Source organism: Phoenix dactylifera, unplaced genomic scaffold (genome assembly GCF_009389715.1).
Source record: "Phoenix dactylifera cultivar Barhee BC4 unplaced genomic scaffold, palm_55x_up_171113_PBpolish2nd_filt_p 001256F, whole genome shotgun sequence".
In the NCBI taxonomy this organism is placed as follows: Eukaryota; Viridiplantae; Streptophyta; class Magnoliopsida; order Arecales; family Arecaceae; genus Phoenix; species Phoenix dactylifera.
The window spans coordinates 53,627-122,155 of record NW_024068590.1 but is presented as its reverse complement, the minus strand read 5'-3'; the positions used below and the strand labels follow the sequence as shown (position 1 = coordinate 122,155).

At 40.6% G+C, this 68,529-nt stretch overlaps 2 non-coding genes across 2 annotated transcripts; one reads left to right on the top strand and one right to left on the bottom strand.

The window, feature by feature from the left end:
• Positions 1-12,898: 12,898 nt before the first annotated feature.
• Positions 12,899-13,004, top strand: LOC113461944. Its single transcript, XR_003384201.1, has one exon. It is a non-coding gene; the product is annotated as a small nucleolar RNA R71 (small nucleolar RNA).
• Positions 13,005-58,953: 45,949 nt separating this feature from the next.
• LOC120108283 lies at positions 58,954-59,059 on the bottom strand. Its single transcript, XR_005509699.1, has one exon. It is a non-coding gene; the product is annotated as a small nucleolar RNA R71 (small nucleolar RNA).
• Positions 59,060-68,529: the final 9,470 nt, after the last annotated feature.

Below are 68,529 nucleotides of genomic sequence, written 5' to 3'. Positions count from 1 at the left end.
ATGAGTTCATGGCTCTAGCATTGAGTTGAACCATCCTATTATCATTCTCATCCCAATCCTCCTCAGGTTTGGGAACTTGAATGCCATTAACCATGTGAGATGGTTCGTGTGGTCCCTTGATTATAACCCTCCACAAGGCATAATCTTGTGCTTGAATAAAAATCCTCATTCTAGTCTTCCAATAGGTATAATTTGTCCCATTGAAGAGTGGAGGTCTATTGGTTGCCTGCCCCTCAGCAGGAACATTGTTGAAGGATGTTGCCATCTAGATCTTTGGCTAAGACGATTAGGTCTTCAAGAAATACACAGAGCACCCGCTCTGATACCACTTGTTGCCCAGAGATGGTCACCCAAGAGGGGGGTGAATTGGGTGTTTTAAGATTTTTTTGTCTAATTAAAAATAAAACACACAAGTGTATGTGCTAAAGTAAAGATAGAGGTATAAGAATAGTCAATCGCAAACACAAGGTTTTATAGTGGTTCGGAGCTTCCACTGCTCCTACATCCACTCCCCAAACACCTTTGGAAATTTTCACTATAATCAACGATTACAGTACGGTAGTTTTGCGAGTGCACTACCCAACTCGTTGTTTTACACCGGGCTAACAACGAACCCTACAATCCCCCAATTTAACCTAGGCTTGGGATGCCTATCCCTTGTTCCAAGTCCCTTGACTGGAACAAGCACAATAATCAATGTTTTACAAAAGATTTGAAAGCTCTTAAGAAGCAAATATAACAATGAGAAATAATAAAACCCGGAAGAACCCTTTTAGCCGTTGGAAGCGTGGGAAATGGTGGTTCTTCCGATGTGGATCGCGTTGGCTTGAATGTGAGCTTTGAATGCCGAGTGGGAGAGAGTAGTTGAACACGAAATCAGATGGGAAAGCTTGGATGCACTTGATTTCTTCTCTTGAAAGCTCTAACTCCCTTGAACCTCTTTCTCTTTCTTCTCTCTTGAATGATCTTGTGTTGGGTTGGTGAGAAGTTGTTGGAAGGCACTTAAGAGCTCCCTTTTATAGCCTAAAAAGCAAATAGATCCGTTAGACACAAAGATATGGAAGTTTGAAATTCAAACAAACCTGCAAAAGTGTGTCAGTTGCGTCCCAGGCGCTCCGGAGACGTCTCCGCTTCAACGCGAGACGTCTCGGCTGTATGAATTTACTTTTGACGATGTTGGGAGTCGACTCGGTGCTTTACGGGGGCGACTCTGAGGATGAACAGTTTGAATGCTTGTTTTTCTATTTTTCTGAGAGAGTCGCCTCGGCCCTTTACGGGGACGTCTCGGGATGTTTGTGCTTTTTGCATGGGGACGACTCCGCTGCCTCGAGGACGACTCTGCTGCTTTATCTCCGAAAAACAAATCCTCTGGAATTCTCTGAGAGAGTCGACTCCGCTACCTAGGGGACGACTCCACCGTTTTATCACCGAAAAACAAATCCTCTGGAATCCCCTGAGAGAGTCGACTCTGCGCTCTCTGGGGACGACTCGGGAAGTCTGCTTTTTACTTGCGGGGACGACTCCGCGTCCTTTGGAGACGACTCGCGCGCATCCTTGAAATCGGCCTTTCTGCCGCCTCTGAGAGAGTCGACTCCGCAGAGTCGGGAGTCGACTCCGACCCTGCGAGACGCCTCGCCAGGTGCCGGGGACGTCTCCAAGCGTGCCAATTCTTCCTGTTCGTGCCAGAGACGTCTCTGGGACAAACCGGAGACGTCTCGGCTGTCCCTGATCTGTTTTCTTCATCTCAAAAATTCTTCAATAAATCCTTGAAAAATATGGAAACATGCCTAGACATTTCTTAACAATATTCTTAATTAAACACATGAAATCCTCAATTAAATTGTTAAGATAAAGGGAATTATACTCTAGTATTTTGTATTCATCAAAATCCATTAGGGGGTCAACAGTTAGGAAGACCTTTCTAGGCACATGTGTCCTAGATTGTCGCTTTTGGGTGCACAGGTCTTTAAGAAATTTGGCATAGGAGGGAACTTATCTAATAGCATCAAGAAGTGGAAGGTTGATCTTCACTTGTTTGAAAACCTCCATCATCTCCTCTAGTGAAGTTTCCTTTTTGCCAAAGGGAGAGGGTGAATTAAGAGCTTCAGGAAATGGGGCCTTTGGGATGTGAGTTTTGGCAGAAGGTGAACTAGCTGAAGAAGAAGGTTTTAGAGTTTCATCTACCACATGTCTATTCTCTTCTCCACCTTCCTTACTGTTATCTTCCCCAATCTTATTGTCTACCACACGTCCACTCCTTAAGGTAGTCAAAGCATTGGCTTGTTCATGATGAATTGCATATGGTTGATTTTCTTGAGCCATGTATTGTCCCCTAGGATTACTTAGCGGTTGGCTTGGAAGCTTTCCTTCCTCTCGCTTGTTCAGTGCATTAGCTAGTTGCCCCTGTTGGATTGCCCCACAGCGGCGCGACGTTCGCGGCGGAATCCGCATGCCGGGCCCGGTGCATCGCATACGCCGGAACAGGATCGGGTAGATTTCAAAATTTTTCTGAATCAAAACGATTCAGAACCCTTTTGAATTAAGATGGAGACTAAACTAAGATCTAATAATTAATTATGAATTGTTAAACTACTAGAAAATCAGAAATATAAAATTTCAAATGAAGATCTCATCTTCACCTTTGTGCGGGTAGAAGAACACCGCAACCGATGATCGTGGTTTGGTTCCTTGTAGCCGCACAAACGTCCGGCCTCTACAAGTATCCACACGAGGTTGCTGAAGATCAGAGATGGGGCTTCACCGGGGTGCTAGCTCCTTGCAAAAGCCTCTCTTGGATGTCGAAGAAGAAGGAAGAAGAAATCACAAGGATCCCACTTTGTGCAGCCTTCAAAAGGAAGAAGAAAACCCTTCACCTTTTTTATTCTTTTCTCTCCCTATTTGCTGATTTAAAAATCCCCAAAAATCCTTCTTGCTGCCCCACGGCTGGGAGAAGTTCTTATCATCAAAGCATGGGACGTGGGGCTCCCATTTATAGGGTTCAAAACCCTAGGCGCCAAGGGTCCTAGTCCCACTAGGATTCCTTGGCGCCTCCTCTTTTTTTTGGCATTGGCGGGCCCCTTGATTCCTTGAATCAAGGGGCGCTGGCTCCCAGCAAAGAAGGAGAGGGGTCCACGCTCCTTCTTGCCCTCTTGGCTGCCCCTTGACTCCTCAAAATAGGGCATTAAAAGGGAGGCTCCATATAAAGAAAAAGGCTGAATTTAGGTAGGATTTTTGGGACTCGATCTAGCCAACTCTTGACTAGGATTTGAGTCAAATTTCTTTTAGATCAGACCCATCATAATTTGACTTAATTAATCAGCAATAAAAAACTTAATTATAATCTAATTATAATTATTTAATTCTTCCATTTAACTCACTAACTCTTAGTGGGTTATTTTGTACATCAATCTTATTGACAATTGACATTGTGATTCCAAATCACAAATCGACAATCCTAATAATCAGAACCTTTAATGTGTGTGACCTCATAGGTTCTAATCTGACTGGTAATGAGATATATTGAGATCTCCATCTCAGTATCATTGAAAACTCCTTTCAATGGGTTGGAACGATTCCAACTCAACTCATTAGGGTTTATCGATCATCAAGATAATCCCTATGAGTCCCACCATCCACCAGTGACACCTAGCAGCATGTAGTGGCTACCCAGCAGAATAGAATGATGAACCTCTAGGTGCAGTTGTCATGTGTTACAGTCCTTCTATCGTGGATCCCTACAAGACGGAGGTCATGGATAACTCATCAAACCCCTTCGTCTGTCATATGTCAAAATTTATTCGACTTAAGTTCGAGAGTGGAAAACTCTTTCTCCACTGTGCATACTGCCCCGGCCGAGGTCTTACGAACTCAGTCTTATAAATCACATAGGATCTCTCCTTATCTATCAAGGTCGATAGATTCCATATAGGTGCATACCCTACTCCTACAGTGAACTTACTGCAGCCAATCTACACTGCATGAACCCATATGGCTAGAGACCATGTATGTGTGCAGTCAAACTACAATAACCTCACTGTGAGTAGCCGAAGCACCGCAGGTCAAAGGACCAGTCACACTACTGCAACATCAAGCAAGTCACTGACGAGTGGATAGACATCCAAGTGACTTCTTGTCTTGGTCACGCTCAGTACCCTTGTTCTCTAACAAGCACCTGCACTATCACTTCAGTGTCCCTACACTGTGGACTCAAGTCTCGTCCATCCAGAAGGAAAGTGATCTGTGCACTGATCGGATCGATCACCGTCCTCGTGATGATCCATTGATCAGGAGCATTTAGAAACTAATCACCAATGATACATGGCTCAAATTCTCAACTCTTGAGAATATGTATCATCATCTTATTAATTTCTTGGACGATTCATAGACACATAAACAATATGAATGAAAAGATGCGTTTTATTTATTTAACAATAAATAGTCAAGTACAAAATTATGTCCCTAGAATTAATAATGTGTCAGCCAGATTGGCTTCTAGGGCATACATCTAACAATCTCCCACTTGCACTAAAGCCAATCAGTCATATATCTAAGCCCCATCTTCTCAAGGTGGGCTTCAGTCTTTTGCTGACTTAGCTGCTTAATGAACGGGTCTGCCACGTTATCCGCGGAGTCTACTCTCTGCACCTCGACATACTTCTTCTCAACATAGTCGCGTATGAGATGGAAGCGCCGCTCTATATGCTTGGACTTCTGATGAGACCTTGGTTCCTTAGCAAGAGCTATGGCGCCATTATTATCGCAGTAGAGTGTTATGGCATCTGATGTCATTACATCTAATTCTGCAATGAATTTCTTGAACCAGAAGCCTTCCTTAGCAGTTTCAGAGGCGGCGATGTATTCAGCTTCCATAGTAGAGTCAGCAATGATCGGTTGTTTAGAACTCTTCCAATTCACCGTTCCACCATTGCACAAGAACACATATTCAGATGTTGACTTCCTATCATCGACATCAGTCATGAAGTCTGAATCTGTGTACCCTTCTACCTTTAACTCAGTTGATCCTCCAAAAGCCAAGAATAAATCTTTAGTTCTTCTCAAGTACTTAAGAATATTCTTCACAGCTGTCCAGTGTTCTTCACCTGGATTCGACTGATATCTGCTTGTGACACTCACAGCAAGGGCTATATCAGGTCGTGTACATAGCATGGCATACATGAGGCTCCCTATTGCCGATGCATAGGGTATCTTGCTCATGCGTTGAATCTCTTCAGATGTGTTGGGGCACATCTTCTTGGAGAGATGAATTCCATGCCTTAGGGGTAAGAGACCCCTCTTGGAGTTTTCCATGCTGAACCTCTTCAGCACCTCCTCAATGTACATCTTCTGTGAAAGGCCAAGCATCCTTTTAGATTTATCTCTATAGACCTTTATTCCCAAAATATAGGATGCTTCCCCAAGGTCTTTCATGGAGAATTCTTTTGACAACCAGACCTTGACCGAGGTTAGCATGGGAATATCATTCCCTATCAGTAGGATGTCATCCACGTACAGTACGAGAAATACGACAGCGCTCCCACTAACCTTTTTGTAAACACACAGTTCCTCTTTGTTTTTGATGAAATCAAACGTTTTGATTGCGTCATCGAAACGAGTGTTCCAACTCCGAGATGCTTACTTTAGTCCATAGATAGACCTTTGCAGCTTGCAGACCTTGTGATCTCCATCACTGGAAGTGAAACCCAAAGGCTGTTTCATATAGATATCTTCATCAAGATATCCATTCAGGAAAGCAGTTTTCACATCCATCTTCCAGATTTCATAATCATGAAATACTGCAATGGCAAGCAATGTTCGGATGGATTTTAACATGGCTACAGGTGAAAAGGTCTCCTGATAGTCAATGCCTTCGCGCTGACTATACCCTTTCGCCACAAGCCTTGCCTTATAGGTCTCTACCTCTCCATCCGAACCTATCTTCCTTTTGTAGATCCATTTGCATCCAATAGGTACAATACCTTCTGGTGGGTCTACTAAGGTCCAGACTTGGTTGGAATGCATGGAGTCTAACTCTGACTTCATAGCTTCCAACCATTTCTCAGAATCGACATCAGATATCGCCTCGTTGTAGGTTTTGGGATCCTGTATGTGATCCCTATCTCCCACTAGGAACATTTTCTCGGTATCCTCTTTTAGTATACCTAAGTATCTATCGGGAGGATGGGAGACCCTACTAGATCTACGAGGTGGTCGAGGGACATCATGTACTGGCTCTGTATGAATGGGTTCAATAGGATTCATGACTCGTTGCTTTTCAGAGACTTTCTCTTCAAGCTCAATTTTCCTCCCACTGCCTCTATCAAGGATAAACTGGTTTTCCAAGAAGATGGCATGACGGCTCACAATCACATTGTGATCCTCTGAGACGTAAAAATTGTATCCTAATGACTCTTTAGGATATCCTATAAAACGAGCACTTATGGTCCTAGCCTCTAGCTTGTCCGCCTGTAGTCTTTTGACGTGGGCCGGACATCCCCAAATCTTGAGATGACCAAGACTTGGTTTCTTACCATGCCATATCTCATATGGTGTGGTAGGAACGGATTTAGAGGGAACTCTATTCAGTAGATATACTGCGGTAAGTAAGGCATCTCCCCAAAGAAACATAGGTAAATCAGTGAAGCTCATCATGGACCTGACCATATCCAATAGGGTCCGATTCTTCCTCTCTGACACCCCATTGAGTTGAGGTGTACCCGGAGATGTCCATTGTGAGACTATGCCGTTTTCCTTGAGATAGTCCCGGAATTCCCCACTAAGGTATTCTCCTCCTCGATCTGATCGAAGAGCCTTAAGAGGTTTTCCAGTTTGTTTTTCTACTTCATTCTTGAACTCTTTGAACTTTTCAAAAGATTCAGACTTGTGTCTCATAAGATACACATACCCATACCGTGAATAATCATCGGTAAAGGTAATGAAGTACGAATAACGTCCCCTGGCTAGCACATCGAATGGGCCACATACATCTGTATGTACTAGGGTAAGTATTTCAGTGGTCCTCTCCCCTTGTCCTACAAAGGGTAATCTAGCCATTTTTCCTTGAAGACAGGATTCGCAAACTGGATATGACTCGGAAGTCAATGAGCCGAGAAGCCCATCTTTATCCATTTTGTTCATTCTGTCCTCTCCAATATGGCCAAGCCTGAGGTGCCACAAATATCTTTGGTTTATCTCATCCCTGGATCTCTTGGATCCTTTGGCACTCACTTCTTGCTTTGACACATTTATAGATACATCCATATGTAAATGATAGAGACTGTCAATCATAAAACCACATGCAACTATTTTATTTCTGAAATAAATAGAACAGCAGTCTTTGTCAAAAGTAAAAACATGACCTTCCTGTGCTAGACATGAAACAGAAATCAAATTTCTGCTAGCAACAGGTACATAATAGCAGTCTCTAAGTAATAAACTAAAACCAGACGGTAGTCGCAGATGGTAGGTGCCCACAGCCACAGCAGCAACTTTTGCCCCGTTGCCAACCCGAAGGGTTACCGCACCTTCCGCCAGCCTTCTACTTTCCTTTAGACCCTGCATGGTAGTGCGCAAATGAGCACTAGAACCAGAATCTATAACCCAACTGGAAGTAGAAGAAACCGTTAGATTAGTTTCAATTATGAGCAAGTCTATACCTTCTGAAGGTGTGTCAGCCTTCTTGTTCTTCAGGCTCTCGAGGTATGAAGGACAGTTCCTTTTCCAGTGGCCGTCGACATTGCAGTGCAAACATTTTCCTTTGTCATTAGCCTTTTTCTTTTGAACTTCCTTCTTTGGCTTCTTGTCTTTCTTCTGCTTCTTAGCAGGCTTCTTTTTCTTCCAAGTAGACTTTCTCTTGGAACCAGAAGTCAACTCAGCAGCAAAAATATTGCCCCTTGAACCTTTCAAGGCTCCCTCAGTAGTTACCAACATATTTATCAGTTCAGTCTTAGTGCATTCAATCTTATTCATGTGGTAGTTTACTATAAACTGACTAAATGAATCAGGAAGTGACTGTAGGATCAAATCCACTTGCAATTCCTTGTGCATGTTCATTCCGAGCTTCTCAAGCTCCTCTAGGTCCTTGATCATAGTCAGACCGTGATCATGGACAGACTGCCCCTCGCGCATCTTCGCTTTGAAAAGCCTCTTGGACACTTCAAAACGAGCTGTGCGACTCTGCTCACCATACAACTCTTGTAGGTGTGTCAGTATGTCCCTAGCAGTCTTCATATTTTCATGCTGGCATTGGAGTTCATTTGACATGGATGCCATCATATAGCATTTTACTCTAATGTCATCATCCAACCACTTTTTATGCATCTCACGCTGAACATCAGTAGGACGTGTTGGTAGTGTGGGGATATCTGAATCGAGTATGTAGCCTATTTTCTCACAGTCCAAAACAATTTTGAGGTTTCTAAGCCAGTCTTTGTAATTGGTTCCGGTCAGTCGGTTGGTCTCAAGAATACGGGTCAAAGGGTTTGAAGCTGACATTGTATCTGCAGAGAGTAAAGATTCTAGTTAGACTTTTGTACTTGATCCTAATCTGTTCTAAGGTCTTTTAGAACAAATGTAACTCCCACTCTTTTCTCGAATCCCTCACACTCCCCTGGAAGGAAAACGGAAATCCCACACGACTAGGGTTTCTAGTGGGTACTGCGGTCCCATCAATTTACATGCCACCTCACCTAACAGTTATTGGTGACACATAGATTGATGAATGTACAACTCTTGTACAATGCTTCTGAAGCATGTTGCAGTGTAACTTGGTCTCTAAGCCATGAAAACCTCACCTAACAGTTATTGGTCCCATTTCTTAGTTAAGTCAGACCCACCGTATAACCGTAGGAATAAAGTCGTCATTGGGTCCTCACCTAACAGTTATTGGTGCCCAACCCCACCTTTACCCTACAACATCTCATGTCTATAGAGAGGTCCAGCCCCCCGATGCAACTTGACCACTGTGTCCAGCCGAGACAAATCAACATCAGAAAGGCCTTAGCAGCTCTACTACAGTGGAAGACCTATGGACTTAATATTGGTTAATCAGGTCTTAGTGTTTCCAACTTGAGCTCTTCATAAGAGGTAATCGAACAATTGGCCAGGTAAGCATGTGGGAGGCTCCCCTTACTCAGAGAGTAAGGTCCTAATTAAGTAACCACCTTTAATGCTTTCCTAGACACCAATTAGATCAATTAATCTAATATGACTTGCTCATGTCGGTTCACTCTCGACTTGATTGAGGAGGTTTTAATTTAGGTCTCAATTGGGTTTGCTACATCACATGTAAACCTATCTACCCGACTCTCATTCACATCACATGCAAACGGCACATTGCAGGCAGTTATGATCGCAGCAATAATTAAAGCTAAAATTTAAATAGGTGATGATCATAGATTCTAGTTAGGTCATATTACAAGCACATGCACGTCAATCGATCAACTGGTCTTCAACTCTTGAATTGGTTTCAAGCCTCCTTGATTCGATCCTTGACCAACTCTTGATCCAATCGCCATCAGCCGCTTAGACCCCTGCTCATCTCATGCATCATCTTTGATTTGATCGTTGACGTACATCACATCACAGAAATACAACCAGATATAAAATAAAAATAAAAATAAATTACATCTCCCTTTTAGAAGGCACGCAGGCCTCTCAAAATATTAAATAAGATGCATGCAAGCATCTACAAAATTACATGACATTACAGATCACATCGCAGGTCATTACATTCGATACCAAAAGGGTTTGAATCCTATGATCATCACCGCATGCATCTCATGCATGATTTTATCTAATCTGATTTTAATTTTATTATGCAACCATCTGAGATCCAGATCATGCAATACCTTAATTTTAAACATCATAATCATATCATAATTTTAAAACTAACATCGCATGATCGATCTAACAAAATCAGCATGCTGAAAATTTTCAGCAACACGAAATTTCAGCACGCAGAATTTTTCAGCATGCATAATAATTAAAAAATCAGAACTAATTCATAATTAATTAACTATTATCTTAATTGGATCCCCAAAACCTGGCTCTGATACCACTGTTGGATTGCCCCACAGCGGCGCGACGTTCGCGGCGGAATCCGCATGCCGGGCCCGGTGCATCGCATACGCCGGAACAGGATCGGGTAGATTTCAAAATTTTTCTGAATCAAAACGATTCAGAACACTTTTGAATTAAGATGGAGACTAAACTAAGATCTAATAATTAATTATGAATTGTTAAACTACTAGAAAATCAGAAATATAAAATTTCAAATGAAGATCTCATCTTCACCTTTGTGCGGGTAGAAGAACACCGCAACCGATGATCGTGGTTTGGTTCCTTGTAGCCGCACAAACGTCCGGCCTCTACAAGTATCCACACGAGGTTGCTGAAGATCAGAGATGGGGCTTCACCGGGGTGCTAGCTCCTTGCAAAAGCCTCTCTTGGATGTCGAAGAAGAAGGAAGAAGAAATCACAAGGATCCCACCTTGTGCAGCCTTCAAAAGGAAGAAGAAAACCCTTCACCTTTTTTATTCTTTTCTCTCCCTATTTGCTGATTTAAAAATCCCCAAAAATCCTTCTTGCTGCCCCACGGCTGGGAGAAGTTCTTATCATCAAAGCATGGGATGTGGGGCTCCCATTTATAGGGTTCAAAACCCTAGGCGCCAAGGGTCCTAGTCCCACTAGGATTCCTTGGCGCCTCCTCCTTTTTTTGGCATTGGCGGGCCCCTTGATTCCTTGAATCAAGGGGCGCTGGCTCCCAGCAAAGAAGGAGAGGGGTCCACGCTCCTTCTTGCCCTCTTGGCTGCCCCTTGACTCCTCAAAATAGGGCATTAAAAGGGAGGCTCCATATAAAGAAAAAGGCTGAATTTAGGTAGGATTTTTGGGACTCGATCTAGCCAACTCTTGACTAGGATTTGAGTCAAATTTCTTTTGGATCAGACCCATCATAATTTGACTTAATTAATCAGCAATAAAAAACTTAATTATAATCTAATTATAATTATTTAATTCTTCCATTTAACTCACTAACTCTTAGTGGGTTATTTTGTACATCAATCTTATTGACAATTGACATTGTGATTCCAAATCACAAATCGACAATCCTAATAATCAGAACCTCTAATGTGTGTGACCTCATAGGTTCTAATCTGACTGGTAATGAGATATATTGAGATCTCCATCTCAGTATCATTGAAAACTCCTTTCAATGGGTTGGAACGATTCCAACTCAACTCATTAGGGTTTATCGATCATCAAGATAATCCCTATGAGTCCCACCATCCACCAGTGACACCTAGCAGCATGTAGTGGCTACCCAGCAGAATAGAATGATGAACCTCTAGGTGCAGTTGTCATGTGTTACAGTCCTTCTATCGTGGATCCCTACAAGACGGAGGTCATGGATAACTCGTCAAACTCCTTCGTCTGTCATATGTCAAAATTTATTCGACTTAAGTTCGAGAGTGGAAAACTCTTTCTCCACTGTGCATACTGCCCCGGCCGAGGTCTTACGAACTCAGTCTTATAAATCACATAGGATTTCTCCTTATCTATCAAGGTCGATAGATTCCATATAGGTGCATACCCTACTCCTACAGTGAACTTACTGCAGCCAATCTACACTGCATGGACCCATATGGCTAGAGACCATGTATGTGTGCAGTCAAACTACAATAACCTCACTGTGAGTAGCCGAAGCACCGCAGGTCAAAGGACCAGTCACACTACTGCAACATCAAGCAAGTCACTGACGAGTGGATAGACATCCAAGTGACTTCTTGTCTTGGTCACGCTCAGTACCCTTGTTCTCTAACAAGCACCTGCACTATCACTTCAGTGTCCCTACACTGTGGACTCAAGTCTCGTCCATCTAGAAGGAAAGTGATCTGTGCACTGATCGGATCGATCACCGTCCTCGTGATGATCCATTGATCAGGAGCATTTAGAAACTAATCACCAATGATACATGGCTCAAATTCTCAACTCTTGAGAATATGTATCATCATCTTATTAATTTCTTGGACGATTCATAGACACATAAACAATATGAATGAAAAGATGCCTTTTATTTATTTAATAATAAATAGTCAAGTACAAAATTATGTCCCTAGAATTAATAATGTGTCAGCCAGATTGGCTTCTAGGGCATACATCTAACAGCCCCATCTGGGATTCTAGCTTGGTGATGGATTGCGTGTGAGAGTGCACCAATTGTGCAATGGTTTCCAAACCTTGAAGGGCGTTCAACACTTTCTCCTCAAAGGCTGTGTTTTTTTGTAGTGGGGGAGGAGTGTGTTGAAATTGAGTCGATGGACGGTTGGGATGAATATTTTGTGGGGTTTGAAAATTCTGAGGGTTTTGAAAATTTTGGGAATAGGGTTGGGCAGTATTCGAAGCTTGCTGCTTCCAAGAAAAGTTTGGATGATTCCGCCATCCCAGGTTATATGTATTGGAAAATGGGTCATTACCCAGTCTGGGCTGTGTTTGAGCAGCATTGATGTGTTCTTGCACGAGTTTGGGGAATTGGGGCGCTGAGGGGCACTCATGGATAGGATGGGATGGGCTAGAACAGATAGTACACACTTGTGCTTGGGAATGGCTAATGAAATGCCCTCCTATCATCAGTTGGTCAATCTTATGGGATAATGCATCTACCTTGCTAGACAGGTCCATAGAATGACTTATTTCACAAATGGTCCCTTTTCTTTGTGAACTCGGGGGTGCTTGTCGAGAACAGGAAGCATGGTGGAGGGAGTTTTCATTAAGGTTTTCAAATAATTGCCATGCTTCATGCTCATTTTGAAGCATGAATGTCCCCCCGCATGCAGCATCGATCATCTGACGGTTTCGTTCAGTCAATCCATCATAGAAACATTGCACTAGTTGCCACTTAGGTATTTGATGATGAGGGCATTTACGGATTAGGTCCCTAAATCTCTTCCAAGTTTTATGAAATTCTTCTCCCTCAGTTTGGGAGAAGCTCGTGATGGCACGTCTAAACTGGTTCGTTCTTCCTATGGGAAAGTATTTTTTAAGGAATTCTTGTTGCATTTGACCCCAGGAATGAATCGAATTGGCTTCTAAAGAATTTAGCCATTGTTTGGCTCTATCTTTAAGGAAGAAGGGGAATAACCTAAGTTTCAGGGCATCATCAGTGAAGTTCTGAATCTTGACAGTGGTGCAAATCTCAAGAAATTCATCTAAATGTTTGTATGGGGCTTCGTTGGTGAGCCCATAAAAAGATGGGAGCATTTGGATCACACTAGACTTTATTTCATATTGTACAGCTGCTACCTCAGATAATCGAATGCAAGATGGGGAAGTGTAAATAGTGGGAGTAAAATACTCCCTCAGGAGTTTGGGTTATTCTTCAGCCATCTTAAGAGGTGGGGATGATTCTAATGTTATGATCTTAGCTCGAATGTTCCTAAGGGTTCGTTCTATTTCAGGGTCAAAAGGTAATAGGTCAAGTATTCTAGAACGACTCCCTTGCAAACTAAACCCTTAAAATAGGAATAGTGAATGCCCCGGGAGACACGCACGGTACTTACCGGTGCTAGCATACACTAATACTCGATCAGTCAAGCATGCAATAAAAGAGAAAAGCATATCAATCCTAGTCTTTGTCCTAAAACCACTAGACAGCTCCTAACTGGTTTGAAGAGGGCACCTAAGCCTCCAATCCGGTCTAATGAACCGAGTTGACCAGGTAAGCTCCCAGGTAAGTGGAGGGGTCACGATGCGTTCGCAAAGGTCCCACTTAAAATCCACTTGCCTCGAACAGATGAACTGTCTTCCTTATAGGGACAAAGCTTGCCTAGACATCAACTAAGCCACAGAGCGAAATTGGTGCAACTTTCGGTGATCTTCGTCCTATTGAGCTCGAATGTCCCTAGGAGCCAACGTCTAATTGATTTTAATTAAAGTGACACTATGTGAGATTGAGTTCACCTAAGTTGGGCAAGAGTCTGGTGATGAAATCTGGCTCTTATCTTGTTGGGGTGATTGCCCTTACTATGTGCGGATTAATTTGTGTATGTGTATTAAGCATGCATTCACACTTTTGCTGAAATTGAAATCAAACAATCACCACAAAATTTCAAGCTAATAATTAATTTAAATAAGAAAGGTTTAGAGGTTACCAAAGAGAATTTTTCCAGCAATTTAAAATTTTTAAGCAAACCTCTAAAGCATTCCTTTTTGATAGCCCAGATCTCCTCTTCGATTCCTGATCAAATAAGACCAAAAGAAAAATTAAAAAAAAATTAGTAGAAGAGAAAAAGGAGATAAAAAGTAACAATAATAGAAAATAATTTTTTTATTTTATTTTAGCTATATATATATTTTTTTTGAAAGTTTTTTTTTAATTAATTAATTTTTTTTAATGATAGGAAAAATAACTATGCTAGCATTCCCCGGCAATGGCGCCAAAAATTGATCGGTTATTTCAATTTCAAAAATAAACCATGCAATAGCACGTATTCTGTAGGATAGTGATTACGAGTGTCGGTCCACAGGAATTGAAGAATAAGTTATTTTTCTTTTAAAAATAAATCAAGAAGAAGGATTTGCTAACTTGATTTAACTAAATTAATCTATGAGTACGAATTGAAATTTATCAAAGTAGATAGATCTAGGGTTTGGAATCCACCGCGTAGCATTGCATTAGGGACTGTGTTCTTAATTTTTATCTTTTGGAGAGGCATGCAAATTGGCTACAAGCCTTTTAAAATAAAAGCATAAAGAGTGTTAGGAAGATCCATCTTCGGTGTAGCATGAAGTGTCTACCTAAGTATGCTAATCTAGGATGCAGCACACTTCATCTTCCTAGGCATGAATCATCTTAGACTACTTTAGCAAACATGATTAGTAACTAGCATGCTCAAAGTTTAAATATCATAAAGGAATATTTCATTGAAAATAAGAATTTAAACAAGCTCCAAAATAATAAAAAAATAAGAACTACAATGCCCTGATACATTGCTAGGGCTTCATCCAGCCCTAGACTAGATGTTTAGCCGCGCATGGCTTCCGGACGACCTCCCATCTTCAAGTGAAAGTCTTCCCCTCTCATTCTTCCCAAAATATCACAAAATATTCTCTTTCCCCCTCCTTTCTCTTTTTTTTTATTTCTTTTTCTCTCCCTCTCGGCTTTCTTCTTCTTTTCACCGAAACAGGGGTCTCCCCTATTTTTCTGTCAAAGCCCCCCCCCCTTCTCTTTGCCGATGGCCTCTTCATATAGACCCTCTCACCGGTGATGGATCCCCTGGGAGTACACTGGTGAGGATGCGAATCTCGGATGCTCATCCGATGGGAGCTGGCTGCGGGATTAATGTGGAGTGAAAGAAGAAAGATTCGCCAATTTCATGGGATTGCGGACGGTTGGAATGGCTCAAATCCGGCAGAGGGAGACGGCTAGATGCTTGATTTCATGGGATGCTGGAAGCGTTGATCGTGGAGGAGTGATTTCCGGCTGCTGGGAGGTGGAACGGGCGGCGAATGGCACGCGGTTGATGCGGCTGGGAGGATCGCTCCGAATGGCCGCTGTGCGGAGGCGGAGGCGCAGGCGGAGGAACGGAAGGTTGGCTGCACCGCATGGAGGATTTCTTAGGCGACGCCATCTCGTGGCTGGAACGGGAGAATCGATGGGAATCTCGGCCGTGATGCACTGCGGGGGAGGGGAGAAGAAGATAAACAGTGAACTCATTTGTTATTATATTTTATTTTTTTAACACTGTTCATATGAACAGTGTTTTCACGGGACACTGTTCATATGAACAGTGTTTTCACGGGACACTATTCATATGAACAGTGTTTTCAGTGATTCTTCCCGAAATTATTTTTATTTTATTATATTCATTATTTTCTTTTTTTTCTTATTTTAAATTTATCAATTTTATATGAAGGCAGGTAATGAATTGGTTGGGAATTGACTTTGGGTTTGAGGTGGGTCATGATCGTTGATTTGCTTGAACTTACTCTCGAGCCCAATGTCGTTTAAATTTAATTTTTGCTAAACTGCTTCAGACTGGACTCAACAAGGCTAAAAGCAGGACCGTGACTTAATAAGAGGGTTAATCAAATATTTTCCTGTACAATTATAACTTTTAATCTAATCAAGACCAAAGCCCATTTAATTATAATCTTAGCCGGGTCAACACAATCTCCTTATATGTTTTTCTATACTTTTCATGAAAGATTGCAATCAAGAGAGAGACAAGTTCAGAATCTGGTTTAAGAAAAGAATTATTTACCTCTTACCATAATTTAAATTTATTTCAATGATCATTCAATTTCATGGTAAAATACGTATTTATCAGTTTAAGAACATTAATAAGTGCTATGGAAAGATAACTAAATTATAGATTATCAAGCACTTATCAATTTTTTCAAGATGAACTTCTAATTTCTTCTGACTCAGCTACTTAGTGAATGGGTCCGCCACGTTATCAGTGGAGTCTACTCTCTGCACCTCTACATATTTCTTTTTGAGGTAGTCGCGAATTAGATGAAATCATCGCTCTATGTGCTTGGACTTCTGGTGAGACCTCGGCTCCTTAGCTAGGGCTATGGCGTCGTTGTTGTCGCAGAAAAGGATTATGGCATCTGATGACATGACTCCTAGCTCTTCGACAAACTTCTTGTACCAGAACGCTTCCTTCGCAGCATCCGATGCAGCAATGTACTCTGCTTCTGATGAAAGCACAAAAGTGCGACCTACATGTTACTAAAATTAGTGTTATTGTTAACCGATAATGATAAATTCACTGGATTAATATTATATTTGGGTTTAACATAGATTAGTATAAATTAGAGATAAAATGCACATTGAGTACAAATTTGACTTCAAATCGGGTCCGAGTCGGGTTCGGATTCGAGTCGGGTTTGGGTCCGAATCGGGTCCATTTCTTTTGTGCTTTTGGAAAATAATTTTGGGCAAATCTAAATTGGCTATCTCATAACTATAAGGTGCTGGGTGACCTATGACTTGAAAGAATTGCACTTGACCTCGAGCCAGAATAGATGACCCGTCTACAAGCCAAATTTCATATCATACTATTTTTTTATATATGACTAATTGGACGGAACTTGGTGTCTTCCAGCTCCCGATTCATCTTCCACTCCAGCCGCCTGCAGTGCATCACCGCCCTTTCCTTTCTCTCGAGATCCAAGCGCGCCTCTCATCCGTGATCCCGGCAAAATCCTCAGCATCCCAACCGCGTGCCAGATCCCGTGCGAAAGAAGGGGAGAAGAAAGAATTCACCAGCCCGCGTCCCCACCTCCTGGAATCCCTTGAAGCAAGCATCCCAGCAAGGAAAATCCCAGCTCCCGATTCGCTTCCGTGATCCAAGCCGCCCGCGCGTCTCCTTCCTCCCGACGATCACGCTCTCAGCTCTTCCATGATCCCGGCGGTCCCGCATCCGTGCCAGCCACCATGCCAGCAAGCCGAGATCCCGTGTTCCAGCCGATCCACACTGGATCCCTTCCACGATCGACTCCTCCCCATCGATCCCGCTCCCAAACCAGCAACCGAAGAAGGAAGTCCCGCATCCGTGCCAGCCACCGTGCCAGCAACGCCCGAAATCCCAGCGTCTGAATCCATCGTCCCGGATCCACGCATCCCAGCTCATCCCACGCGCTTCCTTCCTTCCGCGACTGGTCCACCATCCACCGAGGCCAAGATCGGCTCCTCCCGAGATCTCGCAGCCGGCCGTGAAGCATCCCAAAATCCCAGCGCCCGAGCCGGATTCGAAATCCCCCTTCCGTGATTCCATTTCAAGAAACTCTGCGGCTATAAGAGGAGAAGAAGGAGGAGGAGGAGGAGAGCTCGGAGTGGTAGGAGCCGGCTGGTCCAAGGAAGAAGAAGAAGAAAGGAGAGAGCTCGGCTGCTTCGGCTGAGAAGAAAAACAAGGGAGCTCTGTTTTTGGGGAAGAAAAGAATATAAAAAAAATACTTTATGTTCTAACGGGAGGGAGAAGCTCTTTGTTTTATTTTTTTTATGTTATTTGCAAAAGAAAAGAAACATTAGGTTTCCAATCTCCACTTTTATTTGTAATGAATTTTCTTTTATCGAATCTATCATTTCCCTGTCATGCAAACTTTGTTCTAGGTTTAGTTAAATTTCTGTTTTCTTTATGAAATCTTTTAATTTTTCTTTTATGCAATACATGTCTAAGTTTTAATTTAATATTCTACAATTTATTATATGCATTCTAGAATTCTTAATTTTAAGATAACCTTGGAATTAATCCTTGCAGTTCGATTGACGATTTTAATTTATATTCTGTCTTTAGAAATCGACCCCTACTCTGCATCAAATTTCAATTGCAAGTTCTCTTTCTTTTCTTTGTTTATTTTTCGAATAGAAAATATTCTCTAATAGACTAGAGAATTATTCCACATCCCCGAAGTAATGTTTTTCTTTTATTATTCAAAAATCGATTTCAAAACCGAGTGAACGTTCTAATTTTATGCAACTCCAATCGCCTCCCTGTGGATCGATCTCTTACAACCGCTATTCTTCGAGTAGAAAAGGTAAGAGTAAAATTAAATTTAAACTTTGTTTGTCGGTTCTAACAACGATCTGTTTAGCATATTTTTAGTTAGACAGGAAAGGACGAACAGCTTCCATGGTAGAATCTGCAATAATCAGTTGCTTGGAACTCTTCTAATTTACCGATCCTCCATTGCATAAAAATACATATCCTGATATAGACTTTCTATCATCAGGATCACTCATGAAGTCTTAATCAGTATATCCTTCTACCTTTAACTCTGTGCCTCCCCCAAAGACCAAAAACAGATCCTTAGTCCTTCTCAAGTACTTAAGGATATTTTTCATAGCTATCCAGTGCTCCTCGCCTGGATTTGACTGATATCTGCTCGTGGCACTCACAGCATGTGCTATATCAAGTCGAGTACATAGCATGGCATACATGAGGCTCCCTATTGCCGATGCATAAGTGATCCTACTCATGCGCTGAATCTCTTCAGATGTTTTGGGGCACATCTTTTTGGAGAGATTTATCCCATGCCTTAGGGGTAACAATCCCCTCTTAGACTTTTCCATGCTGAACCTCTTCAGCACTTCCTCTATGTACATTTTCTGTGATAGGCCAAGCATCCTCTTAGATCTATCTCTATAGACCTTAATCCCCAAAATATCAGATGCTTCACCTAGATTTTTCATGGAGAACTTCTTAGACAGCCATAACTTGACCGATGTGAGCATGGGAATATCATTCCCAATTAGGAGTATATCATCCACGTACAATACGAGGAATACTATAGCCCTCCCACTGACCTTTTTGTACACACATGGTTCCTCTTCGTTCTTGATGAAATCAAACGATTTGATCACATCATCGAAATGAGTGTTCCAACTCCGAGATGCTTGCTTTAGTCCATAAATGGATCTTTGCAGCTTGCAGACCTTGTGATCACCATCACTGAAAGTGAAACCCTGAGTGTTAGAACCCGCCCATGCCGTAGAAAATTTTTTAAAAATTCAGGCGCAGCGGAAGAGGCATGTGCGGGATCAACCGTTCATCGCATGAACGTTGTTCAAAAATCGTTCGTAGTTAGATAAGGATTAAATACTTTTGAAACATTAGGAAGATCAGATCTTCACCTTTGTACGGGTAGGTGATCATCGCAACCTGATGATCGTGGTTTTGGAAGAGGGTTCACTTGAAGCCGCACAAGCGTCCGGCCTCTACGGGTATCCACATGAAGAAGAGGACCGATCAAGGTTTCCTTGTCTCCCCGGGGTGCTAGCTTCCTTGCAGAGACTTCTTTTGATGGCTGATTTCTTTCCTTTTAATCAACTCTTGATTATGCTTGGAAGGAGGAAGAAGAAGAAAGGATCTTTGAAGAAGAACCAAAAGCTAGACACAGCCTTTCTTTTCCCTGCTTTGGAAGAAGGAAGGGAAGGGGAGGAGGCCGCCAAGGCCTTCTTGTTCTTCCTTGCTTGCGGCTGAAGACCAAAGGGAGGAAGGGGGCCACGAGTTGGAGAGGAATAGGGCTTCAATGAATGCCCTAGGGTGCCGCCCACTTCTCCTTTTAAAGGCATGAAGGGCTCCTACAAGTTAGGAGCCCTTGACTTATTTCCAAGAGGGGCGCCGGCCCCTCTTTTCTTGCCGCACCGAGGAAAAAGGGTAAACCAATTTTGGGTCCCTCTTAGTTAGCCCTTCTTGCCACATTAGGCCCCTCTTGGTTAGCCCTAATCCTCCTCTAAGGAGGATTGGGATGCCCTGATAAGTGCTAAATAATGCATAAATTAATATCTTATTCATAGCACTTATCATTATTTTAATTCACATATTTTGTAAATTCAACTAAAAAATGTATTACCTTCACCAGTGCATTTTAATGAATTATCAAAGGTAATTCAAGTTTGATTTGATTATTTATTGATTAAGTTTAATGCATGCAGGTCAAGTCAAGCTCAATTAGGTAAAGCCTAAACGGACACTACATCATTTCATAATTTTATATTTTTAGAGTCGACTCCAATAACTCTTTTCCAAAACCCAGTGCTTCCCATTAATTCCTGACTCTTCATACGTTCACCTAAATTTTCCCTCACTCATTCCAACTCTTTTTCCACATGATCCTATTTTAATAAAATCCCTTCAATTATTTGTTTCGCATATGTCAAAGTATATCATCTAGTTGCATGGATCCCAAAGCTTCAACCAATCCGAGTCCCTTTCTAGAGCCTGTTCAAAGAACAAAGTCGTACACTCTTCCGAACCAAATCCAACACTCGGCCAGCTATTCCTATCATAATAGAGCTCCATCGTCCAAGCCAATCGATCCCTCCGAGTACAACACGGATTCGTAAACCATCCTCGTTTAACCCCATCCGAACAACTCCTTCATCCAACCGGGATCAACTCCAATTTTCTCCCGAGTTAATCACATCCTAAAAGGCATAACATCTCCTCCCAGCATTTCGCACATTCCACATGGCCGTCCGTTTCTCCCGTGCATCTCCGCGTTTGCTCTTTATCCTTATCCCACGGCTATCCAGGATTCAACGTTATCACGGATCAGAGCCATAACCCCTTTGAGATCACTTCATATCCAGCTCCCAGCCGAATCCATCAGCCTTCATCCCATCCGCGTTCAAAGCCTCTACTCATCTCACGATTCCATCCCAGCTTATCCCAACTGGATTCCCAACTCTCATCCTCATCTGGATTATCTCCCAGCCGAGATCCTCTCAATCCAACGCCCGAGCTGCCGAATCCCATGGATCACCTCCCTTGTTTTAGTTTCAAAACAGAGCCAATCTCCCATGGCATAGCTTCCGATCTATCTTCCCAGATTTCACGGAAATAGAACAGAGCAAGGGAGCTTGATCTCTAGCATTTACGGGATAAACTCGTATCCAGCCCATCATTTCCTTCTCCGAACTCTCAGCATCCTCATCCTCTTCCTATCGGCATCTTCAACTGTGAACAATCCCCTGCTCCTAGCTCATCTTATCTTCATCCTCTTGCGATTCACCATCCCCTGTTTCCAGCCAGTAAGCATCCCGAATCATCTGCGATTTGGCTTCATCTTCCCGAGATTTCATGGCATCCAAACATCTTCAAACCAGAGTCTAGATCTTATCTTCCGGCTAAACTTCATCCCAAACATCCGCCAGCCGTCCCGTCTTCCTCCCAGCCAAATCAAGCCAACCCGCAACGGATTCCTTCCACGTCACGTCCACAAACCAAGCTCCCCTGTTTCAGAACCGTTCCCAGCCGCTTATACAACTCATTCTTATCCCTTTTCTTCCGCGATTCAACCTTGTCCTTTTCTCTGAATCTTCCGGCTTCATCCCCTGTTCCGTGTCCCAGCCGTTCCACGTGAAGAAGCGTCGGTTAATTCCACTGCATCCACAACGTTCCAAGCTCCTGAGTTGATCCTTATCCATGGATTCATTCCAGCATCTCTTGCATCTTGCTCCACGTCCTCGCCATCCCCTGCAACCGAAGATCAAGCAACACAACTTCCGGATCAACTACCAGCCGCATCTCCTCCACGTTGAAGAAATCTCAGCTCATCTTCCCAATGGCAGATCAGCTCAATCAACCTTATCCTCCCACCCAGGTGAAGGCTATAAAAGGGAATCAATGCGTGAAGATGAAGGCAAGCTTGGGGTGTCCGGTTCCAGGATCTCTTCTCGGGTGGAAGTCCCACAGGAAATAGAGGAGGGAGAGAATACTTTGGGTCTTTTTGGGTATGACTTCCCAAAAGAAAAAAATAATAAATTGCTAGAGAAGGAAGGAGAGACCCAGGGAAGGGAGGAAGAAAAGAAGAAATGGGAGCCCGCTGCTGTGCCACTGCTGCTGTCGCCCACGACTCCATGGAAGGCTGATCTCCTCTCTAGGGCTGGATGCAGCCCTAACACAGGAACATGGATTTTATATTTTATTTTATATTTTTGGGGTTGTATGAACTTATTGTTTTTAATGGATATCTTATTTTGAATCATATTTAATTTCTGTGATTTTAAGTATGATGTTTATACAACTGTTCTTCATGATCACTAAGTAAATATAAGATAGTCCATGCTTAGGAAAGATGCGATGTGCTGCCACCTTAGATTAGGGTAGACATTTCATGCCAACTGAAGATGGATTATGCCTAAATTACTTTTGTGAATTTCTATTCGAATGCTTATTAGGCTTGTAGCCAATTTGCATGTTAATCCAAGAACGAAGTAAATTATAAATAACCCTTGTTCTGATGTTAGTGGTGAATTCCTTGCCCTAGGTTCTCCTAAATTGATATCCCTTTAATTGCATTTTCTTTTATTAAATTGCTTAGTTTAATAGTCTTCACAAATTCATCCTTTTAAATATTTTTATTTTTAAGAAAATAACTATACGCCAATCCCTGTGGATCGATACCCGTAATCACTATCCTACTAGATACGTGCTATTGCGTGGTCTTTAAAATTGATCCACAGGAATTGGGGTATAGTTATTTTCTTAAAAATAAAAATATTTAAAAGGATGAATTTGTGAAGACTATTAAACTAAGCAATTTAATAAAAGAAAATGCAATTAAAGGGATATCAATTTAGGAGAACCTAGGGCAAGGAATTCACCACTAACATCAGAACAAGGGTTATTTATAATTTATTTCGTTCTTGGATTAACATGCAAATTGGCTACAAGCCTAATAAGCATTCGAATAGAAATTCACAAAAGTAATTTAGGCATAATCCATCTTCAGATGGCATGAAATGTCTACCCTAATCTAAGGTGGCAGCACATCGCATCTTCCCTAAGCATGGACTATCTTATATTTACTTAGTGATCATGAAGAACAGTTGTATAAACATCATACTTAAAATCACAGAAATTAAATATGATTCAAAAGAAGATATCCATTAAAAACAATAAGTTCATACAATCCCAAGAATATAAAATAAATATAAAACCCATGTCTCTGTGTTAGGGCTGCATTCAGCCCTAGAGAGGAGATCAGCCTTCCATGGAGTCGTGGGCGACAGCAGCAGTGGCACAGCAGCGGCCTCCCATTTCTTCTTTTCTTCCTCCCTTCCCTGGGTCTCTCCTTCCTTCCCTAGCAATTTATTATTTTTTTCTTTTGGAAAGTCATACCCAAAAAGACCCAAAGTATTCTCTCCCTCCTCTGTTTCCTGTGGGACTTCCACCCGAGAAGAGATCCTGGAACCGGACCCCCCAAGCTTGCCTTCATCTTCACGCATTGATTCCCTTTTATAGCCTTCACCTGGGTGGGAGGATAAGGTTGATTGAGCTGATCTGCCGTTGGGAAGATGAGCTGAGATTTCTTCAACGTGGAGGAGATGCGGCTGGTAGTTGATCCGGAAGTTGTGTTGCTTGATCTTCGGTTGCAGGGGATGGCGAGGACGTGGAGCAAGATGCAAGAGATGCTGGGATGAATCCATGGATAAGGATCAACTCAGGAGCTTGGAACGTTGTCGATGCAGTGGAATTAACCGACGCTTCTTCACGTGGAACGGCTGGGACACGGAACAGGGGATGAAGCCGGAAGATTCAGAGAAAAGGATAAGGTTGAATCGCGGAAGAAAAGGGATAAGAATGAGTTGTATAAGCGGCTGGGAACGGTTCTGAAACAGGGGAGCTTGGTCTGTGGACGTGACGTGGAAGGAATCCGTTGCGGGTTGGCTTGATTTGGCTGGGAGGAAGACGGGACGGCTGGCGGATGTTTGGGATGAAGTTTAGCCGGTAGATAAGATCTAGACTCTGGTTTGAAGATGTTTGGATGCCATGAAATCTCGGGAAGATGAAGCCAAATCGCAGATGATTCGGGATGCTTACTGGATGGAAACAGGGGATGGTGAATCGCAAGAGGATGAAGATAAGATGAGCTAGGAGCAGGGGATTGTTCACAGTTGAAGATGCCGATAGGAAGAGGATGAGGATGCTGAGAGTTCGGAGAAGGAAATGATGGGCTGGATACGAGTTTATCCCGTAAATGCTAGAGATCAAGCTCCCTTGCTCTGTTCTATTTCCGTGAAATCTGGGAAGATAGATCGGAAGCTATGCCATGGGAGATTGGCTCTGTTTTGAAACTAAAACAAGGGAGGTGATCCATGGGATTCGGCAGCTCGGGCGTTGGATTGAGAGGATCTCGGCTGGGAGATAATCCAGATGAGGATGAGAGTTGGGAATCCAGTTGGGATAAGCTGGGATGGAATCGTGAGATGAGTAGAGGCTTTGAACGCGGATGGGATGAAGGCTGATGGATTCGGCTGGGAGCTGGATATGAAGTGATCTCAAAGGGGTTATGGCTCTGATCCGTGATAACGTTGAATCCTGGATAGCCGTGGGATAAGGATAGAGAGCAAACGCGGAGATGCACGGGAGAAATGGACGGCCATGTGGAATGTGCGAAATGCTGGGAGGAGATGTTAATCAGCTTGGAATGATGCCTTTTAGGATGTGATTAACTCGGGAGAAAATTGGAGTTGATCCCGGTTGGATGAAGGAGTTGTTCAGATGGGGTTAAACGAGGATGGTTTACGAATCCGTGTTGTACTTGGAGGGATCGATTGGCTTGGACGATGGAGCTCTATTCTGATAGGAATAGCTGGCCGAGTGTTGGATTTGGTTCGGGAGAGTGATACGGCTTTGTTCTTTGAACAGGCTCTAGAAAGGGACTCGGATTGGTTGAAGCTTTGAGATCCGTGCAACTAGATGATATACTTTGAGATATGCGAAACAAATAATTGAAGGGATTTTATTAAAATAGGATCATGTGGAAAAAGAGTTGGAATGAGTGAGGAGAAATTTAGGTGAACGTATGAAGAGTCAGGAATTAATGGGAAGCACTGGGTTTTGGAAAAGAGTTATTGGAGTCGACTCTGAAAATATAAAATTGTGAAATGATGTAGTGTCCGTTTAGGCTTTACCTAATTGAGCTTGACTTGACCTGCATGCATTAAACTTAATCAATAAATAATCAAATCAAACTTGAATTACCTTTGATAATTCATTAAAATGCACTGGTGAAGGTAATACATTTTTTAGTTGAATTTACAAAATATGTGAATTAAAATAATGATAAGTGCTATGAATAAGATATTAATTTATGCATTATTTAGCACTTATCATGCCCTAATGTGGCTAAGCCCTAATCTAATTAGGCTTAGTCCAAGGGTAAACCAATTTTAGGTCTAATCTAGGTAAGTCCTAATCCAATTAGAACTTAAATCAATTTTGACTCAATTGAACTCTTCAATACTAATCCAATTAGGAGTCTTGTTAATTCATTAGAGTAATAATTAATTAGTTCTTAAGAAATCCTAATCCAATTAGGATTTATTCAATTTTAGTCCTAATCCAATTAGGACTCTAATTTGAATCCGAAGTTCTAATCCAATTAGGACTTCTAGGAATCCTATTCTAAGTAGGAATCCAAATTGAATTCAAAATCTTAATCTAATTAGGATTGTAGGAATCCTATTCTAGGTAGGACTCCCAGTCCTACTCCAAGTAAGATTCTCAGTCCTAATCCAATTAGGACTCTCGAAATTCTACTCCAAGTAGGATTCGTGTTTAAGTCTAATTAATTAATTCCCATTGTTCCTTCTTCAACTGATCATCAATCAAACTGATTACTCGTGATTCATAATCACATTTCAACCATCGGATCGGTCAATACTTCTAGTGTGTGTGACCCCTAGGTTCTATTCTGACTGGTATTGAAATATATTGCGATCCCTATCACAATATCATTGAAAACTCCTTTCAATGGGTTGGAACGATTCCAACTCAACTCATTAGGATTTATCGATCATCGAGATATTCCCTGTGAGTCTCACCATCCACCAGTGACACCTAGCAGCATGTAGTGGCTACCCAGCAGAATGGAATAATGAATCTCTAGGTACAGTTATCGTGTGATACAGTCCTACTATCGTGGATCTCTACAGGACGGAGGTCATGGACAACTCGTCAAATCCCATCGTCTGTCATATGTCAAGATTTATTCGACTTAAGCTCGAGAGTGGAAAACTCTTTCTCCACTATAGAATCTGCCCCGGCCGAGGTCTTACGAACTCAGTTTTATAAATCACATAGGATCTCTCCTTATCTATCAAAATCGACAGATTTCTTATAGGTGCATATCCTACTCCTACAGTGAACCTACTGCAGCCAATCTACACTGCATGGACCCATATGGCTAGAGACCATGTATATGTGCAGTCAAACTACAATAACCTCACTGTGAGTAGCCGAAGCATCGCAGGTCAAAGGACCAGTCACACTACTGCAACATCAAGCAAGTCACTGACGAGTGGATAGACATCCAAGTGACTTCTTGTTTTGGGTCACGCTCAGTACCCTTGTTCTTAACAAGCACCTGCACTATTACTTCAGTGTCGCCACACTGTGGACTCGAGCCAGAAGCCTTCTTTAGCAGCTTCAGAGGCGGCGATGTATTCAGCTTCCATAGTAGAATCAGCAATGATCGGTTGTTTAGAACTTTTCCAATTCACCGTACCACCATTGCACAAGAACACATATCCAGATGTTGACTTTCTATCATCGACATCAGTCATGAAGTCTGAATCTGTGTACCCTTCTACCTTTAACTCTGATGACCTCCAAAGATAAAGAATAAATCTTTAGTTTTTCTCAAGTATTTAAGAATATTCTTTACAGTTGTCCAGTGTTCTTCACCTGGATTCGACTGATATCTACTTGTGACACTCACAGCTAAGGCTATATCAGGTCGTGTACATAGCATGGCATACATGAGGCTCCCTATTGCTGATGCATAAGGGATCTTGCTCATGCGTTGAATCTCTTCAGATGTGTTGGGGGACATCTTCTTGGAGAGATGAATTCCATGCCTTAGGGGTAAGAGACCCCTTTTAGAGTTTTCCATGCTGAACCTTTTCAGCACTTTCTCTATGTACATCTTCTGTGATAGGCCAAGCATCCTTTTAGATCTATCTCTATAGACCTTTATCCCCAAAATATAGGATGCTTCCCCAAGGTCTTTCATGGAGAATTCTTTTGACAACCAGACCTTGACCGAGGTTAGCATGGGAATATCATTCCCTATCAGGAGGATGTCGTCCACATACAGTACGAGAAACACGACAGCACTCCCACTAATCTTCTTATAGACACATGGTTCCTCTTCGTTCTTGATGAAATCAAAATGTTTTGATTGCGTCATCGAAACGAGTGTTCCAACTCCGAGATGCTTGCTTTAGTCCATAAATGGACCTTTGCAGCTTGCAGACCTTGTGATCTCCATCACTGGAAGTGAAACCCAAAGGCTGTTCCATATAGATATCTTCATCAAGATATCCATTCAGGAAAGCAGTTTTCACATCCATTTGCTAGATTTCATAATCATGAAATGCTGCAATGGCAAGCAATGTTCGGATGGATTTCAACATGGCTACAGGTGAAAAGATCTCCTGATAGTCAATGCCTTTGCGCTGACTATACCCTTTCACCACTAGCCTTGCTTTATAGGTCTCTACCTTTCCATCCGAACCTATCTTTCTTTTGTAGATCCATTTGCATCCAATAGGTACAATACCTTCTGGTGGATCCACTAAGGTCCAGACTTGGTTGGAATGCATGGAGTCTAACTCTGACTTCATAGCTTCCAACCATTTCTCGGAATCGATATCAGATATCGCCTCGTCGTAGGTTTTGAGATCCTGTATGTGATCCCTATCTCCCATGAGGAACATTTCCTTAGTATCCTCTTCTAGCATACCTAAGTATCTATCGGAAGGATGGGAGACCCTACTAGATCTGCGAGGTGGTTGAGGGACATCATTTTTTGGCTCTGTATTAATGGGTTCTGTTGCCCAGTAGATACAACCCAAGAGGGGGGGGTGAATTGGGTCTTTTAAAACTTTTGTACTACTTCTAAAACTTTTCAATTAATTATGCTAAGTTGTATAGATGCACAGTGGAATTTAAACTTAGCAACAGTTTGATTTATTGAATGAGACTTGATTAAGTAAATTAAATATGCTTGCAACTAAAGGATGCACGGATAAGAGTTAAGCAAGCAATTTATCTAAGTAAGTAGGTGAGCAAGTTAGACAATGACAAAAAGCATCACAAACACAACAAACATATAGTGGTTCGGTGCACCCCAGCACCTACATCCACTCCCCAAGACCTCTTGGGAATTTCACTATAATCCTCCAGATTACAGTCCGGTAATTTTGCGAGTGCACTACCCAACTCGTTGTTTTACACCGGGCTAACAACAAACCCTACAATCCGGTAATTTTTCGAGTGAACTACCCAACTCGTTGTTTTACCCCGGGCTAACAACGAACCCTACAATCCGGTAGTTTTTCGAGTGAACTACCCAACTCGTTGTTTTACCCCGGGCTAACAACGAACCCTACAATCCCCCAATTTTAACTTAGGCTTGGGACGCCTATCCCTTGTTCCAAGTCCCTTGACTGAAACAAGCTCAATATTCAAACGTTTTACAAAAGATTTGAAAGCTCTTAAGAAGCAAATATAACAATGAGAAACAATAAAATCGGAAGAACTCTTTTTGCCGTTGGAAGCGTGGATGATGGTGGTTCTTCTGATGTGGATCACGTTGGCTTGAATGCGAGCTTTGATTGCCAAGTGGGAGTGAGTAGATGAGCTCGAAATCAGATGGGAAAGCTTGAATGCACTTGATTTCTCCTCTTGAAAGCTCTAACTCCCTTGAACCTCTTTTTCTTTCTTCTCTCTTGAATGATCTTGTGTTGGGTTGGTGAGAAGTTGTTGAGAAGCACTTAAGAGGTCCCTTTTATAGCCCAAAAAGCAAATATAGCCGTTAGACACAAAAAAGAGACGTTTGAAATTCAAATCAAACCTGAAAAAGTTGTTAGTCGCGTCCCAGGCGCTCCGGGGACGTCTCCGCTTGTTTGCGCTTTTTGCATGGGGACGACTCCGCTTCTTCGGGGATGACTCCGCGCTCCGGGGACGTCTCCGCGCTTTATGGGGACGTCTCCGCCATTATATCTCCGAAAAACAAGTCCTTCTGGAATTCTCTGAGAGAGTCGACTCCGCTTTTTTCAGGGGACGTCTCCGCGCTCCGGGGACGTCTCCGCGCTTTAACGGGGACGTCTCCAGACGTGCCAGTTCTTCCTGTTTGTGCCAGAGACGTCTCGGAGACAACCCAGAGACGTCTCGGTTGTCCCTGGAACTTTTTCTTTCATCTCAAAAATTCTTCAATAAGTTCTTAAAAAATCATGGAAACTTGCCTAGACATTTCTTAACAATATTCTTAATTAACCAACTAAAATCCTCAAATAACTTGTTAAGATAAAGAGAATTATGCTCTAGTGTTTTGTATTCATCAAAATCCATTAGAGAGTCAACAATCTCCCCCTTTTTGATGATGACAAAACTTGGAGTATGTGCAATATAAAATATATTGTGTTCTAGGACTAATGCATAGCTAAGTTGCATGAAGTAGAAAACATAAATATTTAAAACATACTTCATGATAATGCTTTAGATTTAATCAGCTTAACACAATCAACCTATTTCAGTTTAAGCTGAGTATTCAATATAAAATTGAGTTGGTATTCAATATAAAATACAAAGCATTATGAGCAATATACTTAGATATTTCTCCCCCTTTTTGACAACATCAAAAAGATAGTGGAACATTAAGCACAAAGATAAGAATACTCAGATATTTCTTTTCTTATTGTACTCTGATTTGCATGTCAAGTTATGCAAGAATATGAATCATATAACTCAAGGCAATAATGTTAGAAAAAGATTAATGAGCATAGATCAGAGCCAATTAAGATAATTCCAGAGCAGAACACATCGAATGTGATTTCAAGAAATTTTCTAATTTGATACCACAGAGAGTTTTCTAATCAAGTGTAGGTGGAATCTTCCTTAGGTTAATTCAAGAAGTACCACAAATGATATTCAAGGAAAGCACGAATGGAAATCTGACCTCTCTTCAATAATAAGTGGGAAAGCTTGTTCATTTAAGACCTTTTGCCTAATCTATTAAGTATTTTATCAATAGGAGAGCAATTCAATTGATTTTCAGAGTAAAAGATCAAAACTTATATATTTGAAAGACATATCATCCTGTTGGATCATTAATTCTTAATGACTTCAAAGTTCTTTTATGATAATAAGAGCATTGGGGCACAAATACCAAAATATGAATTCATGCAATTTTGATACATCTTAGAACTCTTTTAAAGACTTTCTTTTATTTCTTTAGAGAATAAGCATAATTTGATACATAAAATAATGAATTGGCACAAAATTGAAGTTCTAAAGAGCAAGCCAATTAGGACTCATTAGTGAAGTTCAAAAATAGATTTTCTAAGAGATCTCAAGAAAATTTAATACATTGTTCTCCCCCTGTTTCATTAAATTAGAGGCTCTCAAGATTTGTAATTTGGTTCATGAGTGATGCATAAGATATACTAACCAAATAACACGCCTCAAGGTGTATCATAAAGATTTTCAGATTTAAGTTTCAGATGATACATATTGGAGAGTAATTAGGATTACTTTTCATTTAGTATTCTTTCTCTCTCCTTTAGCTATAGATTTATGCAATTAAGTCCAATAAGACCTCTCCTTCTGAAATTTTCTTTCTCCCCCTCAATTGATCATTCCATTTAAGAGTTTAGAATCCTAAGATAATGTTCAACAAAATTGTCAATCTCAAAAATGTATTTTCTATAAGTTTCAGCTTATTTTCATAAGACTCAAGGTTTGAGATAAGACAACCTTTATAGAACTCATCTCAAGGTAATTAAAGCATGTCTTGCAATATAAGGAGGTTCATCAAAATCAATCCATAAAATTCAAAGTATGCATCAAAATAAAGTGTCTTTGGGATAGGATACTGAATATCTAAAGCTCCCCCTCAAAAGATGCATTCTTCTTTAATCATTTTAATTGTTGAATTTCAGATTTTAGTGATAAACGTGAATAACACTGAATTCTGTAATATCAAGAATGTAGAGTAATCTAGTATTATTCCAAAATTTGTAGTAATTACTCTTTCTAATCCTTTACGAACAAGTTATGCTTTCTCATAATCTTAGAGAAAATGTATAGAAATATTAATCAGAAAATGATTCATTTGAAGCTTAGTTTTCTTTCAACCGCATTTACATTTTCTTTCTTTTAGAATCATTTGAGTGAGCTGAATATTTCTAGCTTTAAGATCTTCACTCTATTGATAGAAGTGTTTAATAATGTAGGAGAGAAAACATATAGATGATTATTGAAATATATATATTTTTAGAACTCAATTTCTTTAATCATGAGTTTTTCATGAAGCACAATAAATCTTTTTAATATCAAAATAAAATCATATATTTAGAAATTTTTGTTTGCAATCAAGATCATCGAAAGACACATCATTTGAACCGATATTAGTATACTTTGAAGATAAGAAATGATATGTTCGGATGCGTATCGGAGCAATCACCAAAAGGCATCAAAATTAATTCTGTTTTTCTTAAAGTAAGACTTTATTTAAAAAACACATTTAAGTTTAAGCTTTTATACAAAATCAGATTCTGAATTACATAGGATTTTCAATAGAGGCTCTCAAACTCCATACTTTGAGATATGTATCTTCCACATTATAGCTCATCTTAAATGATTACGATTGAAAATACATATTTCAAACATATAAGAGCATATTCAGAATCTTTGTATTAAATGTTGAGTTTTGGTACGAATTTGAACATTATATACCAAATTTAGGCAAGTTTGAAGGATAGAATAAAATTTATTTTCCCTAAATAGAGATATCCTTCTCTTCTTCTTTATTCAACTTTCCAGATTTTAGAGATGATTGCTAACAACAAATTCTGAAATTTCTTTTCAATAAAACTAAGCAAAAAATATTATGTAGTATTTCAAACATTCAATCAAGTTGTCCAAGTATGGGTACTACAAAAGATATTGAGAACCCATAATTTAAAATATCATGCCACATGCAAAATATAGTGTGTGTTAAGTCATACATTAAAATATTAAGAACAAGCATGTCAAGTATCAAAATCAATTCTTTTCAAATAAACTCTCCCTATTTAAATATAATTTTGCACTGATTTCATCCTTAAAGTGTGTTTCCATGTGACTAAAAATTTGAATTGATTCTTTCTTGTATACTTTCATTTACTTTGTCTTTCATTTTTACTTTCTTATGCTCTATACTCTATTTACTCCTATCCGGTGGAGTTGGGAAGGGGCACGAGGTACTACCACTCAGCCTCCCTCTTGTGCCGTCCCTAATATGTCCTACACCGAATAGTTGGGTCAAATAGTGCCCGGGTACTACCACTAGCCCCCCCATTGGCACCATCCCTATGATGAGCAATATAGAAAGGTTAAAATGTTCACTTCCAAACTCTCCCTGTTTGAGTGTAATTAATTATAGATTTTATCCCTTCCAAGTGTGCCGAATATATTATGCTTGTTTTGCTTTTCCTTAAGATTGAAGTACTTGCCTTTGCTCAGATTTTTTATCTCTTGAATAATGTCCATTTTCTTTCTTTATCTCTCTCTCTTTTGTTATTCTCAAGTAATTTACATGAAAGAGTAGAATAAAGAGATAATCTTATGTATCATATAGATGTATATTATGCAAACAACATTTTCATTGTGCTCAAGGATTCATAACTTCTCACAAGTTATTGTACATCAAAATTTTAAGCATATACTTGTGTATTTCATGGTTATGACATAGGCAAAGATAATTTTAGTTTGGGCAAACCATGAACAATTTCTAAAAGTATAAGTCAGTCAATACACATATAGACATGATATCAAAAATTAATAATTAAAGAATTTAATCATGCCATAATAGGATTTAAGTTATTGACTTTGCTCAATTAATTTGTGGGAAAGGTAATCTAAAATTACCTATTCATTAATGTTCTTCAAGCCAAACTAGATTTCTTATGTGTGAACTTTTGGCTGAAGAAGATCCTCTCTCTTGTTTGCATGTGAATATTTAGTGTATCTTACATGAAGATATCCCTTCAAGTTGAAATTTCTCATTTTTCTTTCTTGAAGAAGGGTCATTAGTTTCTTTAAGATACAAAGCATTCATCCAACATATATATATTTTTTAATTAGATGACTCAATATGAGATATGACAATAGTTGCATGTTGAGTCACTTTACTCAAGAGATGCCTAAATATAAGCAAGCACATATCACTTGAACTAAAGAGATAAATTCATTAACCAAGATAGTTCAAGGACAAAGCATGTGAGGCAATAGAAAGATTTATCGAGGTCAAATCAATTTCTTATTTTCAAGATCAATTTAGTTTGGGATTCTATTTGCTTAAGATAATTATTAATAAGATAAGTTAGCCTAGTGTTAATCAACTTATCTTAAACTGTTTGTTTCTATCAAAATTCAGAATATGATTTATTTGTTATCAATAAAATATGATTCATTAAAGTTAGATTGAAGTCCTTGCACAAGGTCTTATAATGAGCATACAATCTGGTCTACTAGCTGTATGATAAAATAATTATTCTATCATGCTTCAATACAGCTTTAAACAATAGATCTACTTTGCTCATTCTTTTCAAATTCTACACAGATGGGGTCATAGATATACCTTCTTCATGCCAATTTTCCTATAAGAGTTTTCTTGTGGTCTAATGTTGGTCAATGAGACTCCCTTTCCTGTTTGTCTTAATTTGGAGTTTGAGAGAAGATGTTAATTCATTCATCATACATATTTTCAAACTCGCCTTGTATGAGCTTAGTAAAAAATCTACATATAAATCTTCATTAGCAGAACCAAAAATGATGTCACAATTCTTCCTTTTGATACATAGATTATCATTATTACTTTCCTATTCAAAAGGGTTGCTTAAGCTTTTATATCATGCTTTTGATGCTTGTTTCAAATCATATATTGCTTTATCATATTTGTAATGAGTGTTTCAATATGGTGGTTATAAAGTAAGCACATAGGAGTCCATTCTACACACTCATTTGATAAAATATAACGTTCATAAGCAAACAAATGATAATGGTGATTTTTACTTCTAAATCATGCAAGAATCTTATCAAGATCTATTTCATCTTTTTCTTGATTTAATCTTTTAGTAGTCATCAATTTTTCTTCATTAAGTGTATATGTAAAGATTACCATATAATTTGATTTTAGTATTTTGATAACAATCATTTAGTCTCAATAAAGAATAAATGAATTGATATTTCTCGCAACTAAAATCTTTTCATTGAATATTCTATATGCATTGCTTGATGAATGATATCCAAGGATAGACATATCTCTATCAGATTTGGCATTACTTTCAAGAAACCATATCAAGTAATAACATATACTACTGATAAATATGAAAAGATATGCAATAGTTCATTTTCTATTTTTCAGAAGATCAAAAAGAGTTTTCATCAAAAAAATAGATTTAATAGAAATCATATGTGTGACAAGCAGTGATGATAGCTTTTTAAAATGACTATCATACACAATTGTCTTTTCATTTCTTCAAGAATTCTATTAATTCTATTTTACTTATGGTTCCTTGGTGCTGAAACAATTGTATTCAATATTATTTTCTATGCACAACTTGATAAAAAATTGGTTTTCAAGACTATCCATGATACTTTTGCAAACCTTTTCATTTGAACCCTTTTTGTGAGTTTGTGCCAATGCAGAAAATATTTCAATTTAGTGCCAAGAAAAAGCCATGTAAGCTTTTGAAAACTTAGTATTGGAAACAACATTCATTAGATTTAGAAATTGATTTTGTTTGTTTCCTTAGTTAACATGCATAGCAAGCTTTGACCTTTAGAAGATAATCTAAGTAAGCCAATGGCAAGATCTTTTGAGATTAAGTACATACTAGCATGAGTTGATTTTATAGGCCAAGATGGTTTTAATCTTGGTATTCATAGTGCATATATTCAAAAGCATACCAAGTACACATTATTATGTCTATGATCAATAAAAATAATGCCATGGATAAAACTCTCAATCGAGCATATAGAGAATTCATAGAGTTATTCTTAATAAATTGATTAATCATTTAGCACTTATCAACAATAGGTAAAGTATAACATAAATGAGTGATTTGATATATTTTTTTCATACCAAAATATCACTTATATCACAAAATGATTAATACTTGCAAGTTATGTTTTAGTCAACTAATAAAGTAATTTCAATACGAGAGGATGCAAGAATTGCTTATTTCATTATTTCTTTCATTTAAATCATTCTTCTTAATTACATTTTAAATTCAATTCTTTAACACATGTCTAGAGCACCCATTGTTTAGATGACATCTTTTATTAGAACCTTGGATAGCTAGACATTCTTGCTGAAAAATAATCATATTTTCAACTTAGGAACCCAAGCTCTTTTGGGTCCTTGTAGGTTAGCTATAATTGTTCCTTTTGGAACCCATATTTTCTTAATAGCTATTTTGTCCATAAATTTACAGATTTTAGGATTACAAGGGATGTATTTCTGTATCCTCTTGTTGAATTTAACAAACATAGATCTAACATAAGTAGTAGATAAACTTTAGTTTTCTGTTTTTGCCTTTTAGGTTCATCAAATTTGTAATGTATAGATTTAGGAACAATAGAAGAGATTTTACTTAGCTTTTGTTGTTTATCAGTATTATAAGAATCTGTTTTAGAATAATTAAAAACTGTTTTAACAAACATATTCTTGACAGATTTTTGGGTATACCAAGGTTGATATCCTAATCCAACTTTATCAAATTCAGCTCTTTGATTATTTATCATTAGGTTCAATTTTTCTGAGCTGAAGGTAAATCTTTCAACAATAGGTTTTAATTTGTCAACTTCTTTAGTTAATCTTCTGTTATCTTCTAAAAGTAATTCATTGTTTTTCTTAAGTTTATCATGACTTTCAGTGAGAAGTTGATCTTTGATTTAGTTCTTGATTCTCTTTAATTAAGATTTCAGTTTTACTAGTTAGTTTCAGTTTTTCATCTATTAGAATTTGATTTTCATTCTTCAAGTTCTTGTTCTTACAAATAAGTTCTTATATTCTAAATACAAATCAGAAAAGGCATCATGGAGTTCATTAAATGTAAAATTGCTTTCAGTTTCAGCATGAACCTCTTGTGCCACGAAGCATGGATTTGCAATATGATACTGCTCTCTTCTACACATGATGTTTCAGATTTGTTAGTGCATTCATATTTGTCTTCAAGCATATTCCATATTTCTTTAGCAGTCATGCAAGAAGATATGCAATTAAACTCATTCCTATCTAATGCACAATATAATAGGTTCATGGCTTTTGAGTTTTGTTGCACCATTTTCTCATTATGACTAGTGTTTGTGTGTGTTCCATTGACTATAATTCTCCATAAATTATAATCAAGTGATTGTATGAAAATGCGCATGCGTGCTTTCCAATGTGTATAGTTTATGCCATTAAATAGTGGAGGTGTATCAATTGATTGTCCTTCTCCTAGAAAACTATCTATTTGAGTTGTCATGATCTTTGGCTCTTGATCGTGAGATCAATAATTAATCTTAGAGCACCTGCTCTGATACCACTTGTTGCCCAGTAGATACAACCCAAGAGGGGGGGTGAATTGGGTCTTTTAAAACTTTTGTACTACTTCTAAAACTTTTCAATTAATTATGCTAAGTTGTATAGATGCACAGTGGAATTTAAACTTAGCAACAGTTTGATTTATTGAATGAGACTTGATTAAGTAAATTAAATATGCTTGCAACTAAAGGATGCACGGATAAGAGTTAAGCAAGCAATTTATCTAAGTAAGTAGGTGAGCAAGTTAGACAATGACAAAAAGCATCACAAACACAACAAACATATAGTGGTTCGGTGCACCCCAGCACCTACATCCACTCCCCAAGACCTCTTGGGAATTTCACTATAATCCTCCAGATTACAGTCCGGTAGTTTTGCGAGTGCACTACCCAACTCGTTGTTTTACACCGGGCTAACAACAAACCCTACAATCCGGTAGTTTTTCGAGTGAACTACCCAACTCGTTGTTTTACCCCGGGCTAACAACGAACCCTACAATCCGGTAGTTTTTCGAGTGAACTACCCAACTCGTTGTTTTACCCCGGGCTAACAACGAACCCTACAATCCCCCAATTTTAACTTAGGCTTGGGACGCCTATCCCTTGTTCCAAGTCCCTTGACTGAAACAAGCTCAATATTCAAACGTTTTACAAAATTTGAAAGCTCTTAAGAAGCAAATATAACAATGAGAAACAATAAAATCGGAAGAACCCTTTTTGCCGTTGGAAGCGTGGATGATGGTGGTTCTTCTGATGTGGATCACGTTGGCTTGAATGCGAGCTTTGATTGCCAAGTGGGAGTGAGTAGATGAGCTCAAAATCAGATGGAAAAGCTTGAATGCACTTGATTTCTCCTCTTGAAAGCTCTAACTCCCTTGAACCTCTTTTTCTTTCTTCTCTCTTGAATGATCTTGTGTTGGGTTGGTGAGAAGTTGTTGAGAAGCACTTAAGAGGTCCCTTTTATAGCCCAAAAAGCAAATATAGCCGTTAGACAAAAAAGAGACGTTTGAAATTAAATCAAACCTGAAAAAGTTGTTAGTCGCGTCCCAGGCGCTCCGGGGACGTCTCCGCGCTTTACGGGACGTCTCCGCTTGTTTGCGCTTTTTGCATGGGGACGACTCCGCTTCTTCGGGGACGACTCCGCTTTACGGGAACGTCTCCGCCGTTATATCTCCGAAAAACAAGTCTTCTGGAATTCTCTGAGAGAGTCGACTCCGCTTTTTCAGGGGACGTCTCCGCGCTCCGGGACGTCTCCGCGCTTTACGGGGACATCTCCAGACGTGCCAGTTCTTCCTGTTTGTGCCAGAGACGTCTCGGAGACAACCCGGAGACGTCTCGGCTGTCCCTGAACTTTTTCTTTCATCTCAAAAATTCTTCAATAAGTTCTTAAAAATCATGGGAACTTGCCTAGACATTTCTTAACAATATTCTTAATTAACCAACTAAAATCCTCAAATAACTTGTTAAGATAAAGAGAATTATACTCTAGTGTTTTGTATTCATCAAAATCCATTAGAGGGTCAACAGGTTCTATAGGATCCATGTCTCGTTGCTTTTCAGAGACATTCTCTTCAAGCTCAATTTTCCTCCCACTGCCTTTATCAAGGATAAACTGGTTTTCCAAGAAGATGGCATGTCGGCTCACAAATACATTGTGATCCTCTGAGACGTAAAAATTGTATCCTAATGACTCTTTAGGATATCCTATAAAACGAGCACTTATGGTCCTAGCCTCTAGCTTGTCCGCCTGTAGTCGCTTGACATGGGCCGGACATCCCCAAATCTTGAGATGACCAAGACTTAGTTTCTTACCATGCCATATCTCATACGGTGTGGTAGGAACGGATTTAGAGGGAACTCTATTCAGTAGATAAATTGCGGTAAGTAAGGCATCTCCCCAAAAAAACATAGGTAAATCAGTGAAGCTCATCATGGACCGGACCATATCCAATAGAGTTCGATTTCTCCTCTCTGACACCCCGTTGAGTTGAGGTGTACCTGGAGGAGTCCATTGTGAGACTATGCCATTCTCTTTGAGATAGTCCCGAAATTTTCCACTAAGGTATTCTCCTCCTCGATCTGATCAAAGAGCCTTAAGGAGTTTTCTAGTTTGTTTTTCTACTTCATTTCTGAACTCTTTGAACTTTTCAAAAGATTCAGATTTGTATCTCATAAGATACACATATCCATACCGTGAATAATCATCGGTAAAGATAATAAAGTACGAATAACGTCCCCTAGCTTGCACATCGAATGGGCCACACACATCTGTGTGTACCAGGGTAAGTATTTCAGTGATCCTCTCCCCATATCCTACAAAGGGCAATCTAGCCATTTTTTCTTGAAGACAGGACTCGCAAACTGGATATGACTCGAAAGTCAATGAGCCGAGAAGCCCATCTTTATCCATTTTGTTCATTCTGTTTTCTCCAATATGGCCAAGTCTGAGGTGCCACAAATATTTTTGGTTTATCTCATCCCTGGATCTCATGGATCCTTTGGCACTCACTTCTTGCTCAGACACATTTATAGATACATCCATATGCAAATGATAGAGACTGTCAATCATAAAACCATGTGCGACTATTTTATTTCTAAAATAAATAGAACAGCAGTCTTTGTCAAATGTAAAAACATGACCTTCCTGCGCTAGACATGAAACAGAAATCAAATTTCTGCTAGCAGCAGGTACATAATGGCAGTCTCTAAGTAATAAACTAAAACCAGACGATAGTCGCAGATGGTAGGTGCCCACAGCCACAGCAGCAACTTTTGCCCCATTGCCAACCCGAAGGGTTACCGCACCTTCCGCCAGCCTTCTACTTTTCTTTAGACCCTGCATAGTAGTGCACAAGTGAGCACTAGAACCAGAATCTATAACCCAACTAGAAGTAGAAGAAACCATTAGATTAGTTTCAATTACGAGCAAGTCTATACCTTCTGAAGGTGTATCAGCCTTCTTGTTCTTTAGGCTCTCGAGGTATGAAGGACAGTTCCTCTTCCAATGGCCGTCGACATTGCAGTGGAAACATTTTTCTTTGTCATTAGCCTTTTTCTTTTGAACTTCCTTCTTTGGCTTCTTGTCTTTCTTCTGCTTCTTTGCAGGCTTCTTTTTCTTCCAAGTAGACTTTCTCTTGGAACCAGAAGTCAGCTCAGCAGCAAGGACATTGCCCCTTGAACCTTTCAAGGCTCCCTCAACAGTTACCAACACGTTTAACAGTTCAGTCTTAGTGCATTCAATCTTATTCATGTGGTAGTTTACTATAAACTGTCCAAATGAATCAGGAAGGGATTGAAGGATCAGATCTACTTGCAATTCCTTGTGCATGTTCATATCGAGCTTCTCAAGCTCCTCCAGGTCCTTGATCATAGTCAGACCGTGATCATGGACAGACTGCCCCTCGCGCATCTTTGCTTCGAAGAGCCTCTTAGATACTTCAAAACGAGCTGTGTGACTCTGCTCACCATACAACTCTTACAGGTGTGCCAGTATGTCCCTAGCAGTCTTCATATTCTCATGCTGGCATTGAAGTTCATTGGACATGGATGCCATGATATAGCACTTGACCCTAATGTCATCGTCTGTCCACTTTTCATGCGTCGCATGCTGATCAGTAGTCGAACATGCTGGTAATGTGGGGATGTCATTGTCGAGCACATAGCCTATTTTCTTGCAACTCAAAACAATTTTGAGATTTCTAAGCCAGTCTCTGTAATTGGTACCGGTCAATCGGTTGGTCTCAAGAATACGAGTCAAAGGGTTTGAGGCTGACATTATGATCTGCAGAGAGTAAAGATTCTAGTTAGACTTTTGTACTTGATCCTAATCTGTTCTAGGGTTATTTAGAACAAATGTACCTCCCACTATTTTCACGAATTCCTCACATTCCCCTGGTAGGAAAACGGAAATCCTACACGACTAGGATTTCTAGTGGGTACTGCGGTCCCACCGATTTACATGCCACCTCACCTAACAGTTATTGGTGACACATAAACAGATGAGTGTACAACTCTTGTACAATGCTTCTTAAGCATGTTGCAGTGCTACTTGGTCTCTAAGTTATGAAGACCTCACCTAACAGTTATTGGTCTCATTCCTTAGTTAAGTCAGACCCACCGTATAACCGTAGAAATAAAATCGTCATTGGGTCCTCACCTAACAGTTATTGGTGCCCAACCCCACCTTTACCCTACAACATCTCATGTCTATAGAGAGGTCCAGCCCCCTGATGCAACTTGCCCACTGTGTCCAGCCGAGACAAATCAACATCAGAAAGACCTTAGCAACTCTACTACGGTGGAAGACCTATGGACTTAATATCGGTTAATCAGGTCTTAGTGTTTGCAACCTTGAGCTCTTCATAAGAGGTAATCGATCAATTGGCCAGGTAAGCAGGTGGGAGGCTCCCCTTACTCAGAGAGTAAGGTCCTAATTAAGTAACCACCTTTCATGCTTTCCTAGACACCAATTAGATCAATTAATCTAATATGACTCGCTCATGTTGGTTCACTCTCGACTTGATTGAGGAGGTTTTAATTTAGGTCTCAATTGGGTTTGCTACATCACATGTAAACCTATCTAACCCGCTCTCATTCACATCACATGCAAACGGCACATCGCAGGCAGTTATAATCACAGCAATAAATAAAGCTAAACTTTAAATAGGTGATGATCATGGATTCTAATTAGGTCATATTACAAGCACATGCACGTCAATTGATCAACTGGTCTTCAACTCTTGAATTGGTTCCAAGCCTCCTTGATTCGATCCTTGATCAACTCTTGATCCAATCGCCATCAACCGCTCAGATCGCCGTTCATCTCATGCACCATCTTCGACTTGATCGTTGACGCACATCACATCACAAAAATATAATTAGATATAAAATAAAAATAATAATAAATTACATCCTCTTTTAGGAGGCACGCAGGCCTCTCAAAACATCAAATAAGATGCATGCAAGCATCTGAAAAATTACATGACATTGCAGATCACATCGCAGGTCTTTACAATTGATACCAAAAGGGTTTGAATCCTATGATCATCACCACATGCAGCAATTATACTTTTCAGATCTGAAACTTAATTGATTATGTTATGATATAGGTTGCTGATCATGCTAATCATGATTCTAAACTTTGTAATCTCATTAACAATGCAATTAGAATCATCATTTTATCACATAAAAATCAGCATGCAAAAATCAGCACCCCTGAAAAATCTGCATGCAGAAAATTTTCAGCATGCATAACATTTTAAATTTCAGATCTAAGATGCCTTTAGATAATTAATCCTTACCTTAATCTATGATGCCTAGGCTCGGATACCACTGTTAGAACCCGCCCATGCCGCAGAATAATTTTTAAAAATTCAGACGCAGCGGAAGAGGCATGTGCGGGATCAACCGTTCATCGCATGAACGTTGTTCAAAAACCGTTCATAGTTAGATAAGGATTAAATACTTTTGAAACATTAGGAAGATCAGATCTTCACCTTTGTGCGGGTAGGTGATCACCGCAACCTGATGATCGTAGTTTTGGAAGAGCGTTCGCTTGAAGCCGCACAAGCTTTGGCCTCTACGGGTATCCACACGAAGTAGAGGACCGATCAAGGTTTCCTTGTCTCCCCGGGTACTAGCTCCCTTGCAGAGACTTCTTTTGATGGCTGATTTCTTCCCTTTTAATCAACTCTTGATTATGCTTGGAAGGAGGAAGAAGAAGAAAGGATCTTTGAAGAAGAACCAAAGGCTAGACACAGCCTTTTCTTTTCCCTGCGTTGGAAGAAGGAAGGGAAGGGGAGGAGGCCGCCAAGGCCTTCTTCTTGTTCTTCCTTGCTTGCGGCTGAAGACCAAAGGGAGGAGGGGGCCACGAGTTGGAGAGGAATAGGGCTTCAATCAATGCCCTAGGGTGCCGCCCACTTCTCCTTTTAAAGGCATGAAGGGCTCCTGACTTATTTCCAAGAGGGGCGCCGGCCCCTCTTTTCTTGCCGCACCAAGGAGGAAAAAGTTGCGCCCCTCCCTCTTGGTTAGCCCTAATCCTCCTCTAAGGAGGATTGGGATGCCCTAATGTGGCTAAGCCCTAATCTAATTAGGCTTAGTCCAAGGGTAAACCAATTTTGGGTCTAATCTAGGTAAGTCCTAATCCAATTAGAACTTAAATCAATTTTGACTCAATTGAACTCTTCAATCCTAATCCAATTAGGAGTCTTGTTAATTCATTAGATTAATAATTAATTAGGACTTAAGAAATTCTAATCCAATTAGGATTTATTCAATTTTAGGCCTAATCCAATTAGGACTCTAATTTGAATCCAAAATCCTAATCCGATTAGGACTTCTAGGAATCCTATTCTAAGTAGGAATCCAAATTGAATTAAAAATTCAAATCTAATTAGGATTGTAGGAATCCTACTCCAAGTAGGACTCCCAGTCCTAATCCAATTAGGACTCCAGGAATCCTACTCCAAGTAGGTTTCGTGTTTAAGTCCAATTAATTAATTCCCATTGTTCCTTCTTCAATTTATTATCAATCGAATTGATTACTCGGAATTCATAATCACTTTTCAACCATCGGATCGGTCAATACTTCTAGTGTGTGTGACCCCATAGGTTCTATTCTGACTGGTAGTGAGATATATTGTGATCTCTATCACAATGTCATTGAAAACTCCTTTCAATGGGTCGGAACGATTCCAACTCTACTCATTAGGGTTTGTCGATCATCGAAATAATCCCTGTGAGTCTCACCATCCACTAGTGACACCTAGCAGCATGTAGTGGCTATCCAGCAGAATGGAATGATGAACCTCTAGGTGCAGTTATCGTATGATACAGTCCTACTATCGTGGATCCCTACAGGACGGAGGTCATGGACAACTCGTCAAACCCCATCGTCTGTCATATGTCAAGATTTATTCGACTTAAGCTCGAGAGTGGAAAACTCTTCCTCCACTATACAATCTGCCCCGGCCGAGGTCTTACAAACTCAGTCTTATAAATCACATAGGATCTCTCCTTATCTATCAAGGTCGATAGATTCCTTATAGGTGCATACCCTACTCCTACAGTTAACCTACTGCAGCCAATCTACACTGCATGGATCCATATGGCTAGAGACCATGTATATGTGTAGTCAAACTACAATAACCTCACTGTGAGTAGCCGAAGCATCGCAGGTCAAAGGACCAGTCACACTACTGCAACATCAAGCAAGTCACTGACGAGTGGATAGACATCCAAGTGACTTCTTGTTTTGGTCACGCTCAGTACCCTTGTTCTTAACAAGCACCTGCACTATTATTTCAGTGTCGCCACACTGTGGACTCGAGTTTCGTCCCATAAGGAAAGCAATGTGTGCACTGATCGGATCGATCACCGTTCTCGTGATGATCCATTGATCAGGAGCATTCAGAAATTAATCACCAATGATGCATGGCTCAAATTCTTAACTCTTAGGAATATGCATCATCATCTTATTAATTCTTGGACGATTTATAGACACATAAACAATATGAATAAAAAGATGCCTTTTATTTATTCAATAATAAATAGTCAAGTACAAAATTATGTCCCTAGAATTAACAATGTGTCAGCCAGATTGGCTTCTAGGGCATACATCTAACAAAAGCATATTAGATCAAAATACAGGTTAATGTTTGGAATAAATCATAAATAAAATTATTTTACTGTTTTCAAAACTTATTATCATTATTTTAAAAATCTGATACCAGAATCTCAACATGATAGGCTACGGCCACGTAACCCAGTGGTATGGGTTGCACAAAGTGCCAGAAACCACTATTGTTAGTCATCGGTGGCAACGGTGTCCAGAAACCACTATTCTAATCACCGGTGGTGCGGTGTCGAAACCGGTTCCTCACAGATTATAAGTCGACAGGTCCAACGTTTAATCCCCATTGGCGGGGTCAGAATAGAACAGATCAGATCATAGCCATGCTGAGAATGCATATATATAGAAAAATAGATTTCATAAATTATCCAGTCATATTTTGTGGATTTCAGAGCATACAACAAAATTTTCAAATAAAATTTAATATGCTTGACCCATTTTACAGAATACAAAACATATATCAAAATTTAATCTATTTATCAAATAATTTAGAAATCACACTTGAAGTATTAAGTTACTTACCTCTTCTCGCTTAACACCTACTTCAGATAAGTAGATCAGGTTCACCTGTTTAAATTTAATTAATCTCTGTGTTAATTTTAGAGCTAAGCAAAACCAAAAATAATACTATTGGACGTGGCCCAACAGGGCCCAGAGTTGGCCCATAATGGGCATAGCCCGATAGGGCCCACATCGAAGACGACCCAATGGGCCCGAATAGACTCGGCCCAATAGGGCCCCCAAGGTTGGCTTCTAATTGGTTCATTTATGTAATCAAATTTATTGCAGAGATTAATACTTAATTTACAAGGTACTGTTTTATAATAAAACTTGAGTGAAGGGACTAAATAAATATAGTTGGGGACCTTTATGTAATAAATCTTTCCTATAGGGATCAAATACAAATTACAGAAGGCCTTTTTTTAAAAATAATATACTGCCAAGGGCTTAACTGCAAAATTTCATTTATTGGCCAAATAGGTTCAGGTTTCGGTTTCCAGGTTCCGGGTTCCAGGTTTGGGTTCTGGGCTCGGATCTGAACTGGGTTTCAGGTTTTCCTCTCTGTTTTTTTTTTGTTTCGGATTTCTGGTTCGAACCGGGCCCAAGTTGGGCCCGCAGTGAATAGGACCCGTGAACCCTTCTTCTTCCCCAAACCCCCACGGATAGGGGAAGAAGAAGAAAAAGAGGAAGAAAGGACCGAGGGGTCCTGGCGGCCAACCTGGGTGGCGGAGGCCGTCGTCTGGTCGACGACCAGCCGGCCGCGGTGGCGGCCGGCGGTCGTTGCGGTGGCTGGGGTCAAGAGTCAACCGAGAACGGTTTCGGTTCATGGGGCCAAAATAGAGGGGGGAAAGCATGCTATTTGGCATGGAATCAAGGGCAAAAGAGGGCTTACCGGCAGTGGCAGAGGCAGTGGGAGGAAGATCTCGGCCGCCGGTGCTCTATCCGGTGGTCAAGCGGCGGTGGCAGTGGTGCTTTCCGAAGAGGAAGGAGATCCAGAAATAGGGGAGGCTCGGATGGTGGTGGTGGATGGCCGAGGCGGCTCACCGGCGACTTGGGAAGAGGGAGCAGAGGAAGGAGAGGGAGAGGAGAGGGAGGAGAGGAAGAAGAGGGGGCTCGGAGGTGGCCCTAGGGGAAGGAAAGATGGGGGTTTTATCGCCCCATCGTAACGGCCCTCCGCCACGAAAATTGCGGCGGTCGAGCGAGATCCCCGGCCGTGAATTGGCCGGGATTGACTGGGGGGGGGGTGCCGCGGGATACCCGCGGCGCCCTTGCCCTGTTTGTCCCCCGGAGGAGCCGGAGAGGATTGCAATCGCGATCCTCTGTTCCAGTTCCTCCCAAATCGAATCGAGGCTGAAGTCGGCGAGGGCCGCCGACTTCAGCCTCGTATCTCACATTCTTCCCCCCTAAAAAAAAATTTCGTCCTCGAAATTTAACATACCTTAGCTTGCAAAAAGGTCCAAATATTTTTCCTTCATCTCGTCCTCCAGCTCCCACGTAGCCTCATGTTCTGAGTGATTTCTCCACTGGATCTTAACATAAGGAATCGTGCGCCTCCTCAACACTTGCTCTTTTCTATCAACCACACGTACATGCTGCTCAGGATATGTCAAATCTTCTCTAAGTTGCATGGGGCCACTTCTACCACATGGCTCATATCTGGAATATACTTTCTTAGCATGGAAACATGAAAAACATTGTGAACTCCAGACAGTGAAGGTGAGAGTGCCAATTTGTATGCGACAGCTCCTACTCTTTCCAGAATCTCAAAGGGGCCCACATAGCGTGGACTGAGTTTTCCGCGTATTCCAAATCGCATCATCCCTTTAGTAGGAGACACTTTCAGAAACACATGATCTCCGACCTAAAATTCCAATTCCCTTCTTCTATTATCTGCATAACTTTTCTGTCTGCTCTGAGCTATCCGGAGGCATTCCCTGATCAGCTGGATCTTTTCTACTGTTTGTTGCACAATCTCGGGGCCCATAATTTTTCTTTCACCAACATCATCCCAACAGATAGGTGATCTACACTTTCTTCCATATAGAGCCTCATAAGGTGCCATTTGAATACTTGCCTGGTAACTGTTATTATATGCAAACTCAACCAAAGGCAAGTGACAGTCCCAAGAACCTTTCATATCCATTACACAAGCTCTTAGCATATCTTCCAAGGTCTGAATGGTTCTTTCTGATTGGCCATCAGTTTGAGGGTGGAAAGCTGTGCTGAAGCTCAGAGTGGTCCCCAAAGCTTTATGCAAACTACCCCAAAAGTGAGATACAAACCGCGAGTCTCTATCGGAAACAATGGATACGAGTACTCCATGCAACCTCACTATTTGTTCAATGTAGAGCTCTGCAAACTTTTCCAAGATCATTCCTACTTTGAATGCCAAAAAGTGTGCCGATTTTGTCAATCTGTCCACAATCACCCATATAGCATCATAACCTCTAGGAGTGCGAGGCAACCCGGAGACGAAGTCTATAGTGATGTGTTCCCACTTTCATTCAGGAAGTGGTAGGGGCTGCAACAACCTTGCCGGTCTTTGATGCTCTGCTTTAATTTGCTGACATGTCAAACACCGAGCTACAAATTGTGCAATTTCTATCTTCATATTATTCCACCAAAATATACCTTTCAAATCCTTATACATCTTAGTACCCCCAGGATGCACTATATATCCAGTATTATGAGCTTCCCTCATAATTTCATTCTTTAAATCGGAGTCATTTGGAATACAAATTCTGTTCCTGTATCTCAATGATCCATCCTCATGAAGTCTGAACTCTGACTAAGAACCTGATTCAATATCACTTATAAGCTTTTGCAACTGAGGGTCATTTGCTTAAGCAATCCTGATCCTCTCTATCAAGGTAGGTTGGACACGTAGGTTTGCCAAATGTGCATCAGGGTCATGCCAACATACCTCAATTTCTGCTCTTCTCAGATCTTCCAGAATTCTCCTCTGAGAGGTGAGTAAGGCAGCAATACTACCAGTAGATTTTCTGCTCAGTGCATCTGCTACCACATTAGCTTTTTCCGGATGGTAATGAATAGACAAATCATAATCCTTCAGTAACTCTAACCATCTTCTCTGTCTCATGTTTAGTTTCTTCTGGGTAAAAAGGTATTTCAAACTTTTGTGATCAGTGTACACCTTACAAGATTCACCATATAAATAATGTCTCCAAATTTTTAAAGCAAACACAACAGCAGCAAGTTCAAGATCATGAACGGGGTAGTTCTCCTCATATGACTTTAATTGTCGGAAAGCGTATGCAATCACCTTATCATTCTGTATCAGCACACAACCCAATCCTTTCTTTGAGGCATCACTGTAGATGGTATAACCTTCACCACTAGAAGGAAAGGTAAGGATGGGAGCTGACACCAAACATTGCTTAAGCTCTTGGAAGCTCCGTTCACATTTATCTGACCACTCAAACTTAACTCCTTTACGAGTTAGTCGAGTTAAAGGTGCAGCAATAGAGGAAAATCCCTCAACAAATCGTCTGTAATATCCTGCTAGGCCCAAGAAACTGCGAATCTCAGTAACACTGTTGGGCCTGCTCCAGTTGACCACTGCCTCGATCTTCTTTGGATCCACATAGGTACCTTCTTTAGATATTACATGCCCTAGGAACACCACACTGTCTAGCCAAAATTCACTTTTCTTCAACTTACCATACAACTGCTCTTATCTTAGGGTTTCCAGTACTAACCTCAAATGCTGCTCGTGCTCAGCCTGACTCCCAGAATAGATCAAGATATCATCTATAAAGACCACTATAAATTTGTCCAGAAAGGGTCTGAACACCCTGTTCATCAGATCCATAAAAGCTGCAGGGGCATTTGTCAGTCCAAAAGGCATGACCAAAAATTCATATTGCCCATACCGAGTACGAAAAGCAGTTTTAGGCACATCTTCAGCTTTTATCTTTAACTGATGGTACCCAGAACGAAGATCAATTTTGGAAAATACCTGAGCACCCTTTAACTGATCAAATAAGTCATCAATTCTTGGTAGAGGATACTTGTTCTTTATTGTTACTTTATTTATCTCTCGATAATCAATACATAATCTCATACTACCATCCTTCTTCTTCTTTTTTTTTTTTTTTTTTTTGGGCAAAACGGTATTTCATTCATATACCTCTAACGTGAATACACCCAGACATATCAAAGAAAAGTAGACAAAATAAAGCATGTGGAACGCCCTCTAAACTAGACCAGAAGGCCTCCCCAGTATGCCGAGCAACATAAGAGGCGACCCAGTCTGCTGCACTGTTCGCCTCTCGGTAGGCATGGGCAATCTGACAGAAAGTCAGCTCCCGTACCAGACTGCGTGTGTCCCGTATCAGAGGGTGACCATCCCCATACGTGTCCACACCTCGTATCCAGTCAATCACTGTAGAGCAATCACCCTCGAGAACAAGTCTGTCGGCCCCCAGAACCCGTCTCGCGACCAGAACGCCCTCCCAAGCAGCCTGCAACTCTGCTCCCACCACCGAACAGCCAAAAATACTCCATCCTCCAGCAGCGATAAATGTACCACGGTGGTCCCTGATCACGAAACCCACGCCCCCAGATGTGCCATCCTCCGCCATACCACCATCGAAATTCACCTTAAGATAGCCAGGGGGTGGGGGTACCCAAGAGAAGAAACTAAACCTGGACGCTGAAACAGCAAACCATCCTTCTTCTTTACAAATAAGACCGGAGCTCCCCAAGGTGAAACACTAGGTCTGATAAAACCCTTATCAAGAAGATCCTGCAACTGCTCTTTTAATTCTTTCATTTCAGCTGGAGCCATTCTATAGGGGTCTTAGATATTGGTGTGGTACCAGAAATCAAATCAATTGCAAATTCAATTTCTCTATCTGGTGGCAAGCCAGGAAGGTCTTCCGGAAAGACATCAGGGTATTCATTCACTACTCGGGTATCTTCCAATCTTTGATCTGATTGTCTGGTATCAACCACTGTGGCAATATACGCCATACTCTCTTTCTAAACAGCCGCTTAATTTGCATAGCGGAGACAACTCGTGGGGAGGTATAAGCACCACTACCTACAAAGTGAATTTGGTATCTCCGGGGATCTGAAAGTTTACCCATTTCTAATGGCAGTTAATGGTGGCAAATTGTGATGCTAACCAGTCCATACCGAGGATTATGTCAAAGTCATGCATGTCTATAACTATCAAATCAGCAGGCAAGTCTCTACCTACTATCTGAATTGGACAAGTCTTGCAGACCTGGTTACCAATCATCCCGCTCCCGGCAGGAGTGCTAACTTGCAGAGCATACTCTAATTGCACACAAGGTAGGTCATATTTTTGCACAAATGTAGATGACACAAAGGAATGCGTAGCACCAGAATCAAATAATGTATGGCATAAACAGAAGCAACTGGCAATGTACCTGACACCACAGTGTTGGATGCCTGAGCATCCTGCTGAGTCAGTGCATAAATACGACCCTGTGTGTGCGGTCTCCCCCCTTTCTGCTGCTTAGGAGAAGAAGGCTGAGCTGACTGAGCCGGAGCGGAAGAAGTTTGCATTTGCTGGGTTCTTGTAGTTTGAGGCCTTTGAACTGATCGAAGGTCCTGTTGAGGACACTCAGCTACCTTATGACCCTGCTGGCCGCATCTGAAACAAGCACTGGATAATCGTCTACAATGTTCAGTCTTATGCATACCACCACATGCATCACACTTATGCTTCTCTTGCTGAATAATTTTTCCATAAAGATCCTTGCTTCCCTGATTGCTAAGATTGATTATGAGATTTTGCAGTCTTGCTAGAACTCTGTCCACTGCGAGCATCATAATCTCTACTTCTCTTCTTTTGTTTCCTATCTTTGGTATCATATGTTTCTTTTCAGACAATTTCCAGATTCTTAGCCCTGTCTACCAGATCATCGTAGTTTATCGAGTGTACTGCAGCCAAACTCCGACGTAAGTGAGGCTTCAATCCTTCTTCAAATCTCCTCATCCGAGACTCTGCATCCATGACGAGGGTGGGAGCAAATCGAGATAGCCTGTTAAACTCTGCCTCATACTCATCCACAGTCATAGTTCCTTGATTTAGATTGAGAAATTCCCTCTCTAGCTCCCTCAGGCGACTGGAGGGAAAATACTTGGAGTAGAATGCTGTGCGGAATCTCTGCCAGGTAAGTGCCTCCTGCTCGGGTGCCAATGTACGCTCCACAGACATCCACCAATGATGAGCTCGGTTCCGGAGCATATAGGTGGCAAATCTGACCTTCTCTTCATCGGTGCACTCCATTGCCCTGAAGGTGTGGAGTGATTGATCATAACCCTATTTGATTTTGATGAGCTCAAAGCATTTGAGTATATCTCGTGTTTACTAATGAATTCAATCTAGTGTTTCAGTGAAAATCTTATAAATTTATGGTTAAGTGCATCTAGATTTGGTTCAAGATATTTTGGATAAACTAAGAAGTCAAGTTGAACCAAAGTCTGAGACTCGAGTCGACTCCGGGATATTACGAGTCGACTCCAAGCGTATCAGAAGCACTGGCACAGGCTCGAGTCGACTCCGGAACATTACGAGTCAACTCCGACTGAGAACAGACAGATGAACAGAAAGAATCAATTCAAAACCTGTCAGCGAGTCGACTCCTGAAGAGCGCGAGTCGACTCCGAAGCTTGCCGAGTCGACTCCAGAGTAGTATGAGTCAACTCCAGGGAGTTACAGACAAAAAGTCAGAGAGCAATTCTCGACCCTGAGAGCCGAGTCGACTCCTGAGAAACGCGAGTCGACTCCGATGGTTAGCAGGTCGACTCCAAAGAAAGCGAGAGTCGACTCTCAGTTGTATTCAAGGCAAAAGTCAGAGAGTAGTTTTTCGGACACTGAGATCCGAGTCGACTCCCGCAATGCCCGAGTCGACTCCGAGACAGCGCGACCCCAAAAAGACAGAAGACCGAATTGTTGTCTCTGAGACACGAGTCGACTCCAAGATAGCTCGAGTCGACTTCAAGGCAGCGCTACACCGAAAAGACAGAAGACCGAATTGTTGTCTCTGAGACGCGAGTCGACTCCAAGATAGCTCGAGTCGACTCCAAGGCAGCGCTACACCAAAAAGACAGAAGGCTGTGTTTCGGAAACTGAGAGCCGAGTCGACTCCGAAACAGTTCGAGTCGACTCCAAGACTGGACAAGCCAAAAGACAGAAGATCGGGAGTTCGGACTCTGAGCGCCGAGTCGACTCCCAGGATTGTCGAGTCGACTCGAGTGAGCCAAGTTGAAGAACAGCTCTATGGATTCCATGGGATGAGCCGACTCCAAAAATGCCAAGTCAGCTCCAGTTTTTGGCGAGTCGACTCCGGGTTAAGTCGAGTCGACTCCCAGTCGAGAAGCTCACTTTAATTCAAATCCGGAACAGTTGCCGAGCCGACTCCAGAAAAGCATGAGTCGACTCCTGCCACAGGCGAGTCGACTCCAGATCGCGCGAGTCGACTCCGACCCCAACGGAAACATTGTCAGGATGTGCAGAGTGTGCAGAACGGCTAGTAAAGTGAGTCTAACGGCTAGTTTCCGTGGGGGATGGCTTAAATAGCCACAGAGGACTGTAGCAAAGTAGAGAAGTAACATTCCACTCAAAGAAAACAAGAATCCTTTCTCTGCAAACTGATTTCAACGGAAAAGAAGGAAGAGGGTCATTAACTCCAGTCAACCAATTCTTCCCGGAATTAAAAGAAGTCTCCTCCTGCCTACAAGTCTTCCAGACATTCAAGAGGAGACCCAAAGTTCAAGAAGCCCTTCTCTACTCCAACTCAAACGTGTTTGAGGGCTCTTAACTTTACTCTTATTTATATTGTTGTATATCTGCTTTTTAGAAGCTCTTGTTTTCTGTTTCTCTTTGTTCTTTCCATCTTGTCTTTACTTGATTCAATCAGGGGATTGAATCAAGGGTGTATAGGTTTGTTGGTGAGCCTAGGTTGAAACCAACGGTGTAAGGGTTCGATTGTGATCCCGGAAAAACAATCGGGGTGGTTCTAGTCGGTGAGCCTGGGAAAACCGACCGAGTTCGTTGTGACCTCGTAAAACAACAAGTTGGGTTGTGTGCTTGTAAAACAACCGGCTGTAATCCGAGGGGTTATAGTGAATTCCCAAGTGAGGCTTGGGGAGTGGACGTAGGAGCAAGGATTAGCTCCGAACCACTATAAAATCATTGTGTTTGTGATTGCTTGTGTCTCTCTCTTTCTTTCATTTCATTCACAGCACATAGCATCTAATTAAACAATTTGCAAAAAGTGTTAATTAATATTTTCCAAATCAAATAATTGTAAAAGTTATTTTAAAACCCAATTCACCCCCCCTCTTGGATTGTCTATCTGGGCAACAAGTGGTATCAGAGCAGGAACTCTTTTACCCTAAGAGTAAAAGATCAAAATGACAACCCCATTTGGATCTTCCCACATTGAGGGCCAGTCCACCCAAAGACCCCCATTCTTTAATGGATCCGACTACTCATATTGGAAGGCTAGGATGAGAATATTTATCCAAGCCCAAGACTATGAGATGTGGACCATTATACTAAATGGACCATACATTCCATCCATATATGTAGAGGGTGTCACTGTACCCAAACTTGAAAAGGATTGGGATGACAATGACTTTAGGAAGACACAACTCAATGCCAAAGCAATGAATGTGCTCTACTGTGCACTAGATAGGAATGAATTCAATAGAGTCTCTACTTGCAATTCTGCAAAAGAGATTTGGGATAGACTTGAAGTGACCCATGAGGGCACGAATCAAGTCAAAGAATCCAAAATAAATATATTAGTTCATAAGTATGAGTTATTTAAGATGGATTCTAATGAAACAATCACTTGCATGTTCACTAGATTTACTGATATTGTCAATGGCCTAAAAAGCCTTGGCAAAAATTATACTAACAGTGAGCTTGTCAGGAAGATTCTTCGCTGTCTACCAAGGTCATGGGAAGCCAAGGTGACGGCAATCCAAGAAGCCAAGGACTTGAACAAGCTTCCACTTGAAGAGCTTCTTGGATCCCTAATGACGCACGAGCTAACAATGAAGCAACACAGCGAAGAAGAGTCCTCCCATAAGAAAAAGGTAATAGCTCTCAAATCTACATCATCTAACAAAGACTTGTCTTGCAGTAGCAGCAGTGAAGAAGAAGATCATGAGGGAGATGATGATGAGGCTCTTCTCGTGCGCAAGTTCAGAAAATTCATCAACCAAAAGAAGTCCTTTCATCAAAGGAGAGGCCCCTCAAATTCCTATCGCAAGGATAAAGGTAAGGAAAGGAAAAATGAGGGGATTGGATGTTATGAGTGCAAGAAGCCGGGGCACATCAGAGCTGAGTGTCCTTTACTGAAGAAGGGGAGCAAGTACAAGAAGAAGAAAGCCCTTGTCTCCACCCTATCGGACTCCGACGCATCATCATCATCATCGGATGAGGAACAAGAAGAAAAGGCCAATTTCTGCTTCATGGCCAATGAAAATGAGGTAACATCCGAAACGCATCTAGATTTTACCTTTGATGAACTGTATGATGCATTTAATGAATTAATGATTGAATATAAGGCTATAAATCTTAAGAATAAAGAGCTAAAGCTAGCTAATCAATCTTACCTACATAAATACGATAAATTAGTTAAGGATAAGGACTTTATCACCAAAGAAAATTTAGAACTTAAGACAAGCAACCAACTCTTAATTCAAAAAACTAATACCTTGAGTAAAGATAATGAAAAACTAACTAAGGAAATTTCAGAACTTAAAAACAATAAACAAATCTTAAACGAGAATCTCACAAAAGACTTGAACATTCTAAAAACGGAAAAACAAACACTAACTAAAGAACTTGAAAAATACAAACCTTTGGTTGAAAAATTTACATATAGTTCTGAAAAATTGAATATGATACTTAATAGTCAACGAGCTGTATTCAATAGAGCTGGTTTAGGGTATAAACCTAAAAATAAGCAAAAACTACTTAGTAACTTCTTTGTTAAAGCAGGAGAAAGTAAAACTAAGAAAATAACCTGTTTTTGTTGTGGAACATTAGGACATAAAGCAAATTGATAAGTGCTTAATAATTTATAATTTAGTTATCTTTCCATAGCACTTATCAATGTTTTTAAACTGATAAATACATATTTTACCATGAAATTGAATAAACATTGAATTAAATTTAAATTATGGTAAGAGGTAAATAATTCTTTTTTTTAAACCAGATCCTGAACTTGTCTCTCTCTTGATTGCAATCTTTAATGAAAACTACAGAAAAACATATAAGGAGATTGTGTTGACCCGGCTAAGGCTATGATTAAATAAGTTTTGGTCCTGATTAGATTGAAAGTTATAATTGTATGGAAAATATTTGATTAACCCTTTTTATTAAGTCACGGTCCTGCTTTTAGCCTTGTTGAGTTCGATCTGAAGCAGCTTAGCAAGAATTAAATGACAATGGGCTCAAGGACAAGTCAACCATCATGACCCACCTCAAACCCAAAGTCAATTCCCAACCAATTCGTTATCTGCCTTCATATAAAATTTATAATAATAATAACTAAAAATTCACGATTCACTGTTCATATAAACAGTGTCCCGTTAAAACACTGTTCATGTGAACAGTGTTCCGTAAAAACACTGTTCATGTGAACAGTGTTCCGTAAAAACACTGTTCATGTGAACAGTGTTAGAGAAAAAATAAATAATACATAATAAATAAATAAATAACAATATAAAAAATAATAAAAAAAGGCTTGGCCACTGTTTATCTTCTTCCCCCCTCCCCCGCAGTGCATCCGGGCCATTCCCCTTCTTCCCGTCGATTCCGCCTCGCCCTCCGCCTGTGACGCAGCCCGCAGCCGAGATCCAGCTCCGCCATCAAGCCGCGTCGAAATCCCGGCGTCTCCCCGTTGATCCCGCGGCCACCCACCGTCCGCAGTATCCTTCCCGTGATCCCGCCTCACAGAGCGCCCCCGTGCCCACCGCGTCCAGCTCCTCTGCCATCAGCCCGCCCCAGCCGGCTCCAATCACAGCGCTGAAACAGGGAGACTCTTTGATGCCGATGATTCGAATCCTCCCCCACCAAAGCAACCCGATCCTCCATCCTCGCTTCAAAACAACGGGACCTCGTATCAGCCGCATGCCAGATCCACCTACGCGGCATCGTCTTCATCTCCGGCCCTTCTTCCGCCCGTGACGCAGCCCATTCCACCTCCCAGCAGCCGAGATCCCGCGACCCGATCAGCTCCTTCCAGCTCGCGTCCCTCCTTCCTGCAACCCAGCATCCCGTTCTTCATCATCACCGCCCGCGTCTCCTCCGGATCCCCAAATCCCGGATGACCCCGCCTCCGCTGCTCTTCACCCTTCCGCATTCACTAGCATCTGCAATCAAGCCCGAGATCCAGCCATTGACGCCCTTCATCATCTTCGTCCGCGATCTGCCCCCCCAGCATCACGCCCTCCTCCTCTCTCGGGATCCATCACCGGCCTTCGGCGATCTATAAGAGCAAGATGAAGAAGAGGGAGAAGGGGGCGACGGTTTGAAGAAAAAAACAGAGGAGGAGCCTCTGTTCGGGAGAGAGAAGAAATAAAAAAAAAAGAATGAAGGGAGGCTGGGAGCGGATCAATTAGTGAAAGAAAATGATGCGGATGGCGTGGAGCATCTCAGCAAGCCGATCAAAGTCGCCGAGCATCATGAGTGGCTGAATCCTGGTTTAGGGGTTTGATGAAGCCATGGATGAGTATTTGTGTTGCATTTCTTTGATTTTTAGCGTTGTAAAACAGTTGCATACTCAATGAAATTATGATCTTATAATGTCTTGTTTAATTTATGTAAGATGTTTATCTTGTAGAAAGTCTTTGCATGAATTAATCTAGTTTATCGAAATTGAATCCAATACCTGTGGTTTGGAAGAGATTGCTATGCAACTATCGGATTTATCTTTGAAAAATTAATCATCAGATGAATCATGCTAAATAGGACAGACCATGCCTATCCTTAGAAAAGATGGTTTGTGCCAGGCTTAGATGACTCATACTGTGGGTTAGATTTTAGCTTTTTGTATGATTGCCCTAACTTGTAGTTAAGAGCAATCAGATCATACACGCATCTAAGTCATTGAAAGCATCACACTTACGAATCCATCGGTGGATTCTAGCCCTAAACACCTCTCTCCATAGATAATTCATACTACTACACCCATATTAATTCTTATGTTTTTATCATTTACTCTAGCTTATCCTTTTTGAAGTAATTATTTAATTAGAAAAAATAACTTGTCTCCAATCCCTGTGGACCGACACCCGTAATCACTGTCCTACAGGATACGTGCTATTGCGTGGTTTATTTTCAAAATTGAAAGAACCGATCAATTTTTGGCGCCGTTGCCGGGGATTGCTAGCATAGTTATTTTTCTTATTAAAAAAAAATTATTTAAAAATTAAAATTAAAAAAAAATTTAAAAATTTTTTTTATTATTGTTACTTTTCTTATCTTCTTTTTCTCCCTTACTAATTTTTATTTATTTATTTATTTATTTTATCAGGAATCGAGAAAAAAAAATCTGGGATGATCAAAAGGAGAACTGCCGGAAAAGAAATGCTGTAGAGGTTTGCAAAAAAAAAAAAAAAATAAATTGCTGGGGAAATTCCCTTTGGTAACCTCTAAACTTTTCTTATTTAAATTAATTATTGGTTTGAAATTTTGTGGTGATTGTTTGATTTTAATTATAGCAAAATTGTGAATGCATGCTTGATACACATACACAAATCAATTTGCACATAGTAAGGGCAATCACCCCAACAAGATAAGAGCCGGATTTCATCACCGGACTCTTGCCCAACTTAGGTGAACTCAATCTCACATAGTGTCACTTTAATTAAAATCAATCAGACATTGGCTCCTAGGGACATTCGAGCTCAATAGGACGAAGATCACCGAAAGTTGCACCAATTTCGCTCTGTGGCTTAGTTGATGTCTAGGCAAGCTTTGTCCCTATAAGGGAGACAGTTCATCTGTTCGAGGCAAGTGGGTTTTAAGTGGGACCTTTGCGAACGCATCGTGACCCCTCCACTTACCTGGGAGCTTACCTGGTCAACTCGGTTCATTAGACCGGATTGGAGGCTTAGGTGCCCTCTTCAAACCAGTTAGGAGCTGTCTAGTGATTTTAGGACAAAGACTAGGATTGATATGCTTTTCTCTTTTATTGCATGCTTGATTGATCGAGTACTAGTGTATGCACGGTAGTCGTTCTAGAGTACAAAACCTATTACCTTTTGACCCTGAAATAGAACGAACCCTTAGGAACATTCGAGCTAAGATCAAAACATTAGGATCATCCCCACCTCTTAAGATGGCTGAAGAACAACCCAAACTCCTGAGGGAATATTTTACTCCCACTATTTACACTTCCCCATCTTGCATTCGATTACCTGAGGTAGCAGCTGTACAATATGAAATAAAGTCTAGTGTGATCCAAATGCTTCCATCTTTTTATGGGTTCACCAATGAAGATCCATATAAACACCTAGATGAATTTCTTGAGATTTGCACCACTGTCAAGATTCAGAATTTCACTGATGACGCTCTGAAACTTAGATTATTCCCCTTCTCCCTTAAAGATAGAGCCAAGCAATGGTTGAATTCTTTAGAAGCCAACTCGATTCATTCCTGGGGTCAAATGCAACAAGAATTCTTAAAAAAATACTTTTCCATAGGAAGAACGAACCAGTTTAGACGCGCTATCACAAGCTTCTCCCAAACTGAGGGAGAAGAATTTCATGAAACTTGGGAGAGATTTCGGGACCTAATCCGTAAATGCCCACATCATCAAATACCTAAGTGGCAGCTAGTGCAATGCTTCTATGACGGATTGACTGAACGAAACCGTCAGATGATTGATGCTGCATGTGGGGGGACATTCATGCTTCAAAATGAGCATGAAGCATGGAAATTATTTGAAAATCTAAATGAAAACTCCCTCCACCATGCTTCATGTTCTCGTCAAGCACCCCCGAATTCTCAAAGAAGAGGAACCATTTGTGAAATAAGTAATTCTATGGACCTGTCTAGCAAGGTAGATGCATTGTCCCATAAGATTGACCAACTGATGGTAGGGGGACATGTCATTAGCTCTTCCCAAGCACAAGTGTGTACTATTTGTTCTAGCCCATCCCACCCTATTCATGAGTGCCCTTCAGCGCCCCAATTCCCCGAACTCGTGCAAGAACACATCAATGCTGCTCAAACACTGCCTAGACCGGGTAATGACCCATTTTCCAATACATATAACCCGGGATGGCGAAATCATCCAAACTTTTCTTGGAAGCAGCAAGCTTCGAATACTGCCCAACCTTATTCCCAAAACTTTCCAAACCCTCAGAATTTTCAAACCCCACAAAATATTCATCCCTACCGTCCCTCGACTCAATTTCAACACACTCCTCCTCCACCCCAAAGAAACACAGCCTTTGAGGAGAAAGTGTTGAACGCCCTTCAAGGTTTGGAAACCATTACACAATTAGTGCACTCTCATACGCAATCAATCGCCAAGCTAGAATCCCAAATAGGTCAACTAGCTAATGCACTAAACAAGCGAGAGGAAGGAAAGCTTCCAAGCCAACCACTAAGTAATCCTAGGGGACAATACATGGCTCAAGAAAATCAACTAAATGCAATTCATCATGAACAAGCCAATGCTTTGACTATCCTAAGGAGTGGACGTGTAGTAGACAATAAGATTGGGGAGGACAACAATAAGGAAGATGAAGAAGAGGATAGAAATGTGTCAAATGAAAAACCTTCTTCTTCTTCTTCACCTAGTCCACCTTCTGCCAAAACTCATATCCCAAAGGCCCCATATCCTGAAGCTCTTAATTCACCCTCTCCCTTTGGCAAAAAAGGAACTTCACTAGAGGAAATAATGGAGGTTTTCAAACAAGTGAAAATCAACCTTCCGCTTCTTGATGCTATTAGACAAGTTCCCTCCTATGCCAAATTCCTCAAAGACCTTTGTACACAAAAGCGAAAATCTAGGACACATGTGCCTAAAAAGGTCTTCCTAACTGATCAAGTGAGTTCTATTCTCCAACACAACACCCCTCCGAAATTCAAAGATCCTGGTGCTCCCACCATCTCCTGTGTCTTAGGAAATAATTTCATTGATCGAGCACTCTTAGATCTAGGGGCAAGTGTCAACCTTTTACCTTATTCAGTTTATGAGAAACTTGGGTTAGGTGAGTTAAAACCAACCTCGGTATCCCTTCAATTGGCTGATCGATTTGTAAAAACACCACGTGGGATAATTGAAGATGTTCTTGTCAAGGTAGATAAATTCTATTTTCCAGTAGATTTCATTGTCCTTGATATGGAACATGAACCTAATCCTAAGAAACAAATCCTCGTTATCCTTGGGCGGCCCTTTTTAGCAACAGCCAATGCGTGCATCAATTGTAGAACAGGGGTAATGAACATATCATTTGGGAATATGAAGGTAAAATTAAATATGTTCAATGCGGCCGACCAACCCGCAAGGGAAATTGATTGTTTTATGATAGACAAAATAGATGACCTCATAGAAGGAGATGCAAAAACTATCTCACTATGTCTGGCTGAAGACAATAAACTTAGCGCTTGTTGGGAGGCAACCCAATTCTCTTAGATTATTTCTTAACATTGAGGACAATGTTAGGTTTAGGTTTGGGGGTATTCATCTTGATTTTCATCCAAAAAAAATAAAAAATGCCGAGAACACTGTTCATATGAACAATGTTCCGTAAAAACACTGTTCATGTGAACAGTGTTCCGTAAAAACACTGTTCATGTGAACAGTGTTAGAGAAAAAATAAATAATACATAATAAATAAATAAATAACAATATAAAAAATAATAAAAAAAGGCTTGGCCACTGTTTATCTTCTTCCCCCCTCCCCCGCAGTGCATCCGGGCCGTTCCCCTTCTTCCCCTCGTCCTCCGCCTGTGACGCAGCCCGCAGCCGAGATCCAGCTCCGCCATCAAGCCGCGTCGAAATCCCGGCGTCTCCCCGTTGATCCCGCGGCCACCCACCGTCCGCAGTATCCTTCCCGTGATCCCGCCTCACAGAGCGCCCCCGTGCCCACCGCGTCCAGCTCCTCTGCCATCAGCCCGCCCCAGCCGGCTCCAATCACAGCGCTGAAACAGGGAGACTCTTTGATGCCGATGATTCGAATCCTCCCCCACCAAAGCAACCCGATCCTCCATCCTCGCTTCAAAACAACGGGACCTCGTATCAGCCGCATGCCAGATCCACCTACGCGGCATCGTCTTCATCTCCGGCCCTTCTTCCGCCCGTGACGCAGCCCATTCCACCTCCCAGCAGCCGAGATCCCGCGACCCGATCAGCTCCTTCCAGCTCACGTCCCTCCTTCCTGCAACCCAGCATCCCGTTCTTCATCATCACCGCCCGCGTCTCCTCCGGATCCCCAAATCCCGGATGACCCCGCCTCCGCTGCTCTTCACCCTTCCGCATTCACTAGCATCTGCAATCAAGCCCGAGATCCAGCCATTGACGCCCTTCATCATCTTCGTCCGCGATCTGCCCCCCCAGCATCACGCCCTCCTCCTCTCTCGGGATCCATCACCGGCCTTCGGCGATCTATAAGAGCAAGATGAAGAAGAGGGAGAAGGGGGAGCTCGGTTCGAAAGAAAACAGGGGAACCCCTGTTTCGGTGAAGAAGAAGAAGGAGAAAGCCGAGAGAAAGAAATAAAAAAAGAAGAGAGAGGGGAGGAGAGAGAATAGTTTGTGATATATTGGGAAGAATGGGAGGTGAAGGCTTTCATTTGAAGATGGAAGGACATCCGGCCACCATGCGCGGCTAAACGTCTAGTCTAGGGCTGGATGAAGCCCTAGCAATGTATCAGGGCATTGTAGTTCTTATTTTTTATTATTTTGGAGCTTGTTTAAATTTTTATTTTCAATGAAATATTCCTTTATGATATTTAAACTTTGAGCATGCTAGTTACTAATCATGTTTGCTAAAGTAGTCTAAGATGATTCATGCCTAGGAAGATGAAGTGTGCTGCACCCTAGATTAGCATACTTAGATAGACACTTCATTCTATACCGAAGATGGATTTTCCTAAAACTCTTTATGTTTTTTTTAAAAAAGGCTTGTAGCCAATTTGCATGCCTCTCCAAAAGATAAAAATTAAGAACACAATCCCTAATGCCATGCTACGCGGTGGATTCCAAACCCTAGATCCAACTACTTTGATAAATTTCAATTCGTACTTATAGATTAATTTAGTTAAATCAAGTTAGCAAATTCTTCTTCGTGATTTATTTTTAAAAGAAAAATAACTTATCTCCAATCCCTGTGGACCGACACCCGTAATCACTATCCTACGGGATACGTGCTATTGCGTGGTTTATTTTTGAAATTGAAATAACCGATCAAAAAAAATAAAAAAAATAAAAAAATAAAAAAAATAAAAAATAAAAAAAATAAAAAATAAAAAATAATAATAATAAAAATCATTTTTTTTAAAAAAAGAAAAAAATAAAAAATAAAAATATTTTTTAAAAAAAATGTGTTTATTTTCATTTTTTTATAAAAAAAAGTTATTAAAAAAAAAGTTTTTGTTAAAAAAAAAAAAACCCTAATTTATATACATTTATGCGAGAATGATAAACACACAAGGTATATAAAATCTAAAAAGCCCAATGACTAGTGGGAAGTAATACAAATTTAAGTTCTTTTTATTAAGTCTCTCTTAGGGAGTTGTAAGTTAATTAATACTTTGGAATTTCACTACACACTGGCTGACTCTTCTAAGGTCTAGGCTCGACATTATGTTGAGAGTATGGTAGCAACCTTGGACCCTGATGAATCATACTTATCTAATCCAAAAAAAAAAAAACATCAATAAAAATGGATTTAGTCAGGAACATCGAAAAGGGCTACCTATTGTCAAAGATCAAGTGGGCTTGTGATGAGGACTCCGAGCATAAGTCCGTAGGGGAGTCTTGATGCCCGACACCTTATGCCAACTGGTGTGAGAGTTGTCGACTGATTGCTCGTTACACGGAGAAATCACCACAAGAGTAAAAGTGCACAATTTATATATCTTTCTTAAAAAAAAAAAAGAAAAAAAAAAGAAAAAAAATGTTGTATTGACCGAAAAGACAATAGTGTGAAAGCCGTCGTTGTAAAAATTCGAGTAAACTGGAATATTACAGATAAAGCCCGTGAGGTACTAAAGTAAACATCCACAACTCTCGAAATCCTGCAGATAAGATGATTTTGAATCAGTGAGTAGGTCTTTTCGACCAATCCTTGGAAACTACTAGTATTAACAATATTTTGGAGATCCGAACCCTTAGCTTGTGTACGGTCCAGATTTCACCGAGCACTTCAGTATAAATAAGTCTTACAACTCCCTAAACGGAAACTTAATGACTTTAACTTAGATTGCATACTAATCTAGAATTTGGGCTGACTTAGTAAATAAAACCGTGTGTGCTTTGAAATTCTTATCATTTATGTATCTTAAATTAGATTTTAATTAAAAAAAAAGGGGTTTTTTTTTCTAGCTAGTATGCACTTGGAATTTGAAGTTTCATCAATCGAATTAAAAAAAAAAAAAAAAAAACAACAAATTAATCATAACAATAAATGATATTGAAGTTTGTGGGTATCTTCATTGGAAACCCTCACGAGACTATAACTCGTCCACTAGGGTAACCTAGGGGTTTAAAGCCTTGTTGCATATGGTAAATGCAATCGCGATGCCTGCGAAAGTGAGTTAGAGCTTTTCTTTAATTTTGCTCGAGGACTAGCAAAACATAGGTTTGGGGGTGTGATAAGTGCTTAATAATTTATAATTTAGTTATCTTTCCATAGCACTTATCAATGTTTTTAAACTGATAAATACATATTTTACCATGAAATTGAATAAACATTGAATTAAATTTAAATTATGGTAAGAGGTAAATAATTCTTTTTTTTAAACCAGATCCTGAACTTGTCTCTCTCTTGATTGCAATCTTTAATGAAAACTACAGAAAAACATATAAGGAGATTGTGTTGACCCGGCTAAGGCTATGATTAAATAGGTTTTGGTCCTGATTAGATTGAAAGTTATAATTGTATGGAAAATATTTGATTAACCCTTTTTATTAAGTCACGGTCCTGCTTTTAGCCTTGTTGAGTTCGATCTGAAGCAGCTTAGCAAGAATTAAATGACAATGGGCTCAAGGACAAGTCAACCATCATGACCCACCTCAAACCCAAAGTCAATTCCCAACCAATTCGTTATCTGCCTTCATATAAAATTTATAATAATAATAACTAAAATTCACGATTCACTGTTCATATAAACAGTGTCCCGTTAAAACACTGTTCATATGAACAGTGTTAAAAAAAAATAAAAAAAAAATTAAAATGCCGAGAACACTGTTCATATGAACAGTGTTCCGTAAAAACACTGTTCATGTGAACAGTGTTCCGTAAAAGCACTGTTCATGTGAACAGTGTTAGAGAAAAATAAATAATACATAATAAATAAATAAATAACAATATAAAAAATAATAAAAAAGGCTTGGCCACTGTTTATCTTCTTCCCCCCTCCCCCGCAGTGCATCCGGGCCGTTCCCCTTCTTCCCGTCGATTCCGCCTCGTCCTCCGCCTGTGACGCAGCCCGCAGCCGAGATCCAGCTCCGCCATCAAGCCGCGTCGAAATCCCGGCGTCTCCCCGTTGATCCCGCGGCCACCCACCGTCCGCAGTATCCTTCCCGTGATCCCGCCTCACAGAGCGCCCCCGTGCCCACCGCGTCCAGCTCCTCTGCCATCAGCCCGCCCCAGCCGGCTCCAATCACAGCGCTGAAACAGGGAGACTCTTTGATGCCGATGATTCGAATCCTCCCCCACCAAAGCAACCCGATCCTCCATCCTCGCTTCAAAACAACGGGACCTCGTATCAGCCGCATGCCAGATCCACCTACGCGGCATCGTCTTCATCTCCGGCCCTTCTTCCGCCCGTGACGCAGCCCATTCCACCTCCCAGCAGCCGAGATCCCGCGACCCGATCAGCTCCTTCCAGCTCGCGTCCCTCCTTCCTGCAACCCAGCATCCCGTTCTTCATCATCACCGCCCGCGTCTCCTCCGGATCCCCAAATCCCGGATGACCCCGCCTCCGCTGCTCTTCACCCTTCCGCATTCACTAGCATCTGCAATCAAGCCCGAGATCCAGCCATTGACGCCCTTCATCATCTTCGTCCGCGATCTGCCCCCCCAGCATCACGCCCTCCTCCTCTCTCGGGATCCATCACCGGCCTTCGGCGATCTATAAGAGCAAGATGAAGAAGAGGGAGAAGGGGGCAACGGTTTGAAGAAAAAAACAGAGGAGGAGCCTCTGTTCGGGAGAGAGAAGAAATAAAAAAAAAAAAGAATGAAAGGAGGCTGGGAGCGGATCAATTAGTGAAAGAAAATGATGCGGATGGCGTGGAGCATCTCAGCAAGCCGATCAAAGTCGCCGAGCATCATGAGTGGCTGAATCCTGGTTTAGGGGTTTGTTGAAGCCATGGATGAGTATTTGTGTTGCATTTCTTTGATTTTTAGCGTTGTAAGACAGTTGCATACTCAATGAAATTATGATCTTAAAATGTCTTGTTTAATTTATGTAAGATGTTTATCTTGTAGAAAGTCTTTGCATGAATTAATCTAGTTTATCGAAATTGAATCCAATACCTGTGGTTTGGAAGAGATTGCTATGCAACTATCGGATTTATCTTTGAAAAATTAATCATCAGATGAATCATGCTAAATAGGACAGACCATGCCTATCCTTAGAAAAGATAGTTTGTGCCAGGCTTAGATGACTCATACTGTGGGTTAGATTTCAGCTTTTTGTATGATTGCCCTAACTTGTAGTTAAGAGCAATCAGATCATACACGCATCTAAGTCATTGAAAGCATCACACTTACGAATCCATCGGTGGATTCTAGCCCTAAACACCTCTCTCCATAGATAATTCATACTACTACACCCATATTAATTCTTATGTTTTTATCATTTACTCTAGCTTATCCTTTTTGAAGTAATTATTTAATTAGGAAAAATAACTTGTCTCCAATCCCTGTGGACCGACACCCGAAATCACTGTCCTACAGGATACGTGCTATTGCGTGGTTTATTTTCAAAATTGAAAGAACCGATCACAGATGTATGTGATTATAGAAAAGGAAAAACTAAAAGAAAAATTAAAAGAATTTGGGTTCCAAAAGGAACCAACACTACTAACCATGAAGGACCCAAGAAAACTTGGGTACCTAAAACTATATGACTTGCTTGTGTAGGAGTGTCTTGCAGCCAAGGTCGACAAAAATTGTTGGTATTTGGACAGTGGCTGCTCAAGACACATGACGGGTGACAAGGATCAATTCTTCACCCTTGAAGCTAAGAAGGGAGGTGCTGTGACTTTTGGAGACAATAACCAAGGTCACATCATTGGTATAGGTAAAGTACAAATTACCCCTTCAACTTTTATTGATAATGTTCGATATGTTGATGGTCTTAAGCATAATCTACTAAGCATTAGTCAATTGTGTGATAGAGGTTATGAAGTTATGTTCAAACCATCACTATGCATAATAACAAACTCAAATGACAATAGTTTAGTGTTTAAAGGAATAAGACGTGGGAATGTGTATGTTGTAGACCTTGAGGATCTTGCCAAACATAACCCATGTTTAGTTGTTAATGAAACTAAGGATAATGATGCTAGTTGGTTATGGCACCGTAAGTTAGGTCATGCAAGCATGGACACAATATCTAAACTAGTTAAAAGAGATTCCGTGATAGGTTTGCCAAAACTAAAGTTTGAAAAGAATAAAATATGTGAAGCTTGTCAATATGGCAAACAATCTAGGAACTCCTTTAAATCCATAAAGTGTGTCTCTACCTCTAGACCTCTAGAATTACTACACATGGATCTATTTGGACCAACTAGAACCACAAGTCTAGGTGGAAATAAATTTGGTCTAGTTATTGTAGATGATTTTTCTAGATACACTTGGGTCATGTTCTTAGCTCATAAAGATCAAGCATTTTCAGTCTTTAAGAAATTTCATAAGGAAGTAACAAATGCTAGAGATACTTCAGTAATAGCTATTAGAAGTGACCATGGTACCGAATTTGAAAATTATTTATTTGATGAGTTTTGTAGTAAAAAGGGGATAACACATAATTTTTCTGCACCTAGGACACCACAACAAAATGGAGTTGTGGAGAGGAAAACTAGAACTCTAGAGGAAATGGCTAGAACTATGTTGTGTGAAAGTAACCTCTCTAAGTACTTTTGGGGAGAAGCCATCAATACTTCTTGTCATATATTAAATAGAGTTTTATTGAGACCCATTATAAAGAAAACACCTTATGAACTTTGGAAAAACAGAAAACCAAAGGTAAATTATTTTCATGTCTTTGGATGTAGGTGTTTTGTTCATAATAATGGGAAAGATAATCTAGGAAAATTTGACTCTAAATCTGATGAGGGTATATTCTTGGGGTACTCTACAACTAGTAAAGCCTATAGAGTCTTTAATAAAAGAACCTTAGTTATAGAAGAATCCATACATGTTGTTTTTGATGATTCTAGTGATACCTCTTCTAGTAGGAGAGTTAATCTTGATGATGATGCTGAAATTCTTGAAGAAAAGATAGATGAGATGACATTACAAGATGATAATCAAAAATTAATTGGAGGTGCATCATCAAGCCAAGAGGCTATTATGGATCATGGGCTGACTAAGGCTTGGAGGTTTGCTCATGGGCATCCTAAGGAATTAATTCTAGATGATCCATCTCAACCTGTTAGGACTAGAGCATCTCTTAGGAACTTAAACAATCATCTAGCTTTCGTCTCACATTTTGAGCCCAAACACATAGAAGAAGCTGAAAAAGATGTAAATTGGATAAATGCAATGCAAGAAGAATTAAACCAATTTACTAGAAACAAGGTATGGAATCTAGTTGAAAGACCTTCTGAATATTCAATCATAGGAACCAAATGGATTTATAAAAATAAACTTGATGAAAATGGAATTGTAATAAGGAATAAGGCTAGACTAGTAGCAAAGAGTTATAATCAAGAAGAAGGTATAGATTTTGATGAAACCTTTGCTCGTGTAGCTAGACTTGAGGCAATTAGACTTTTACTAGCATTTGCATGCTCTAAGGACTTCAAATTATTTCAAATGGATGTAAAAAGTGCATTTTTAAATGGGTATATTAATGAGGAGGTATATGTAGAACAACCTTCTGGTTTT